The sequence below is a fragment of the Coregonus clupeaformis genome, chromosome 12 (assembly GCF_020615455.1).
Source record: "Coregonus clupeaformis isolate EN_2021a chromosome 12, ASM2061545v1, whole genome shotgun sequence".
Lineage (NCBI taxonomy): Eukaryota > Metazoa > Chordata > Actinopteri > Salmoniformes > Salmonidae > Coregonus > Coregonus clupeaformis.
In genome coordinates this window covers 31584614-31656702 of record NC_059203.1, presented here as the reverse complement: position 1 = coordinate 31656702, position 72089 = coordinate 31584614, and the positions used below count along the sequence as shown (strand labels likewise).

At 46.3% G+C, this 72089-nt stretch overlaps 1 long non-coding RNA gene across 1 annotated transcript; it reads left to right on the top strand.

The window, feature by feature from the left end:
- The first annotated feature begins 17640 nt into the window (after positions 1-17640).
- Positions 17641-37395, top strand: LOC121578658. The gene is made up of 3 exons (XR_006002804.2): positions 17641-17729; positions 35135-35377; positions 35890-37395. It is a non-coding gene; the product is annotated as an uncharacterized LOC121578658 (long non-coding RNA).
- Positions 37396-72089: the final 34694 nt, after the last annotated feature.

Sequence of the window (72089 nt, the reverse complement as noted above, 5' to 3'; positions counted from 1 at the left end):
AGGAATGGAAGACCCAGAGTTACCTCTGCTGCAGAGGATATGTTAATTAGAGTTACCAGCCTCAGAAATTGCAACACAAATAAATGCTTCACAGAATTCAAGTAACAGACACATCTCAACATCAACTGTTCAGAGGAGACTGTGTGAATCAGGCCTTCATGGTCGAATTGCTGCAAAGAAACCACTACTAAAGAACACCCAAAAGAAGAAGAGACTTGCTTGGGCCAAGAAACACGAGCAATGGACATTAGACCGGTGGAAATGTGTCCTTTGGTCTGGAGTCCAAATTTGAGATTTTTGGTTCCAACCGCCGTGGCTTTGTGAGACGCGGTGTGGGTGAACAGATGATCTCCGCATGTGTATTTCCCATTGTAAAGCGTGGAGGAGGAGGTGTTAGGGTGTGGGGATGCTTTGCTGGTGACACTGTCTGTGATTCATTTAGAATTCAAGGCACACTTAACCAGCATGGCTACCACAGCATTCTTCAGTGATATGCCATCCCGTCTGGTTTGGGCTTAGTGGGACTATCATTTGTTTTTCAACAGGACAATGACCCAACAGACCTCCAGGCTGTGTAAGGGCTATTTTACCAAGAAGGAGAGTGATGGAGTGCTGCATCAGATGACCTGGCCTCCACAATCCCCCGACCTTAACCCAATTGCTTAGCATATGTGAGAACTCCTTCAAGACTGTTGGAAAAGTATTCCAGGTGAAGATGGTTGAGAGAATGCCAAGAGTGGGCAATGCTGTCATCAAGGCAAAGGGTGGCTATTTGAAGAATCTAAAATCTAAAATGTATTTTGATTTGTTTAACACTTTTTTTGTTTACTACATGATTCCATATGTGTTATTTCATAGTTTTGATGTCTTCACTATTATTCTACAATGTAAAAATAAAGAAAACCCTTGAATGAGTAGGTGTGTCCAAACTTTTGACTGGTAGTGTATATTTCCACATTATGAGTTTGGAATAATACTGTGAAATTTGGAAGATAATGATACTGTCCATTTAGTGTAAGAGCTTTTTGAAATGACCGCTTGAAATTTCAGGCTGTTTTTGTAGGATGGAGGTTTGGCCTGCCTGGTGAAAATTAGTTAATAGACCAATAAGAAAGTGAGTTCCAAAGCTCTCTGCCAATAACAGCTGGTTTTCAGTTTTCCTCTGCCAATTCAGACCACTCCCAGACAGTCCTAGCAAAATTCTTGCTTGAGAAATTGCTCTTTGCTAAGAAGCTATCTTTGTTTATTTTTGACAATTTTAATTGAAAACAATCACAGTCAGGTACTTAATTCACATTTTACTGCAGTGGGGTAAATCAGGGTCACACAGAGTGTTTCTTCGTAGTGTTGATGCTTCTTCAATATGGGACCTGCAATTTTACCAGTCATGCTATTCGGATACACCCTCCCAGTCTTTTTCCAGTTCGTTGCACCAGTCTAACCTTTCTTCTGAGAAACTCAAAGCAAAGAGAAAGTAGAAGAAAGATAAAAAGATTCAGATGGAGAGAGAATGAAAGAGAAGACGAGATACACCAGATTTTGAAAGCTGGTTAAACTAGAAACAGAAAGCAAGAAGAGTAAGAAAGATTGAAAGAATGTTTCAGAGGTAAAAGAAAGAAAGAAGGAGAGAAAGAGAACGAGAGATAGAGAGAATGCTCCTGAAAGCTCATTGATCACAGTGGATTCCAGCACACGCTCCAGTCACTCGGTGTGGTATTGGCCTAGGCCCATATCACTCAGACAACACCTTTGAAATTCACAATGGCTTCCTTGTGAATCAGCCGTCCCCTTTCATGCCTGTCTGGAGCCGATAACAGGTTATCCCGTGCCCCCGAGTTAACAATCTCTGCTAATAGACTTCTCCCCTGTCAATCAGGCTTCAAAATCCCAATAGAGCAATACGGCTCACATGTGTGGACTCACAGATGCACGCACACGCACGCACGCACGCACACACACACACACACACACACACACACACACACACACACACACACACACACACACACACACACACACACTCATACATAAGACACACAGCGGTGCTTTGGTCAGATGACATGAACATTTGGCCACGCACACCAGTGGTGAGTTTGTGTCCAAATGAGAACGCATTAAAGGGTCTCTTCCTTCAAGATGGCGTAGCAGTACGGTCGCTTTTATTTTTTCGTCCTGTGTAAATATCCCGTTTCTTGTTTTTTGTCTATATTTCTCAATTTTTTACTTTCATTCTTTAACTAAATATACTCTCCTGCAACCCGCCTCACCCAACGTGGAAAGGATTCTATTATTTCTTTATAACTTTCATCAAGAACCGTAAGCTGAAACGTGTGTAGCCGCAATCTGAATTGGCTACCTGCTATTAGTTACCGTTAGCGTCTTCACCACTGTCCGTGGCCTACACTATCCACCAGCCAGCTCTAGCTAGCCTGGACAATTGTCGGCCAGTCTGCACAGCGTGCTATCGACCCAGCGTGCTATCGACCCATAGCTTATTGGACTTTCTGCCGGAATCACTGGACCCTAGCGCCGGATCATCACAACCAGCTAGCTAGCTGCAACTAAATGGCTACCTGTTATTAGTCACCGTTAGCGTCTTCACCATTGTCCGTGGCCTACACTATCCACCAGCCAGCTCTAGCTAGCCTGGACAATTCGTCGGCCAGTCTGCACAGCGTGCTATCGACCCAGCGTGCTATCGACCCATAGCTTATTGGACTTTCTGCCGGAATCACTGGACCCTAGCGCCGGATCATCACAACCAGCTAGCTAGCTGCAACCTGTTGTTGGCTGATTACCATTGCCATATAGCAAGTACCAGTTAGCCTTGAGCTAGCCTGCTAGCTCCCTGCTAGCTGTGCTGAAGCACCAATCTGAACTGCTCTCGGACTCACATATTGCTGTTCACTGGACCTTATGATCACTCAGCTGCACAGCTGATGCCTGCTGGACTGTTCCTTTACACGGTACTCTGTCCTGTTTATTCTGTTTAGTCTTAGGCCAAACGTTATCGCTATTTCCAGTTGTGTCTTAGCCCTCTCTAATAACACGTGACTGCTTTATGCCTCTCTCCCATGTCAATTATGCCTTGCCTATTGCTGTTTGGGTTAGTTCTTATTATACAATTTCAATGTAGAACCCCTAGTCCCTCTCAAACTGTCTCATATAGTTCCTTTGTTCCTCCCCCCATACACGCCGAGACCGGCTCAATCGATGCCTCCAATGACGCTATCTCTTTCATTGTTACCCAACACTTAGGATTACCTGAACTGTACTCATATCCTTCCATATCCTTTTCTGTACATAATGCCCTGAATCTTTTCTACAACGCCCGGAGAACTGTCCCCTTTATTCTATGTACCCAACGCACTAGAAGACCAGTTCTTAAAGCCTTTAGTCGTATCCTTATTCTAGTCCTCCTCTGTTCCTCTGGTGATGTAGAGGCTAACCCAGGCCCTGCAGCCCCCAGTATCACTCCTACTCCCCAGGAGCTATCATTTGTTGACTTCTGTAACCGTAAAAGTCTTGGTTTTCTGCACATAAATATCAGAAGCCTCCTTCCTAAGTTTGAGTTATTCACTGCGTTAGCACACTCCGCCAACCCTGATGTTCTAGCAGTGTCTGAATCCTGGCTTAGGAAGGCCACCAAAAATTCTGAAATTTCCATCCCCAACTATAACATTTTCCATCTAGATAGAACTGCCAAAGGGGGTGGAGTTGCAATCTACTGTAGAGATAGCCTGCAGAGCTCCATCATACTATCCAGGTCTGTGCCCAAACAGTTTGAGCTTTTACTTCTAAAAATCCACCTTTCCAGAAATAAATCTCTCACTGTTGCCGCTTGCTACAGACCCCCCTCAGCCCCCAGCTGTGCCCTGGACACCATATGTGAATTGATTGTCCCCCATCTATCCTCAGAGTTCGTACTGCTTGGTGACCTAAATTGGGATATGCTTAATACCCCAGCCATCCTACAATCCAAGCTAGATGCCCTCAACCTCACGCAAATTATCAACGAACCTACCAGGTACAACCCTAAATCCGTAAACATGGGTACCCTCATAGATATCATCCTGACTAACTTACCCTCTAAATACACCTCCGCTGTCTTCAACCAGGATCTCAGCGATCACTGCCTTATTGCCTGCGTCCGTAACGGGTCCGCGGTCAAACGACCACCCTCATCACTGTCAAACGCTCCCAAAAACACTTCAGCGAGCAGGCCTTCCTAATTGACCTGGCCCAGGTATCCTGGATGGATATAGATCTCATTCCGTCAGTAGAGGATGCCTGGTTGTTCTTTAAAAGTAATTTCCTCTCAATCTCAAATAGACATGCCCCATTCAAAAATACAGAACTAAGAACAGATATAGCCCCTGGTTCTCCTCAGACTTGACTGCCCTTGACCAGCACAAAAACATCCTGTGGCGTACTGCATTAGCATCAAATAGCCCCCGTGATATGCAACTTTTCAGGGAAGTTAGGAACCAATATACACAAGCAGTTAGGAAAGCAAAGGCTAACTTTTTCAAACAGAAATTTGCATCCTGTAGCACTAACTCCAAAACGTTTTGGGACACTGTAAAGTCCATGGAAAATAAGAGCACTTCCTCCCAGCTGCCCACTGCACTGAGGCTAGGAAACACTATCACCACCGATAAATCTACAATAATCGAGAATTTCAACAAGCATTTTGCTACGGCTGGCCATGCTTTCCACCTGGCTACCACTACCCCGGCCACCAGCTCTGCACCCTCCGCTGCAACTTGCCCATGCTCCCCCCGCTTCTCCTTCACACATATCCAGACAGCTGATGTTCTAAAAGAGCTGCATAATCTGGACCCCTACAAATCATCTGGACTAGACAATCTGGACCCTTTCTTTCTAAAACTAGCCGCCGAAATTGTCGCAACCCCTATTACTAGCCTGTTCAACCTCTCTTTCGTAACGTCTGAGATCCCCAGAGATTGGAAAGCTGCCGCGGTCATCCCCCCTCTTCAAAGGGGGTGACACTCTAGATCCAAACTGTTACAGACCCATATCCATCCTGCCCTGCCTTTCAAAAGTTTTTGAAAGCCAAGTCAACAAACAGATCACCAACCATTTCGAATCCCACCGTACCTTCTCCGCTATGCAATCCGGTTTCCGAGCTGGTCATGGGTGCACTTCAGCCACGCTCAAGGTCCTAAATGATATTATAACCGCGATCGATAATAGACAGTACTGTGCAGCCGTTTTCATTGACCTGGCCAAGGCTTTCGACTCTGTCAACCACCGCATTCTTATTGGCAGACTAAATAGCCTTGGTTTCTCAAATGACTGCCTCGCCTGGTTCACCAACTACTTCTCAGATAGAGTTCAATGTGTCAAATCGGAGGGCCTGTTGTCTGGACCTATGGCAGTCTCTATGGGGGTGCCACAGGGTTCAATTCTTGGGCCAACTCTTTTCTCTGTGTATATCAATGACGTCGCTCTTGCTGCTGGTGACTCTCAGATCCACCTCTACGCAGACGACACCATTTTGTATACATCTGGCCCTTCATTGGACACTGTGTTAACAAACCTCAAACGAGCTTCAATTCCATACAACACTCTTTCAGTAGCCTCCAACTGCTCTTAAACACTAGTAAAACAAAATGCATGCTCTTCAACCGAACGCTGCTTGCACCCGCCCACCCGACTAGAATCACTACTCTAGACGGGTCTGACCTAGAGTACGTGGACAACTACAAATATCTAGGTGTCTGGTTAGACTGTAAACTCTCCTTCCAGACTCACATTAAGAATCTCCAATCCAAAGTTAAATCTAGAATCGGTTTCCTATTTCGCAACAAAGCCTCCTTCACTCATGCTGCCAAACATGCCCTCGTAAAACTGACTATCCTACCGATCCTTGACTTCGGCGATGTCATTTACAAAATAGCCTCCAACACTCTACTCAGCAAATTGGATGTTGTCTATCACAGTGCCATCCGTTTTGTCTCCAAAGCCCCATATAATACCCACCACTGTGACCTGTACGCTCTTGTTGGCTGGTCCTCACTACATATTCGTCGCCAAACCCACTGGCTCCAGGCCATCTATAAATCACTGCTAGGCAAATCCCCGCCTTATCTTAGCTCATTGGTCACCATAGCAACACCCACCCGTAGTCTGCGCTCCAGCGGGTATATCTCACTGGTCATCCCCAAAGCCAACACCTCCTTTGGCCGCAATTCCTTCCAGTTCTCTGCTGCCAATGACTGGAACAAATTGCAAAAAGCTCTGAAGCTGGAGACACTTATCTCCCTCACTAACTTTAAGCATCAGTTGTCAGAGCACCTTACCGATCACTGCACCTGTACACAGCCCATCTGAAATTAGCCCGCCCAACTACCTCATCCCTATATTGTTATTTATTTTGCTCATCTGTACCCCAGTATCTCTATTTGCACATCATCTCTTGCACATAATTCCAGTGTTAATACTAAATTGTAATTATTTTGCACTATAGCCTATTTTATTGCCTTACCTCCATAACTTGCTAAATTTGCACACTGTATATTAATTGTATTTCTGTTGTATTTTTTTTGATTTTTGTTTTGTTTTACCCCATATGTAACTCTGTGTTGTTGTTTTTATCGCACTGCTTTGCTTTATCTTGGCCAGGTCGCAGTTGTAAATGAGAACTTGTTCTCAACTGGTTTACCTGGTTAAATAAAGGTGAAATAAATAAAAATAAAATAAAAACAGTCTCAGTGGAACTTTTATGATTTAAATCTTCAAATAATGAGTTTTGGAGGATAGTAAGTGTGAAGTGTATATGGAGGCAAGAGGGGTATAATGTGTATTAATGTGTCTGTGAGTGTGGCGAGAGGGTGTGCGTGTGCTTGTGTGTGTGTGTGTGTGTGTGTGTGTGTGTGTGTGTGTGTGTGTGTGTGTGTGTGTGTGCGCGTGCGCGTGTGTTCGTACTTTCTGTATTCAGGGATTATGTGGACACTTTTGTTCTTAATTCTTCCTGAAGGAATCAGATGTGAGAAAATGTTGAGAGGTGTGAGGAGGCCATTGGGGAGTGGATCACAACACACACTCACCCTAGGCATTTCTTCTGCTAAAAATATGATGTCACTCAGCATTCCCATCAATGGTCTCCAAATAGGGCTGGACGATATGGCCAAAAAATCATATCTAGATTTTTTTTACATTTAAGGGCGATTCACAATATATATATCTAGAGTTTTTGAAAAAGTTTTCTCAGAATAAGCTTTGTTGCACAATTAATCCCCTAAGGTCAACGTCCACGCCCCCGCGGACATCTAAATAGCATAATACAAAAAATCCCCACACAAATCTGTCAGTTTAAACTAGAGATATCTGTTTTTTTGCATTATATTCGTCTCAATCCACTGTATCCGTCTATGTCGCACTTCCGCATCTGCGGTGAAAGGTGACAGAGCTAGAGCGGTGTTTGTCAGACAATGAGACATCCCAAAAATCGGTCTTCTCACAAAATCGTCTGTAGCATCCGAATGGATGCTCTACGATCCCCACAAGCGTCTTCAGACTTGTCTGAAGTCGGTACAGCCGATCTGCCAACTTCTGTCTGTAGCTTTCGAACTCTTTGGGCTACACACTAATATGACCCCTTTGTGGAAAGGCGAGACTCCCATGAACACCCACAGGCCTCACAAGACTCGTCTGAAGGTCCCCCGGGTACCAGGTGAAAAAGTGAATGGAAGTACACTACATTGCCAAAAGTTAGTGGATTCTGCAAAATAATTTTGGGTGAGCCTAGCTATGACCACAGGGCTGGAGCAGGAGAGATATCATGTTTAAACTTAGGCTTATTTATGTGAAACAAGCACGAATGGCCGTCATTTGTTAAGCCAAGCTGACAACACACAGTGGCAGCTAGGTGGAGTTGGTAAGCTAGCTGACGACACAGAGTGGCAGCTACAATATATATACAAAAGTATGTGGACACCCCTTCAAATTAGTGGATTTGGCTATTTCAGCCACACACGTTGCTGAGAGGTGTATAAAATGAAGCACACAGCCATGCAATCTCCATAGACAAACATTGGCAGTAGAATGGCTTTACTGAAGAGCTCAGTGACTTTCAACGTGGCACCGTCATAGGATGCCACCTTTCCAACTAGAGCTCGTCAAATTTCTGCCCTACTAGAGCTGCCCCGGTCAACTGTAAGTGCTGTTAATGTGAAGTGGAAACGTCTAGGAGCAACAACGGCTCAGCCGCGAAGTGGTAGGCCACACAAGCTCACAGAACGGGACTGCCAAGTGCTGAAATAAGTAGCGCGTAAAACTAGTCTGTCCTCGGTTGCAACACTCGCTACCGGGTACCAAACTGCCTCTGGAAGCAACATCAGTACAATAACTGTTTGTCGGGAGCTTCATGAAATGGGTTTCCAGGGCCGCACACAAGCCTAAGATCACCATGCGTAATGCCAAGCGTCGACTGGAGTGGTGTAAAGCTCGCTGCCATTGGACTCTGGAGTAGTGGAAACGTGTTCTCTGGAGTGATGAATCACGCTTCACCATCTGGCAGTCCGACAGACAAATCTGGGTTTGGAGGATGCCAGGAGAACGCTACCTGCTCCTAACCCTAACCCTAATTTTAACCCTAACTAAAGACAAAGGAGATGATTGTGGACTACAGGAAAAGGAGGGCCGAACATGCCCCCATTTACAGTAAGGGAAAAAAGTATTTGATCCCCTGCTGATTTTGTACGTTTGCCCACTGACAAAGACATGATCAGTCTATAATTTTAATGGTAGGTTTATTTGAACAGTGAGAGACAGAATAACAACAAAAAAATCCAGAAAAACGCATGTCAAAAATGTTATTAATTGATTTGCATTTCAATGAGGGAAATAAGTATTTGACCCCTCTGCAAAACATGACTTAGTACTTGGTGGCAAAACCCTTGTTGGCAATCACAGAGGTCAGACGTTTCTTGTAGTTGGCCACCAGGTTTGCACACATCTCAGGAAGGATTTTTTTTCCACTCCTCTTTGAAGATCTTCTCCAAGTCATTAAGGTTTCGAGGCTGACGTTTGGCAACTCGAACCTTCAGCTCCCTCCACAGATGTTCTATGGGATTAAGGTCTGGAGACTGGCTAGGCCACTCCAGGACCTTAATGTGCTTCTTCTTGAGCCACTCCTTTGTTGCCTTGGCCATGTGTTTTGGGTCATTGTCATGCTGGAATACCCATCCACGACCCATTTTCAGTGCCCTGGCTGAGGGAAGGAGGTTCTCACCCAAGATTTGACGGTACATGGACCCGTCCATTATCCCTTTGATGCGGTGAAGTTGTCCTGTCCCCTTAGCAGAAAAACACCTCCAAAGCATAATGTTTCCACCTCCATGTTTGACGGTTGGGATGGTGTTCTTGGGGTCATAGGCAGCATTCCTCCTCCTCCAAACATGGCGAGTTGAGTTGATGCCAAAGAGCTCCATTTTGGTCTCATCTGACCACAACACTTTCACCCAGTTCTCCTCTGAATCATTCAGATGTTGGCAAACTTCAGACGGCCATGTATTTGTGCTTTCTGGAGCAGGGGGACCTTGCGGGCGCTGCAGGTCCTTCATGGCGTAGTGTGTTACCAATTGTTTTCTTAGTGACTATGGTCCCAGCTGCCTTGAGATCATTGACAAGATCCTCCTGTGTAGTTCTGGGCTGATTCCTCACCGTTCTCATGATCATTGCAACTCCACGAGGTGAGATCTTGCATGGAGCCCCAGGCCGAGGGAGATTGACAGTTATTTTGTGTTTCTTCCTTTTGCAAATAATTGCACCAACTGTTGTCACCTTCTAACTAAGCTGTTTGGCGATGGTCTTGTAGCCCATTCCAGCCTTGTGTAGGTCTACAATCTTGTCCCTGACATCCTTGGAGAGCTCTTTGGTCTTGGCCATGGTGGAGAGTTTGGAATCTGATTGATTGATTGCTTCTGTGGACAGGTGTCTTTTATACAGGTAACAAGCTGAGATTTGGGCCACTCCCTTTAAGAGTGTGCTCCTAATCTCAGCTCATTACCTGTATAAAATTATAGACTGATCATTTCTTTGTCAGTAATGTACAAAATCAGCAGGGGATCAAATATTTTTTTTCCCTCACTGTACATCGACGGGGCTGTAGTGGAGCCTTGTTGAGAGTTTCAAGTTCCTTGGTGTCCACATCACCAACAAACTATCATGGTCCAATCACAACAAGAAAGTCGTGAAGAGGGCACGACAACTCCTTTTCCTCCTCAGGAGACTGAAAAGATTTGGCATGGGTCCCCAGATCCTCAAAATGTTATACAGCTGCACCATCGATAACATCCTGACCGGTTTCATCACAACCTGGTATGGCAATTGCTCGGCCTCCGACCGTAAGGTGCTACAGAGGGTAGTGCGTATAGCATAGTACTTCACCAGGGCCAAGCTTCCTGCCATCCAGGACCTATATACTAGGTGGTGTCAGAGGTTGGCCCAAAAAATTGTCAAAGACTCCAGTCACCCAAATCATAGACTGTTCTCTCTGCAACCGATTGGCAAGTGGTACTGGAGCTCCAAGTCTAGGTCCAAAAGGCTCCTTAACAGCTTCTACCCCCAAGCCATAAGACTGCTGAACAATTAATCAAATGGCCACCTGGACTATTTGCATTGACACCCCCCACTCTTCGTTTTGACACTGCTGCTACTCACTGTTTATTATCTATGCATAGTCACTTTACCCCTACCTACATGTGCAAATTACCTCGACTAACCTGTACCCCCGCACATTGACTCGGTACCTGTACCCCCTGTATATAGCCTCATTATAAAAATTGTATTGTGTTACTTTTTTATTTTATTTTTTACATTAGTTTATTTAGTAAATATTTTCTTACAACTGCAATGTTGGTTAAGGGCTTGTAAGTAAGCATTTCACGGTAAGGTCTACACCTGTTGTATTCAGCGCATGTGACGAATACAATTTAATTTCAATTCTAACCCTAAACCTAACCCTTAAGCCTAAAATAGCCTTTTTACAAGTGAGGACATGCAAAATGTCCTCCCTTCTCTGAATTTGAGTTGGTTTACTATTCTTGTGAGGACTTCTGGTACTCACAAGTATAGTAAAACATGTGTGCGCACACACACACACACACACGCACACACACACACAGCCCTTCCTCTTGTCATAGCTCCCTGGCAGTCAGTTTTGCGTCAGTGCTGAAACCACAGGGATGGTTGACATTTCACTTTGGCTCTGTCTCCATTCCTGTGATCAGAGCCCTGCTGCTTCGGTGCACTGAAAGGTCACAGTTGTTGTTTGTCAAAATCGGAACAAAAAATACCCCATACCATGTTGTTTGTTTGTGTTTGTGTGTGTGTGTGTGTGTGTGTGTGTGTGTGTGTGCGTGCGTAAGTGCTGTGTGTGTGCATCACAAAATATCTACCTTTGTGAATGTGTGTGTTTATACAATGTACATGTCTTTTGTGTGTGTTGTATTGCTTTATGTGTGTGTGTGTGTGTGTGTGTGTGTGTGTGTGTGTGTGTGTGTGTGTGTGTGTGTGTGTGTATGTTTATTTCATAGGCAGTGAATGGTGAACATAGTCTCTGTTACATTGAATTGTTGATTCTTTAAACAATCACCCTTTTTTGTTATCTAGGTGTGTGTATGTGTACTTATCAGTATTCGAATGCATGTGTGTGTCCACACATATAGCCTCCTGTTGCTAGAATACTTTTGGAAGTAGGCTGAGCAATCCATTCTGAGTATTTGTATTTGGCGGTGGAACCCAAATGGAGTGTGACAGCCCATTCTTAGCTCCCTGCCTAGTTTAAATCAGCTGGCATACCTTTGAGTCTCTGGCTGTGTCACAATGGTGCCCTATTCCCTACATAGTGCACTATATAGGGTATGGGGTGCGATTTGGGACGCAGCCTCTCTCTCAGCCAAGCCCAGCTTACAGGCAAGATACAGGCAAACAGCTGCACTTCTAATGATGCTTGTACCAACAGACCTTGAATGATAAAAGAAAAGAGAATGAGAATGAGAATGAGAGAGAGAGAGAGAGAGAGAGAGAGAGAGAGAGAGAGAGAGAGAGAGAGAGAGAGAGAGAGACAAACATGGTTAATACATTGGATGAGTCCCATATGGCACCATATTCCCTCTATAGTGCGCTAAGTTTTTTGCAAATGTATTTAAAACAGAAATATCACATTTACATGAAGCTTGGCACACGTGTATTTAGGGAGTTTCTCCCATTCTTCTCTGCAGACTCTGTCAAGCTCTGTCAGGTTGGATGGGGCGTGTCGCTGCACAGCTATTTTCAGGTCTCTCCAGAGGTGTTCGATCGGGTTCAAGTCCGGGCTCTGGTTGGGCCATTCAAGGATATTCAGAGACTTGTCCCGAAGCCATTCCTGCGTTGTCTTGGCTGTGTGCTTAGGGTCGTTGTCCTATTGGAAGATGAACCTTCGCCCCAGTCTGAGGTCCTGAGCGCTCTGGAGCAGATTTTCATCAAGGATCTCTCTGTACTTTGCTCCGTTCATCTTTCCCTCGATGCTGACTAGTCTCCCAGTCCCTGCCTCTGAAAAACATCCCCACAGCATGATCCTGCCACCACCATGCTTCACCGTAGGGATGGTGCCAGGTTTCCTCCAGACATGACACTTGACATTCAGGCCAAAGAGTTCAATATTGGTTTCTCAGACCAGAGAATCTTGATTCTCATGGTCTGAGAGTCCTTTAGGTGACTTTTGGCAAACTCCAAGCGGGCTGTCATGTGCCTTTCACTGAGGAGTGGCTTCCGTCTGGCCACTTTACCATAAAGGCCTGATTGGTAGAGTGCTGCAGAGATGGTTGTCCTTCTGGAAGGTTCTCCCATCTCCACAGAGGAACTCTGGAGCTCTGTCAGAGTGACCATCAGGTTCTTGGTCACCTCCCTGACCAAGGTCCTTCTCCCCCATTGCTCAGTTTGGCCAGGCGGCCAGCTCTAGGAAGAGTCTTGGTGGATCCAAACTCTTCCATTTAAGAATGATGGAGGCCACTGTGTTCTTGGGGACCTTCAATGCTGCAGAATTTTTTTGTTACCCTTCCCCAGATCTCTGCCTCGACACAATCATGTCTCGGAGCTCTATGGACAATTCCTTCGACCTCATGGCTTGGTTTTTGCTCTGACATGTACTGTCAACTGTGGGACCTTATATAGACAGGTGTGTGCCTTTCCAAATCATGTACAATCAATGGAATTTACCACAGGTGGACTCCAATCAAGTTGTAGAAACATCTCAAGGATGATCAGTGGAGACAGGATGCACCTGAGCTCAATTTTGAGTCTCATAGCAAAGGGTCTGAAAACGTATGTAAATGAGGTATTTCAGTTTTTTTTTTGTAAGATATGTGCAAAAATTTCTAAAAACCTGTTTTCGCTTTGTCATTATGGGGTATTGTATGTAGATTGAAGAGGAATTTATTTTATTTAATCTATTTTAGAGTAAGGCTGTAACGTAACAAAATGTGGAAAAAGTGAAGGGGTCTGAATACTTTTCCGAATGCACTACTTTTGACCAGATCCTTATGGGCCATGTTTGTTGCTCTGATCTCTCTCTCTCTCTCTCTCTCTCTCTCTCTCGACATAATGAAATAGTCATTATCCAAGGTGAGTTACGAATTCTAGAGCTAGCGATTGCATCATGTTGCAATTGTTGAACATTGAACAGCATTTTTGCATTGCTCGTTTCTCTACTCTGTTAATCTCCTCATCATCACAGACATTGTAAGTAAAAGTTAAAACATAAAACAAGCTGCAGGGTATTGTGAGCTAAGAAGTATTAACAAAAAACTAAAATATATTAAAATAATATATACATATATTAAAACAATATACACCACCGTTCAAAAGTTTGGGATCGCTTAGAAATGTTTTTTTGGTCCATCAAAATAACATCAAATTGATCAGAAATACAGTGTAGACATTGTTAATGTTGTAAATGGCTATTGTAGCTGGAAACAGCTGATTTTTTATGGAATATCTACATAGGCGTACAGAGGCCCATTATCAGCAACCATCAGTCCTGTGTTCCAATGGCACGTTGTGTAGTACACGCAAAACACCAGTCTCAACGTCAACAGTGAGTGTGTTTGCTAATCCAAGTTTATCATTTTAAAAGGCTAATTGATCATTAGAAAACCATTTTGCAATTATGTTAGCACAACTGAAAACTGTTGTGCTGATTAAAGAAGCAATAAAACATGCCTTCTTGAGACTAGTTGAGTATCTGGAGCATCAGCAATTGTGGGTTTGATTACAGGCTCAAAATGGCCAAAAACAAATAACTTTCTTCTGAAACTCGTCAGTCTATTCTTGTTCTGAGAAATGAACGCTATTCCATGTGAGAAATTGCCAACAAACTGAAGATCTCGTACAATGATGTGTACTACTCCCTTCACCGAACAGCGCAAACTGGCTCTAACCAGAATAGAAAGAGGAGTGGGGGGCCCCGGTGCACAACTGAGCAAGAGGACAAATACATTAGAATGTCTAGTTTGAGAAATAGTACCCACAAAACACCAGTCTCAACGTCAACAGTGAAGAGGCGACTCCGGGATGCTGACCTTCTAGGCAGAGTTGCAAAGAAAAAGCCATATTTCAGAGTGGCCAATAAAAAGAAAATATTAAGATGGGCAAAAGAACACAGACACTGGACAGAGGAAGATTGGAAAAAAGTGTTATGGACAGACGAATCGAAGTTTCAGGTGTTCGGATCACAAAGTAGAACATTTGTGAGACGCAGACCAAATGAAAAGATGCTGGAGGAGTGCTTGATGCCATCTGTCAAGCATGGTGGAGGCAATGTGATGGTCTGGGGGTGCTTTGGTGGTGGTAAAGTGGGAGATTTGTACAGGGTAAAAGGGATCTTGAAGAAGGAAGGCTATCACTCCATTTTGCAGCGCCATGCCATACCCTGTGGACGGCGCTTGATTGGAGCCAATTTCCTCCTGCAACAGGACAATGACCCAAAGCACAGCTCCAAACTATGCAATAACTATTTAGGGAAGAAGCAGTCAGCTGGTATTCGGTCTATAATGGAGTGGCCAGCACATTCACCGGATCTCAACCCTATTGAGATGTTGTGGGAGCAGCTTGACCGTATGGTACATAAGAAGTGCCCATCAAGCCAATCCAACTTGTGGGAGGTACTTCAGGAAGCATGTGTTGAAATCTCTTCAGATTACCTCAACAAATTGACAACTAGAATGCCAAAGGTCTGCAAGGCTGTAATTGCTGCAAATGGAGGATTCTTTGATGAAAGCAAAGTTTGAAGGAGACAATTATTATTTCAATTACAAATCATTATTTCTAACCTTGTCAATGACTACATTTCCTATGCATTTTAGTATATTTCATATTCAAACTCATTTCATGTATGTTTTCATGGAAAACAAGAACATTTCTAAGTGACCCCAAACTTTTGAACGGTAGTATATATATACATTACCAGTCAAAAGTTTGGACACACCTACTCATTCATGGGTTTTTCTTTATTTTTACTATTTTCTACATTGTAGAATAATAGTGAAGACATCAAAACTATGAAATAACACAAATGGAATCATGTAGTAACCAAAAAAGTGTTAAACAAATCAAAATATATTTTATATTTGAGATTCTTCATATATTTACTTTAACATTTTAGTCATTTAGCAGACGCTCTTATCCAGAGCAACTTACAAGTTAGTGAGTGTATACATTATATATAAATTATTATTTTAATTTTTTCATACTGGCCCCCTGTGGGAAACGAACCCAAAACCCTGGCGATGCAAACGCCATGCTCTACCAACTGAGCTACATCCCTGTCGGCCATTCCCTCCCCTACCCTGGACGACGCTGGGCCAATTGTGTGCCGCCCCATGGGTCTCCCGGTCACGGCCGGCTATTCGAACCAGGATCTCTAGTGGCACAGCTAGCACTGCGATGCAGTGCCTTAGACCACTGCGCCACTCGGCAGGTTACAGGCAGTACAGTACAGTACAGTAGACCTACAGGCAGTAGAGTACAGTTGACCTACAGGCAGTACAATACAGTAGACCTACAAGCAGTACAGTACAGTAGACCTACAGGCAGTACAATACAGTAGACCTACAGGCAGTACAGTACAGTAGACCTACAGGCAGTACAATACAGTAGATCTACAGGCAGTACAGTACAGTAGATCTACAGGCAGTACAGTACAGTATATCTACAGGCAGTACAATACAGTAGACCTACAGAAAGTACAATCCAGTAGATCTACAGGCAGTACAGTACAGTACAGTAGACCTACAGGCAGTACAGTGCAGTAGACCTACAGGCAGTACAATACAGTATATCTACAGGCAGTACAATACAGTAGATCTACAGGCAGTACAGTACAGTAGACCTACAGGCAGTACAATACAGTAGACCTACAGGCAGTACAGTACAGTAGACCTACAGGCAGTACAATACAGTAGATCTACAGGCAGTACAGTACAGTAGACCGAAAGGCAGTACAGTATAGTAGACCTACAGGCAGTACAATACAGTAGACCTACTGGCAGTACAGTACAGTAGACCTACAGGCAGTACAGTACAGTAGATCTACAGGCAGTACAGTACAGTAGACCTACAGACAGTACAGTACAGTAGACCTACAGGCAGTACAGTACAGTAGACCGAAAGGCAGTACAGTACAGTAGACCTACAGGCAGTACAGTACAGTAGACCGAAAGGCAGTACAGTACAGTAGACCTACAGGCAGTACAGTAGACCTACAGGCAGTACAGTACAGTAGACCTACAGTCAGTACAGTACAGTAGACCTAAAGGCAGTACAGTAAAGTAGACCTACAGGCAGTACAATACAGTAGATCTACAGGCAGTACAGTACAGTAGACCTACAGGCAGTACAGTACAGTAGACCTACAGAAAGTACAATCCAGTAGATCTACAGGCAGTACAGTAAAGTAGACCTACAGGCAGTACAATACAGTAGACCTACAGGCAGTACAATACAGTAGATCTACAGGCAATATAGTACAGTAGACCTACAGGCAGTACAATACAGTAGATCTACAGGCAGTACAATACAGTAGACCTACAGGCAGTACAGTGCAGTAGACCTACAGGCAGTACAGTGCAGTAGACCTACAGGCAGTACAATACAGTAGACCCGGGTAGTATAATCATATTATGTAGAACAAACATGTCCCCCTGACATGTAAAATAAGTATTAACGTCAGTTCTACTCATTACATTTTTATTTGGCACGCTCCACAGCATTTGCCTATTGACCTTGGCCCCAGTCCACCCCACATTGAGAACAGGAGCCTGTCATCATGGACACAAAATTGCCCTTACTGTGTCAATACATGTTATTACAATGCCTACAGGTGGTTTTGTACATTGTACTTTATTCATCTGTTGAACACAAACATGGTGAAACTTAATAATTAATCTTAGATTCACTTCACGTGTTCCATTTCTTACTCATAACAAAACGTGCATTTCTATAGGCTGCACCTTTACAAGCCCGCCATTCACGCTTGTACTTTCAGTTTTGTTGTGACTCAGCTTGTCTGCTATTGGCTGTGCTTACACAAATGAAGTACGTTTCTCACATTTCTGGCAGTAAGAGCACTTTTGTTTCGGCCACATAGCTTGTCAGTACGGAAAGTTGTAAAGTCTCCACATTCACTTTAACTACCAGATCCTGCTCTGTTAAACATCTTGCTGGTAAGTTTACCTTCCTGTTCTGCAGTATTTAAACAGTATGTTGTGTGAGATATGGCTGCTCCCGCTCTTTTAAAAACCACCAGTTGTTCGTCTAGTTTACGGGACTCTAGACTTCACTCATTTCCCTCACCAAACCGGAACTACTTGTACTTTCTCATACTTCCACAGTTACAGCTTATCAACAAAAGTCTAGATGTTGTACAGGTTGTAATGGCATGAGTTGTTGCTTAAAGGAAAGTTTCACCCCCCCTCCTCCATTTGTTTTTACACTGCTGCTACCCGCTGTCTATTATCTATGCATAGTGACTTTACCCCAACCTACCTGTACAAATTACCTCGACTAACCTGTACATCCGCACATTGACTGCATATATACCCCCTGTATATAGCCTCGTTATTGTTATTTTGTTTGTGTTTGTTCATTCTTTTTTACTTTAGTTTATTTGGTAAATATTTTCTTAACTCTTTCTTGAACTGCATTGTTGGTTAAGGGCTTGTAAGTAAGCATTTCACTGTAAGGTCTACAGCTGTTGTATTCGGCGCATGTGACAAATACAGTTTGATTTGATTTGATTTGATATGATGCAAAACTGCTTGAACGGCAGTAGTTCAGATACACATGAAAACATTAAATGATCCTGGGAATCCATAGAACATCGCTCAGAGATGTACAAAAACAATATAACATTCAACATGGGTGAATCTTTCCTTTAAGTGTATTTTAAACAGTAATTACATCAAATATACATCAAATATACTGTATGTCTTCAATAGTGAAAGTAAAAACAACTTTAGAGCAGACTATATTACAATGAGGCCAATGGTTACAGGTGCAGCTGGTTGAGAGAATGCCAAGAGTATGGAAAGCTGTTTTCAAGGCAAAGGGTAGCTACTTTGAAGGATCTAAAATATATTTTGATTTTTTTTAACACTTTTTTGGTTACTACATAATTCCATATGTGTTATTTCATAGTTTTGATGTCTTCACTATTATTCTACAATGTAGAAAATAGTAAAAATAAAGAAAAACCCTTGAATGAGTAGGTGTGTCCAAACTTTTGACTGGTACTGTAAATTCCAAAACATATATGGGGAATTGGAAGTGATGCAGTCAATTACATTGATATAAGCCACAATCTGCAATATTAAAGCTGATCTACCCCGCCCCCCCCAAAAAAAAAATTTAACGTATTTTTTGCACCGTTCAGTGATGTTTTGCGAGAGGAAAATGTGTTATTAACAGTATGTAATCTAAAAACATATTGCAATGTTTTCAAGTATCGCTCCCGAGTGGCGCAGCGGTCTAAGGCACTGCATCTCAGTGCTTGAGGCGTAACTACAGACCCCCTGGTTTGATTCCAGGCTGTATCACAACCGGCCGTGATTTGGAGTCCCATAGGGCGGCGCACAATTGGCCCAGCATCGTCCGGGTTTGGCCGGTGTAGGCCGTCGTTGTAAACAAGAATTTGTTCTTAACTGACTTGCCTAGTTAAATAAAGAAAAAATAAATAAAATCGCTTTGCTGTGTAATTGTTCAACTTAGCACTTTCACCAGTGAGCCTGCCTTCCCTGCGATGACATGATTTAAAGCTAAGGATGATTGCTCCCCAAGAGGAAAGAAAACGACTCAATCCAAATTGCCTCGAAAAAACTATTCAGATGAGTGATTGACAGGGGGGCCAATTCATCAAAATGAGATAGTCTCAGATATATGACACTGAGAAAATATTGGAAAATAGACACACATTCACACACTCGCACACAGACACAAACAATCACAAAAGCAGCAAAGTGGAAAACAATATATAATTCAATAGCCATTAACGTTACAATGTACCTTTATAGAAATTTGGAGGCAAATGATTTGTTGGCAGAGTGGTTGTGCAGAAGCAAAAGGAGGGAGGGAGTAGCAGGTGTGTGGAGCCCTACTCTCTCTCTCTCCTCTCCTCCTCCCTTGTTCACGTCTGTGGCCATTAGCGAGGTGGCCGTTGAGGCTGGCGTGTTTTGACAGATTCTCGCTCTGTCCAAATGCATCTCAGAGGACATTATGGCGCTTGTCACGCTCCCCCTCCTTCCTGTCTTGTCCCCCTCTTATTTTATTCTCTCTCTCTCTCTCTCTCTCTCTCTCTCTCTCTCTCTCTCTCTCTCTCTCTCTCTCTCTCTCTCTCTCTCTCTCTCTCTCTCTCTCTCTCTCTCTCTCTCTCTCTCTCTCTCTCTCTCTCTCTCTCTCTCTCTCTCGTGCGCGCGCACACTCTCTCTCTGGGCTTGCATGCATTACTCTCAGGTTTTCTCACGCCATGGCACAAACAAACATAATGCCATGGAATGAACACACACACACCAGAAGTTAGGACGATGGGAGACCCACGGTATAGACGTGGACGGCACGGAGACTACAGAGCGTGTTTCAAAAGTCGTCAAGACAAATTATTTTTAACTTAAACATTTATTAAAGACATATATAGTAAAATCTTATTTGAAATGGGAATGAGAGGGCTACTTGCACAGTGTTGGGAAGGGATCACAGCAGTGAATGAATGAGGCTATGAGGCATGAGTTGAGGTGTTCAGAGGATTGAATTCCTTGCAGAACCAGGGTTGAGGTGTTCAGAGGCTTCACTGCAGGAAAGGCTCATCATGGATGTATGGTGTTGGAGAAGAGCTCAACTCTTCTACTGAGGGCAGGACAAGATCTGTCTGGGAAAACAGTAACACAACACAGTTAGACAGAATGAGGTAGTCCAAGCAAGGATTAAAATCACATTGATGTGTAATAATTTGAATAACGTGGTAATGTGATTGTGTTTGTGTATCCTCAAAAAGTTCTACAAATCAAATCAAATGTTATTTGTCACATGCACTGATTACAACAGGTGTAGACCTTACAGTGAAATGCTTACTTACAAGCCTTTAACCAACAATGCAGTTTTAAGAAAAATAAGTGTTAAGAAAGTATTTACTAAAATAAACTGAAGTAAAAAATAGATAAGTAAAAAATTAAACATAAGAAAAAAGCTGCACCATCGAGAGCAGCTTGACTGGCTGCATCACCGCTTGGTATGTCAAATGCACCGCCCTTGACTGCAGAGTGTGGTGCGGACAGCCAGGTACATCACTGGGGCCGAGCTCCCTGCCATCCAGGACCTCTATATTTTATTTCACCTTTATTTAACCAGGTAAGCCAGTTGAGAACAAGTTCTCATTTACAACTGCGACCTGGCCAAGATAAAGCAAAGCAGTAAGATAAAAACAACAACAACACAGGGTTACAGTGAGGGAAAAAAGTATTTTGTACGTTTGCCCACTGACAAAGTGTCACGCTCTGGCTCCGGGACTTGGTATTTTGGGCCAGAGTGTGTTAATTTTTGTTGTGTTTGGGTATTGGTTGGGTGGTTATTGGTTGTTTCTGTGTTTGGTCGAGTGACTCCCAATCAGTGGTAACGAGTGTCAGCTGTCGGCTCGTTATCTCTGATTGGGAGCCATATTTAAACTGTCATTGTTCACTTTGGGGTTGTGGGGTTTTGTTCTATGTGTCAGTCAGTGTAACTGAGGACTTCACGGATCGTGTTTTTGTTTTGTAGTCTCGTGTGTTTCAACATTAAAGTCATCATGTTCACTCCCAACGCTGCGCTTTGGTCCTATTTCATGGGCGATCGTGACAGAAAAACCCACCACAACGAGACCAAGCAGCATTTCCAGGAGTTGGATGACGAGTGGTGGAGACCGAAGAGCGAAGGTTGGGCAAGGACTATAGAGGCCTGGTCCACGGGGAGGAGAGACCCCCAGAAAATTTTTTTAGGGGGGCTCACGGCGTCGGGGCAGCAGGAGTACGGGATTGAGGAGTGCAGAAGGTTGGCAGAGGAGGCCGCCAGGTTAAGGGGGCCACTGGTCACGAAGGGGAAGGAAGGTGTGGAGGCAGGGCGAAAGGTACTGGGGTGTGTTACCAGTCCGGTCCGGCCCGTTCCTGAATCCCCGTGGAGGGCCAGGGGTGTGTGTCCCCAGTGCGGTCCTGTCTGTTCCTGTTCCTCGCATGGAGCCTGTGGTGCGCGTCGCCAGCCCGACTCGGCCTGTTCCTGCTCCCCGCACCAAGTCTGTGGTGCGTTTCGTCAGCTCTGTCCGGCCCGTGCCTGCTCCCCGCACCAAGCCAGCGGTGCGCGTCGCCAGCCCAGCCCGGCCTGTTCCTGCTCCCCGCACCAAGTCTGTGGTGCGTTTCGTCAGCCCTGTCCGGCCCGTGCCTGCTCCCCGCACCAAGCCTACGGGGTGCGTCGCCGGCCCAACCCGGCCTGTTCCTGCTACTCGCACCAGGCTAAGGGTGCGAGTCGTCAACCTGGGTCAGCTCGTTCCGGCTACTCGCACCAAACCAAGGGGGGCGAGTCGTCAACCGGGTTCAGCCTATTCCTGCTACGCGCACCAAGCCAGGGAGGCGAGTCGTCAGCCTGAGGAGGTCCGTTCCGGCTCCCACGCACCAAGCCGAGGAGGCGAGTCGTCAGCCAGGTCCGGTCCGTTCCTGCCTCACGCGCCAAGCTAGGGGTGCGCGTCATCAGTACTGATCCAGCCAGCTGGTATGGATCGGACCGGGGCCATTACGGGGGGATTGATGTAGGGTGGTGGTCAAGCCCGGAGCCAGAGCCGGAGCCGCCTCCGAGGAGCAACACCCACCCAGCCCTCCCCTATTTGGGTTTTTTGAGGCGCGGTCGCAGTCCGCGCCTTTAGGGGGGGGGGGTACTGTCACGCTCTGGCTCCGGGACTTGGTATTTTGGGCCAGAGTGTGTTAATTTTTGTTGTGTTTGGGTATTGGTTGGGTGGTTATTGGTTGTTTCTGTGTTTGGTCGAGTGACTCCCAATCAGTGGTAACGAGTGTCAGCTGTCGGCTCGTTATCTCTGATTGGGAGCCATATTTAAACTGTCATTGTTCACTTTGGGGTTGTGGGGTTTTGTTCTATGTGTCAGTCAGTGTAACTGAGGACTTCACGGATCGTGTTTTTGTTTTGTAGTCTCGTGTGTTTCAACATTAAAGTCATCATGTTCACTCCCAACGCTGCGCTTTGGTCCTATTTCATAGGCGATCGTGACACAAAGACATGATCAGTCTATAATTTTAATGGTAGGTTTATTTGAACAGTGAGAGACAGAATAACAACATCAAAAAAAATCCGGAAAAACGCATGTCAAAAATGTTATGAATTGATTTGCATTTTAATGAGGGAAATAAGTATTTGACCCCTCTGCAAAACATGACTTAGTACTTGGTGGCAAAACCCTTGTTGGCAATCCCAGAGGTCAGACGTTTCTTGTGGTTGGCCACCAGGTTTGCACACATCTCAGGAGGGATTTTGTCCCACTCCTCTTTGCAGATCTTCTCCAAGTCATTAAGGTTTCGAGGCTGACGTTTGGCAACTCGAACCTTCAGCTCCCTCCACAGATTTTCTATGGGATTAAGGTCTGGAGACTGGCTAGGCCACTCCAGGACCTTAATGTGCTTCTTCTTGAGCCACTCCTCTGTTGCCTTGGCCGTGTGTTTTGGGTCATTGTCATGCTGGAATACCCATCCACGACCCATTTTCAATGCCTTGGCTGAGGGAAGGAGGTTCTCACCCAAGATTTGACGGTACATGATCCCGTCCATCGTCCCTTTGATGCGGTGAAGTTGTCCTGTCCCCTTAGCAGAAAAACACCCCCAAAGCATAATGTTTCCACCTCCATGTTTGACGGTGATGATGGTGTTCTTGGGGTCATAGGCAGCATTCCTCCTCCTCCAAACACGGCGAGTTGAAAGAGCTCGATTTTGGTCTCATCTGACCACAACACTTTCACTCAGTTCTCCTCTGAATCATTCAGATGTTCATTGGCAAACTTCAGACAGCCCTGTATATGTGCTTTCTTGAGCAGGGGGACCTTGCGGGCGCTGCAGGATTTCAGTCAATTGTTTTCTTGGTGACTATGGTCCCAGCTGCCTTGAGATCATTGACAAGATCCTCCTGTGTAGTTCTGGGCTGATTCCTCACTGTTCTCATGATCATTGCATCTCCACGAGGTGAGATCTTGAATGGAGCCCCAGGCCGAGGGAGATTTACAGTTATTTTGTGTTTCTTCCATTTGCGAATAATTGCACCAACTGTTGTCACCTTCTAACTAAGCTGTTTGGTGATGGTCTTGTAGCCCATTCCAGCCTTGTGTAGGTCTACAATCTTGTCCCTGACATCCTTGGAGAGCTCTTTGGTCTTGGCCATGGTGGAGAGTTTGGAATGTGATTGATTGATTGCTTCTGTGGACAGGTGTCTTTTATAAAGGTAACAAGCTGAGATTAGGAGCACTCCCTTTAAGAGTGTGCTCCTAATCTCAACCCGTTACCTGTATAAAAGACACCTGGGAGCCAGAAGTCTTTCTGATTGAGGGGGGGTCAAATACTTATTTCCCCCATTAAAATGCAAATCAATTTATAACATTTTTGAAATGCGTTTTTCTGGATTTTGTTGTTGTTATTCTGTCTCTCACTGTTCAAATAAACCTACCATTAAAATTATAGACTGAACATTTCTTTGTCAGTGGGCAAACGTACAAAATCAGCAGGGGATCAAATACTTTTTTCCCTCACTGTACATATGGAATAAACAAAAACATACAGTCAATAACACAATAGAAAATAGAAAATCTATATACAGTGTGTGCAAATGTAGTAAGTTATGGAGGTAAGGCAATAAATAGGCCATAGTGCAAAATAATTACAATTTAGTATTAACACTGGAGTGATAGATGTGCAGAAGATGATGTGCCAATAGAGATACTGGGGTGCAAATGAGCAAAATAAATAACAATGTAAATAACAATATGGGGATGAGGTAGTTGGGTGGGCTAATTACAGATGGGCTGTGTACAGGTACAGTGATCGGTAAGCTGCTCTGACAACTGATGCTTAAAGTTAATGAGGGAGATAAGTGTCTCCAGCTTCAGAGATTTTTGTAGTTCGTTCCAGTCATTTGCAGCAGAGAACTGGAAGGAATGGCGGCCAAAGAAGGTGTTGGCTTTGGGGATGACCAGTGAGATATACCTGCTGGAGCGCATACTACGGGTGGGTGTTGCTATGGTGACCAATGAGCTAAGATAAGGTGGGGATTTGCCTAGAAGTGATTTATAGATGACCTGGAGCCAGTGGGTTTGGCGACTAATATGTAGTGAGGGCCAGCCAACGAGAGCGTACAGGTCACAATGGTGGGTAGTATATGGGGCTTTGGTGACAAAACGGATGGCACTGTGATAGACTACATCCAATTTGCTGAGTTGATTGTTGGAAGCTATTTTGTAAATGACATCGCCAAAGTCGAGGATCGGTAGGATAGTCAGTTTTACGAGGGCATGTTTAGCAGCATGAGTGAAGGAGGCTTTGTTGCGAAACAGGAAGCCGATTCTAGATTTAACTTTGGATTGGAGATGCTTAATGTGAGTCTGGAAGTCTAAGTCAGACCCGCCAAGAGTAGTGATTCTAGTCGGGCGGGCGGGTGCAAGCAGCGTTCGATTGAAGAGCATGCATTTAGTTTTACTAGCGTTTAAGAGCAGTTGGAGGCCACAGAAGGAGTGTTGTATGGCATTGAAGCGCGTTTGGAGGTTTGTTAACACAGTGTCCAATGAAGGGCCAGATGTATATATCAAGCGGTGTCAGAGGAATGCCCCATAAATTGCCAAACACTCCAGCCACCCAAACCATAGACTTCTCACTCTGCTACCATCCAGAAAACGGTACCGGACCATCGGCTCTCGGACCAACAGGTTCCAAGACAGCTTCTACCCCCAAGCCTTTAGACTTCTAAATAGCCAGACAGCTAAATAGTCAATTAATGGTACCCAAACTATCTGCACTGACTCTATCTTTCACTGACCCTACAAAAACTCACTAGACTATTTATACTGTACACACCTTATACACACTCACTCACACACTACATTGACACACCCACACAAAACCCACACACATTCACATAGACTACATACGCACACACACACATAAAACACACACGCATACTGACACAACACAAACACACATAGATACACACACACACACACAAATACACACACACACACAAACACACACACACACAAATACACTTAGCTGCTGCTACTCTGTTCTTTATTTTACTCGTATTATAATCTATGTTGATGCCTAGTCACTTTACCCTGCCTTCATGTACGTACAGTATCTACCCTTAAATACCTCGTACCTCTGCACATTCATCTGGTAATGGTACTCCCTATATATACACTACCAGTCAAAAGTTTGGACACACCTACTCATTCAAGGGTTTTTCTTTATTTTTACTATTTTCTAGATTGTAGAATAATAGTGAAGACATCAAAACTATGAAATAACACATATGGAATCATGTAGTAACCAAAAAAGTGTTTGTCACGATCGTCGTATGAGTGAGTAGACCAAGGCGCAGCGTGTGAACCAAACATGACTTTAATTAGTTAAAGTTTCAAAAATACAAACAAAACACGACTCGTGAAGTCCAGGGTGACACAGACCGAACACGGAACAAAAACCCACAAACACAAAGTGAAACACAGACAGTTAAATATGGCTCCCAATCAGAGACAACCAGCCGACAGCTGACACTCGTTGCCTCTGATTGGGAGTCACACAGGCAAACATAGAAATAACCAACCTAGAACACCCAAACAAAGAAACAGAACACATAGAATGAACACACCCTGGCTCAACATATAGAGTCCCAGAGCCAGGGTGTGACAGTACCCACCCCAAAAGGCGCGGACTGTGACCGCGCCTAAATACGAGCAAAACAGGGGAGGGCTGGGTGGGCATACCTCCTCGGCGGCGGTTCTGGCTCCGGCCTTGCCCACCACCCTCCAACAAACCCCCCATAGCGCCCCTGGTCGGTCTGGCCCGCTGGCTGGAGCTGGACTGGGCGTAGCAGGGCGGTAGGCTTCAGCTCCTTAGTGGAGCAGTTGAGCGGTACCTGAATTGGCACCGATGACTCAGGCACGGGTTGTGCCGGACTGACGACTCGCTCCCCTGGCTTGGTGCGAGTAGCAGGAACGGGCTGGACCAGGCTGACGACTCGCACCCCTGGCTTGGTGCGAGTAGCAGGAACGGGCTGGACCAGGCTGACGACTCGCACCCCTGGCTTGGTGCGAGTAGCAGGAACGTTCTGGACCAGGCTGACGACTCGCACCCCTGGCTTGGTGCGAGTGGCAGGAACAGGCTGGACCAGGCTGGCGACTCACACCCCTGACTTGGTGCGAGTGGCAGGAACAGGCCGGGCCGGGCTGGTGACGCGCACCGTAGGTTTGGTGCGAGTGGCAGGAACAGGCCGAGCCGGGCTGGCGACTCGCACCCCTGGCTTGGTGCGAGTAGCAGGAACGGGCTGGACCAGGCTGACGATGCGCACCGTAGGTTTGGTGCGAGTGGCAGGAACAGGCCGGGCCGGGCTGGCGACGCGCACCGTAGGTTTGGTGCGAGTGGCAGGAACAGGCCGGGCCGGGCTGGCGACGCGCACCGTAGGTTTGGTGCGAGTGGCAGGAACAGGCCGGGCCGGGCTGGCGACGCGCACCGTAGGTTTGGTGCGAGTGGCAGGAACAGGCCGGGCCGGGCTGGCGACGCGCACCGTAGGTTTGGTGCGAGTGGCAGGAACAGGCCGGGCCGGGCTGGCGACGCACACCGTGGGTTTGGTGCGTGGAGCAGGAACAGGCCGGGCTGGGCTGGCGACGCACCCCGTAGGCTTGGTGCGTGGAGCAGGAACAGGCCGGGCTGGGCTGGCGACGCACACCGTAGGCTTTGTGCGTGGAGCAGGGACAGGCCGGGCTGGGCTGGCGACGCACCCGTAGGCTTGGTGCGTGGAGCAGGGACAGGCCGGGCTGGGCTGGCGACGCACACCGTAGGCTTTGTGCGTGGAGCAGGAACAGGCCGGGCTGGGCTGGCGACGCACCCCGTAGGCTTGGTGCGTGGAGCAGGGACAGGCCGGGCTGGGCTGGCGACGCACACCGTAGGCTTTGTGCGTGGAGCAGGGACAGGCCGGGCTGGGCTGGCGACGCACCCCGTAGGCTTGGTGCGTGGAGCAGGGACAGGCCGGGCTGGGCTGGCGACGCACACCGTAGGCTTTGTGCGTGGAGCAGGAACAGGCCGGGCTGGGCTGGCGACGCACCCCGTAGGCTTGGTGCGTGGAGCAGGGACAGGCCGAACCGGGCTGTGGAGACGGATAGGAGTCCTGGAGTGAAGAGCGGCCACAACCCGTCCTGGCTGAATGCCTACCCTCACACACTCTGTGTGAGGCATCCGCACAGGACGTACAGGGCGGTGTATCCGTAACCTGGTGGCTTCCAGAATCCGCCCCTCTTTTGCCTCCGTCAGCCCCGTCGTCCATGCCGTGTGCCCCCCCCTAAAATGTTTTTGGGGTTGCCTCTCGTCAGTCTCACTCCATGGCCGGCGATCCTCCCATGTCCAGTCTGCCTGCTCCTGGACACGCTGCTTGGTCCTTGTATGGGGGGTTTGTTGGAGGGTGGTGGGCAAGGCCGGAGCCAGAACCGCCGCCGAGGAGGTATGCCCACCCAGCCCTCCCCTGTTTTGCTCGTATTTAGGCGCGGTCGCAGTCCGCGCCTTTAGGGGGGGGTACTGTCACACCCTGGCTCTGGGACTCTATATGTTGAGCCAGGGTGTGTTCATTCTATGTGTTCTGTTTCTTTGTTTGGGTGTTCTAGGTTGGTTATTTCTATGTTTGCCTGTGTGACTCCCAATCAGAGGCAACGAGTGTCAGCTGTCGGCTGGTTGTCTCTGATTGGGAGCCATATTTAACTGTCTGTGTTTCACTTTGTGTTTGTGGGTTTTTGTTCCGTGTTCGGTCTGTGTCACCGTGGACTTCACGAGTCGTGTTTTGTTTGTATTTTTGAAACTTTAACTAATTAAAGTCATGTTTGGTTCACACGCTGCGCCTTGGTCTACTCACTCATACGACGATCGTGACAGTGTTAAACAAATCAAAATATATTTTATATTTGAGATTCTTCAAATAGCCACCCTTTGCCTTGATGACACCTTTGCACACTCTTGGCATTCTCTCAACCAGCTTCATGAGGTAGTCAAATGGAATGCATTTCAATTAACAAGTGTGCCTTCTTAAAAATTAATTTGTGGAATTCCTTTCCTTCTTAATGCGTTTGAGCCAATCAGTTGTGTTGTGACAAGGTAGGGGGGGTATACAGAAGATAGCCCTATTTGGTAAAAGACCAAGTCAATATTATGGCAAGAACAGCTCAAATAAGCAAAGAGAAACGACAGTCCATCATTACTTTAAGACATGAAGGTCAGTCAATCTGGAAAATGTCAAAAACTTTGAGGAGTATGCAATTGAGATTCTCCCACTGTTGAGACTACTGTAGACCATTGCAAAACAGTGTGTTTTAATCAGATATTTGGTGATATGTGAATATATTTAATATAGTTTTATCTAAAAGGGATAACTTTTTTAATGTTTCATCATTTTTTATTTTTCTGAAATTCACTGAGTAGGATGGTCCTCCCCTTCCCCCTCTGAGGAGCCTTCACTGACACACACACACACACACACACACACACACACACACACACACACACGCATGCACGCACACACAGTCAAAGTTTAGAGCAGTTGACCTATTTGCATGTGTACAGTGAGAGCCCTCTCCCTTAGGCCCAGGCTTCTGTCCTCACACGCCACTGAGGAGCAAATAATAATAATAATAATACGCCATTTAGTTGACGCTTTTATCCAAAGTGACTTACAGTCATGCATGCATACATTTTTTTTTTGTGTATGGGTGGTCCCGGGGATCGAACCCACTACCTTGGCGTTACAAGCGCCGTGCTCTACCAGCTGAGCTACAAATGACAGGTCTGGTTTCACATGGTCTCACATACCATGATGTCATGCCTTGAGGACATACGAGGGATATGACCTACTGACAGATCTTTATAAATTGAGATGATGGAATTGTTGGCCCAGTAGATCCTCTTAAGGTTTTACTTTTCAACGGTGTTTGTGTTCCAGATGATATCATGCTACAATGCCCGTTATTATATCAAGCATAACAGGCATTATCTAATTATCAACATCATGTTGTCAAAGTAGCTAATGCTTGTAGTACTTCATCAAAGTATTGTTAAATTATGTTTCCTGTTGCAAGATTTAGGCCGGGATTCAATCTGATCGTGGGTTGTCAACAATGCGGCTTTTAAAGGCAATGTTACCGTGTTCGCAGAGAATGCATTCACAGTAAAATGCTGCAGATGAAATTGAATCCCGGCCGTAGAAGGTTACACATTTATTATTGATGTTATGCCACAGACAGCAATAACATTGGTATGTAATCACACTGTAATTGTAGTCTTGGGACACATTTTTACATTGGAATTACGACTAATACCTATTTGCTGCATTACTGCATTACACAGATTTCCTAATAGGCCTCCATCACATAATAATAATAATAATATGCCATTTAGCAGACGCTTTTATCCAAAGCGACTTACAGTCATGCGTGCATACATTTTTGTGTATGGGTGGTCCCGGGGATCGAACCCACTACCTTGGTGTTAAAAGCGCCATGCTCTACCAACTGAGCTACAGAGGACCAAAGGTTAAAATTCTGTACTTTTACATGCCCACGACTCTTGCATAGATCAGGCATCCATATGTTTAAAAAGGTTGGAGTTACGTACACGTATCTCAATATAGAACTTGACCCCGAAGGAACAAACCCTTTTCCTGTGAAGTTTGACAGGAGTACGAATAACCCTTAATTGCCGCCCCTCGCACCTCCCCGCTCACCACCCCTTCCCCCTCACCACCCCTTCCCATGGCCCTCCTGGATGGTATATGCCAGGATAAGGTCACCTTGCCCTGGGTTTGAGCACCAGAGAGCCCCTGCACACACACAAGACCTCCACCACTACAGACCTCCCTGCCCTCCTCCTGTGTGGTCTCACTGGGGTGACGAGAGAGAGGGAGAGAAGAGCAGATTGAGTGAGTTAGTGAGTGATAGGGGAAAGAGATATAGAGAAAAAGGGATAGTGTGTGTGTGTGTGTGTGTGTGTGTGTCTGTGTGTGTGTGTTTGTGTGTGTGCGAGGGGCAGAGAGAGTGAGCAAGAGTTGGCTGGGCTTCAGAAGAGCTGAATCACACCGTCTGGGCTACCGTTGGACGGACCGGGCCTGTCCAGGGGCGCAGTGTCCTTTACGCCTCAACACACACTCCTCTATATCTCCAATCCACACACTCCTCTATATCTCCAGTCCACACACTCCTCTATATCTCCAGTCCACACACTCCTCTGTATCTCCTCTAAATCTCAGGAGAGACAGAATAAGGCCTGCCAAGACATCAGAGAATTGGACATTGAGAGTGAGAGTGAGAGAGTGAGAGAGTGAGAGAGTGAGAGAGTGAGAGAGAGAGAGAGAGAGAGAGAGAGAGAGAGAGAGAGAGAGAGAGAGAGAGAGAGAGAGAGAGAGAGATGAGTGGGTGTGAATAAAAAGAGAGATGGGAGGAAAAGTTTTCTACAGTTAAAAATACATTTTCTTCTCTGCCTTGGAAGTAGCTGTTAGATTGGGGGGTGGTGGGGAGGGGGAGGGGGTGGGGGTGGGTGTGGTGGGGAGGGTGTGGGGGTGGTGGGCAGGGGCAAAAAAGAAAAGGTTGAGGTCAACTTCATCTCTCTGTTCATATTCCAACTGCATCTCGGTTCAATCTGCTTCCAATTCCGACTCGGTCCGCCGAGAAAGATCCATTCAAATTCCAAAAACCAATTGTGAACTCCATTTCCGTTTGCAACAGCTGACCACCAATAGCCCTCTAGGTCAGACTAGATCAAACGTGTAGCCACCACATCAATGCATTGTTTGTGAAAGCCTTAGCACTGTGAAAATCAACAAGACCTTTTCAAAGATTTCTTACATGAACTCCATCCTGTCAGTAACAATATAGTTATGCTGTCCATCGCTGTGTTCAGAAGCATTTTATATCAAACCCACCTCCAAGAAGATGATTATTGTGAACGGGTCTCAGATTGGGTACTATGACACGTATATGACTTTCTTCTTTTTTCTTCCCTTCTTTTTACCTCAGGGCCTTTTTACCCAGCATGCTCTGCTCCGCTGGGTTACTTAAGCCCTGCTCAAATCCCTGCACTTCCCCCCTCAGTGGAGAATATGGGAAAAAATACATATTTGAAATGGGAGTGAGAAAAGAGGGAAGGAGCCAGAGGATGAGGTGGAGATAAGGGATAAGGGCAGGCAGAGATAAGGGCAGGCAGAGTGGTGGAATGATATTTGAATTATGTAACTCAGCTTGGGAATGATTTAGACAATTCTGTCGCTGACATGAACATCATTTCTCATTACCTGAGCTCAGCGTGTGCCCAGTGCCTGCTCATCCCACGAGTCATCTCACACTCGTCTCTCCGAGAGGAGGGGAGAAAAAAAAGGTGATGAACAGCCAAATGCACATTATCACACGCACGCACACACACACAGATGCATGCACACACACACACACACACACAGATCGTTCACACATACAAATCACATACGAGGGTGTACTCACGTATACATACATGTTGCACACATACTGTATGTTGACAAACACGTAAATAAACATCATGGTTCCACTGTGTGTAAAACGTCAATATTTGGATTGTGTTTTTCAAAGACGACTTGAATTCATGTGAAATCCATGCTGAATCAATAACTTTACTTTACACAGCACACACTGTGCAATTTTGCAAGGCTTCAGACTGAGCTCAGGTTCACAATACATATTCTAGAATCAATTCTACCAGCAAGATAGAATTAGCTTTTCCACAAGCACTGTAGCCTATCGTATCACATTTCAGGCCTATAGGTATTCACCCTTTGATAATAGTCGAGAAGACAGACTAAGAAATAGTTTGGTTATGCAGAATCAGAGTTGCTTAATTTCTTCCTCAATGTCTCTGTGCTCGATGGCATTTCAAGGAGACACCGCCAGACCCCAATCTCACAACGTTGCAGACTCCAGCAGTGAGAATTCTGCTTTCAGATACAGTGCGTTCGATAACTTTTGCAGCCACTGCACATTTTAGTCATTTAGCAGACACTCTTATCTAGAGTGACTTACAGGAGCAATTAGGGTTAAGTGCCTTGTCAAGGGCACATCAACAGATTTTTCACCTAGTCTGCTAAGGGATTCCAACCAGCGACCTTTTGGTTACTGGCCCAACCGCGAGGCTACCTGCACCTTTGCTTTTGATGGACTGTGCTATTGAAGGTTGTAGTAAGGACCCTCCCCTTGAACTGCATGAGTTGTATCAATTTCTCCCCTGCACTGTGTGGGTGTTTGGTGCATGGCACAGAATTGCTTATTAAAATATACATTTTTTCTCTCTAGGAAAACATTGACAACGGTGAGAAAAGAGAGAGAGGGAAGGAAGTAAAAGGGGGATAAACATCTCACACTGAACTGGGTTCAAAGGAAACAAACAACAAGAGAGATTTGAAAATGAGATGTGGATGGGAGTAAATATTTTAAGGCCTGGGAATGAGGCAGTGTAGAGGAAATGAACAGGGACAAGGAGCCGACAGAAAGCCTGGAATATGGAATCCATAGGACGTCCCTTAGTTGTCAGACGGAAGTTGTCAACTGACAACTGAGGGAGTTTAGTCTGACAACTGAGAGACTTCCTAATATGGATGCCGTACTAGAACTCAGCATGAATGACAATGGTACAAGACTGCTGGGATGTTGGAGTGAAGCAATGTTTTGGTTGTGGAACAGAGATTTTGAAATAGTATCCGAGGCAAACTGTTCCATTATCAAGTGTGTCTTAGAACCAGCTTTGTATACTAAGATATTTTAAAGGATGCAGACAGTCACTAAAATAAGATTAGGACTAATCACCTAAACACTCTGGGGTTATAAGGGCACGTTTATTCGTTTTTGAGATACTCCTTAACTTTAGATGATTATAAATATACTCATAATGTGGTGAAAATGATTCATTCATCACATGGAATTGACGTTAGCATTGTTAATCTACCCTTGCCTAAAGTTGAGCAGTCAGCAAAATTGAGTTTGGTTGTGTGTCATCCAGCCCCCTCCTCCCCGCCTTTTCCCCTCATCCTCCTCCCTCCATCCCCCAGCACACATCCTTCCAGTGCTTAAGATAAGTGACAAGACATCAGAGCCAAAGAAGTGCTTTAATGCCAGATGAGAACTCTGAGCGTGAGCGTAGGTGGATGGCTGTGTGTGTGTGTGTCTGTGTTCTTGCGGCTCGTGTGTGTGTGTGTGCCCGTCTCTGCGTGTAAGGTTATACATCACTCTAAGCAGCATATGACATCACCATGTCAGGCTCCCCTCTCCACTGCCCCCTCCCTCCTCCACCCCTCTCTCTCTCACACACACAACCTCTCTTGTTGGTGGGCTGGGTACCAGCTCAAGTCCTAAATACTGTAGATATCCTCTGTTCCTCCACGGCCTTATTCCTAAGGCCCGCTACAGCATATCTGCTGAGTCATCAGGAGGCCGCAGCACACAGGCTTGACAGAGACCATGCAGGGCTGTGGGTGGGGTGGGGTGGAGTGACCCAGGGAGTGTGGATGGAGCGGGGTGGAACAGAGCGAGGTGGGGTGGAGCGAGGTAGGGTAAGGTGGGGTGGTCAGTTGAATGGTGGTGGTGGGGGAGGGTAGGTTGGGGTGGGGTGGTCAGGGGAATGGTGGTGGTGGGGGAGGGTGGAGCGGGGTGGTGGAGGTGGTGGGGTGGGGGCCTGAGCAACTCCCAATTAATAACATGCCTTCCCCCCAAACCCCCACCCCAGGCTTCTAGGGCCACGCTGGATGCTAATGAACTGTGATCCGCCAGGCTAAATTATGACAGGTGCTAACTTTCTTATGAAGCCCCGTGGCCTTGCAGGACTGTGGCTTAAAGTGTTCCTTAATGGATCTGTATTTTTTACTCCTTGTAATAGGGATTTATGGGGACGTATGGCCCGGGCGGCTCGGCTTTAATTACCAGTCAATTCCATGGGAAGCGTGATCAGGGATAGATGCATGGAGGATTTCTCTGGGACTGGACTTGTGGTGGCTGGCCATGGCTTTGTGTGGAGATGTATTGCGGGAATGCCTTCATAGCGCAATAATGTGTCATAAAGAATAACATATCTGAAAAGGAGCGCCACCAACTAGTTGGCCAGAAGTGTGCTCTATACACAAAATTGAGTCTATGAAGGCATTACAACTCTGCTTGAACACTCTACAAAAGAAAATATACATTTTGGCGTGTCTACCTACAGGCTATGATAAAAGTTTAGTGTGGCTGACAGTGCGATTTATTGAAATTGAAAGTGGAGAAAAATTGATGGTAATAGTAGTTTATCCTCTTATTTCAATAATCTAGGATCAGGATCGTGTTCTGAATGCTCAAGGATTCGCCGCCACAAACGTGGGTCAAAGTGAGATGGAGGCCAAGAAAATTGCCAAGGGTGAATACACGATCTTGCCAAGGGTGAATACACGATGTCTTCGGGACTCCTGAAACTTGTGTTGGTTCAGAGAAATGGCGATGTCTACTTCAAACATCATTGTTCCGCGAGCGTCTCATTGGAATGGTTGTCGATGAGGTCCACACCGTGGTTCAATGGTGAGATATTTGTGTGTAACTAAAATGTGTTTTGATAATCTTTTTTGGCTAAGTTGACTAAAACTGTCTGAGAGATATCGGGAGAAAGAGGAGGGGGAGAGGGGGGAAGGAGGTATAGCTATGTGGGAAGAGAGGGAGAAGGGGGGTTGGATGTGGTTGCAGCTATGTGGGGTAGGGGTCATGCCATGTGTTTTTATTGCCAGGTGTGTATGTTGATTGCCCTTATATGATTTGATATGCCCTGGTATTATTTTACTTCAAAATGAAAGTGTCTGATGCGTGAAACCTGCTAATTATTTAATCAGTTGTGTTTCTGTGTGTTTTAGTATAGACTGTATCACTTTTTTAAAATCATGTTGGAACTTCTCTTAAAATTACACCTCTTTTAAATTAACACAAAGGCCACGCTCTACCTTCAACATGACAATGTTGTCATTGAAACAGTATTATTAAGTCCTTTATTATGACAACTAATGCATATTTTATTGTTTTTTATCCCATTTCCTATAAAGGGAAAAGGCACAGGGGAAGGAGGCTGCTTTTCTGAAGTGGTGTGAAATGGTTGGCGAGCTGGGGGTCACTCCTTCCAGTTCCAGTTCCTGAATTGGCCGTCACAGCTACAGCTTCCAAGGCTACAAGGAAGAGCATAATGAAGCACCTGGGCATGCAGTAATGTGTTGAGGTGGTGAACAGTCCTGACAGGGACAACATCAGACTGGCCGTGAAGAAGGTGTCGTTTGACCCTGTAGAGACGTTTTCATGGTTGGAGTCAAAGGGGCCTGATATCCCAAGGACTGTCATATACTGTAAGAGAATTGAAGACTGTTCTTTGCTGTACAACAAGGTTTTTCAGCATTTCTCTGCATCCAGCAGGAGCAAAGGACACACTGGAAAACAGACTTTTCGACAGAGAAACCCAAGCACATAAAACTGCACATTATCGAAGCCTTGAAAGATGAGTCATCTAATCTCAGAGTTGTGATGGCTACTTCAGCACTGGGAATGGGGGTAAACTTTAAGGGTGTCCATCATGTAGTCAACTATGGACCACCTCTAGACCTTGAGTCTTACATGAAGGCACATGAAACAGCGGGGAGGGACGGCACAAGCTCACATTCACTTAACCTGTAACATGGAAGACAGCATGTTGGAGTTTCAGATAAGATGAGACTGTATGTGTCAAACAGTACCAGCTGCAGCCGGGTGAAACTGTTACAGCTCTTTGATGATGAGGTCACGCAATCAATATCACCCAAACATGACTGCTGTGACAATTGTGCTACCTCATTAACTATTTCACGCTGGGAAATTTTTTACATGACACAGGGCAACAATTACAACCAAGACATACACTGGTCAGTGAAGGGCATAGGCAATACCTGAGAGAGGAATTACATGACCTTGCACTTGAGATGGTGCACACAGGTGTTCATGGTAGTGTCTCTGTTTATTGCACATCAGCCAAGTAGGGTAACCCTGACAAAATCATTGACAACATTCTGAGTGCAATTCCCTTATCTCAATTGAGGATTCCCGTTACTGACATGAGACATACAATAGCCCTACTGTCTATCATCACTGAGGTTTTGGGGGATGATGAACACTTGAGTGATGATGATTATGATGATGATTCAGAGTTGGGACAACTTGGGGCTTTTGTAAACATGACTGTGTAGTGTGTATGAGGACTTTTACATGCTGTGTTGATTAATACTGTAGGTATTGTCTCATCTGCCTAACACGTAAAAGGGTATGTAGTCTAGGATATTATTGTAGTGCAAACAGGCCCTTTTACCATTTGAGCTGTATGGAATAGTAAAATCTATGCCATACACACACTGTAAATAATTTAGCTTAAAGATTTGTTCAAATACTCATTTTCAGTTATCTAAAGTATAGAGTGGGCCAAGATGTGACCTGTCACCCATAGTTACTTGTTCATAAAGTGCATTTTTGAATCTATCACTTTTCTCCTTCACTTGACTTCAATAAATAATCCAGATTTGGAAACAACAATGCTCAGTAGATGATATGACTTTATTGTAAATTAACTTGTAGTTGCCTTTTCGGATGAAATAAGTAACAAAGTGTACTACTATAAACTTTCAAAGTAGAAAACGTGTGGGCTTTCCCCTCAGTGTTGGGCCAGAGAATTGGGAAAAGGCTAGGCTATAGCAGTTGTGTTACTGCTCTTGCACAGCCTATAAAACATATTCATATAAAAAAATTAAAAGCAACAACAGGAAGAATGTTAACAGTACTTAACATTGTAATTAAAAGTAATTACACAAATAAATGGTACAAAAAAGGTACATCGAATATTTTCAGTTAAAATAATTACACAAATAAATGTAACAAAGAATTTAATGGTATAAAAGTAAATACACATGTTTTGTGAGTCTACATTGTGTCATTTAATATAACAATTTCCATTCTAGGGTCTCAGCACAATTGAGATTAACTGTCAACGTTTGCGCCACTGTCTGAACACCAAACGAGCAGACAGTTTGTTCTTCTCACGGTGTAATTTCAGTTTGTGGTTGTTGATCCACAACACTAGTTCCTCATAGTCCAAGTTGTGCAACAGGTTTACAGTATTTGGAAGTTCTGGAAGCTTGGGTAGAACCTGCCAGTTGTCAAAGAAAAAAATCCTGATCAAGAAGCACACTTTATGGTTGATGTCCTCAGCTGTACTTGAGATTGAGTGCTTTCCAGACTCTGGCTTCAACAACTGTCTTTATCAAATCGCTGAATGAGATTGGTCTGCTCTCCAATGGTCCTGCTGACTTTCTATGCAATTTCAAACTGGACATGGGCCCTTTGATGTTGGATGAGGTCTTTTGTGAGGCACACATGGTGTTCGCAATGCTATGTTGTTTCCTGATCCACCACCTGTATTCACTGTGCGGTTCCACAGAGTCTTTGAGACACAATGGGGTTTTGTAGGGCTAGATCAAAATGCAGTTTCTGTGATGCGTGATTTGAAGGAGTCAGGCGCAGGAGGGTAAATCACAGTATACAGAGTTTATTCTGTAATCCAGCGTAACCAGTCCAGTGCGCAAAACAGGTGCACTGGAACAAACATGCACAAAATACTGAGCTCCACCGAGCTACTAATCCTCACAATGAACAATCACCCACAAGGACAAGGGGGCAGAGGGAACACTTAAACATGTACTAATGAGGGGAATATGAACCAGGTGTGTGTAATTGACAAGACAAGACAAATGGAATGATGAGATATGGCGCGTCAGTGGCTAGAAGGCCGGTGACGACGAACGCCGAAGCATGCCCGAACAAGGAAGGGAGGCAGCTTCGGAGGAAGTCGTGACAGTTTCAGACCCTTTTGGCTGTATTTTGTTCTCCCGGTTTGTATAAAATGCAGTAATTTGAATTTCCACAGCCTGCAGGTTCTCTCTCCATCACCCTCATGTATATAATCTAGAAAGTTCCTTTCTAGGAGTGACACTTTCAGCAGGCCACATTGATAATTGAAAAGTGCATCAACTACGTTTCTTTTAGATCTGGCTTCAATTATAGCTTGATTATCGACAACAGGTATCTTGTGTTCTTTTTGCTAATGGTGACTCAGTTGTTTCTGACTTCAGAAGGTCGGATGGCTACAGCCAGTAAGCCATGCCAAAGTAATGCATCGTAATGCAAGTTACATCTTAAAACATTTCAGAAAAAGGCCTTTAATTGTCTCCAACTGCACTTTGAGTCTCATTTGTTCTGTTCACCATGTTCCTTAATTGGTAGTTAGTTCACATTTCTCCATTTTTTTGTTGTTCTTTTTACCCCTTTCTTCTCCCCAATTGGTAGTAACAGTCTTGTCCCATCACTGCAACTCCCGTACGGACTCGGGAGAGACGAAGGTCGAGAGCCACGCGTCCTCCGAAACACGACCCGCCAAGCTTCTAGACACACCGCTCGCTTAACCCGGTCACACCAATGTGTCAGAGGAAACACCATACAGCTGGCGACCGAAGTCAGCGTGCATGCGCCCGGCCGCCACAAGGAGTCGCTAGAGCGCGATGGGACAGGGACATCCCAGCTGGCCAAACCCTCCCCTAACCCGGACGACGCTGGGCCAATTGTGCGCCGCCACATGGGTCTACAAATCGAACCCGGATCTGTAGTGACGCCTCTAGCACTGCGATGCAGTGCCTTAGACTGCTTCGCCACTCTGGAGGCCCCACATTTCTCCATTGGACGTTGTCTTGTAGAACTGGTAAGGTAAGTAAAGTTCATTGCACAGTGAAGGTTTGCAAAAGCAAGCAGTAAGCCTTCCACATTGTCCATGGATTTAAGGGCATTTTTCAAACGTCCTATTGCTGCATCTGCATTTTGTTATGTCAACTGATCACCTGTTAATGTTAACTTCACAAGCGGGGTCTGTATGTATCTATACATATACACATACAGTGGGGGAAAAAAGTATTTAGTCAGCCACCAATTGTGCAAGTTCTCCCACTTAAAAAGATGAGAGAGGCCTGTAATTTTCATCATAGGTACACGTCAACTATGACAGACAAATTGAGAATTTTTTTCTCCAGAAAATCACATTGTAGGATTTTTTATAAATTTCTTTGCAAATTATGGTGGAAAATAAGTATTTGGTCACCTACAAACAAGCAAGATTTCTGGCTCTCACAGACCTGTAACTTCTTCTTTAAGAGGCTCCTCTGTCCTCCACTCGTTACCTGTATTAATGGCACCTGTTTGAACTTGTTATGAGTATAAAAGACACCTGTCCACAACCTCAAACAGTCACACTCCAAACTCCACTATGGCCAAGACCAAAGAGCTGTCAAAGGACACCAGAAACAAAATTGTAGATCTGCACCATGCTGGGAAGACTGAATCTGCAATAGGTAAGCAGCTTGGTTTGAAGAAATCAACTGTGGGAGCAATTATTAGGAAATGGAAGACATACAAGACCACTGATAATCTCCCTCGATTTATGGGCTCCACGCAAGATCTCACCCCGTGGGGTCAAAATGATCACAAGAACGGTGAGCAAAAATCCCAGAACCACACGGGGGGACCTAGTGAATGACCTGCAGAGAGCTGGGACCAAAGTAACAAAGCCTACCATCAGTAACACACTACGTCGCCAGGGACTCAAATCCTGCAGTGCCAGACGTGTCCCCCTGCTTAAGCCAGTACATGTCCAGGCCCGTCTGAAGTTTGCTAGAGTGCATTTGGATGATCCAGAAGAGGATTGGGAGAATGTCATATGGTCAGATGAAACCAAAATAGAACTTTTTGTTAAAAACTAAACTCGTCATGTTTGGAGGACAAAGAATGCTGAGTTGCATCCAAAGAACACCATACCTACTGTGAAGCATGGGGGTGGAAACATCATGCTTTGGGGCTGTTTTTCTGCAAAGGGACCAGGACGACTGATCCATGTAAAGGAAAGAATGAATGGGGCCATGTATCGTGAGATTTTAAGTGAAAACCTCCTTCCATCAATAAGGGCATTGAAGATGAAATGTGGCTGGGTCTTTCAGCATGACAATGATCCCAAACACACCGCCCGGGCAACGAAGGAGTGGCTTCGTAAGAAGCATTTCAAGGTCCTGGAGTGGCCTAGTGTCACGGTTTCGGCCGAGGCTGCTCCTCTTCCTTGTTCGGGCGGACTTCGGCGGTCGTCGTCTCCGGAGTACTAGCTGCCACCGTTCTATGTTTTCTTGTTTCGTTTGGTTTTGTCTGTGCATAACACCTGTCCCTTGTTTGTGTCTTGATTGTTCTCCTATTTAGTTTCTTGGTTTGGGGCAGGTGTTATGCGTGATTGTTTATGTCAGACTGCCTCTGTATCGTGTCTAGTTTCTCTCGTTGTTGGCTTGTGCCCGAGAGTTCGCAGACTGCGTGCGCTTTTCGTTGTTATTTGCGCACTGTGTTTGGTGCGTAATTGTTTTGCGCCACCCGGTTGGGTTGGTTATTATATTGTGTACGTGCTTGGTTACGTTACTAAAGACGGTTGAAGTCATCCTGGTGCCTCCGCGCTTGATTCCGACACTCATCCACACACACACCTGTCTGACAGAATCACGCATCAAGATGGAATCAGCAGGAGCGACCGCGCCACCAGCTGATTTGGCGGAACGTCTTCCGAGGTCAGGAGGACCGGATGAACCAGGTCTGCCACGCTCTGGATAGGGTGATGACCACGCTGCACCGTTGGGAGACCAGCGGGGTTCCCACACCTCCACACACCGACCCAGATCCAGCGGTCAGCCCTCCAGTGTCCTCTTCGGAACCCAGTGAATTCGGCTCTCGCTCCCGAGGGCGTGCGACGGCTCCACCGCCGGGTGTCAAGGGTTCCTGCTGCAGGTGGAGCTCTACCTCGCCACCGTCCACCCGGCGCCCTCGGGACACGAGCGCGTCTCAGCCCTCATCTCCTGTCTCACCGGCAAGGCGTTGGAGTGGGCCAACGCCGAGTGGAGGAGAATGGACGCGCAACGACGAACTACGCGAGTTCTCCCGCCGCTTCCGTGCGGTATTCGACCATCCACCAGAAGGGGAAGGCGGCGGGGAACGTCTGTTCTACCTCCGACAGGGGATGAGGAGCGCCCAGGACTTTGCATTAGAGTTCCGGACCCTAGCGGCTGATGCAGGGTGGAATGAGCGGCCCCCTGACTGACCATTTCCGCTGCAGCCTCCGAGAGGAACGACTCCAGCGAGAGTTGGCGTGCAGGGACATCGCGTCGTTGACTTTCGACCAACTGGTCGACATGGCCATCCGGCTGGATACCCTGCTCGCCACCCGTGGGCGTCCCGGAGGAGGGGTTCGCCCATTCCACTCTCCAGCGCCTCCCGAGCCGAGTCCTATGGAGCTCGGGGTGCTGGCGCTAAGGAACGGAGGAGGAGGAGCCCACGGGGACCCGGCCCTTGCACCAACTGTGGTCGTGGAGGGCACACTGCGGCTAGGTGCTGGGGCGGGTCCTCCAGAGGAGGAGATGGCAGGACAGGCATTGGGGGTCACCCCAGGTGAGTAGGCGCCCTGCTTACCCAGAGCTTTCTGTCGTGCACCTAACCTTGCCTGTTTGTTTCCCACAGGTTGCACCTCGTTCCCAGCATAAGGCGCTGGTAGATTCAGGCGCAGCTGGGAATTTTATAGATCGCCAGTTCTGTTTAGAGTTAGGATTCCCCTCCTCCCAGTGGATAAGCCTTTCCCGTCCATGCCCTAGATAGCCGTCCGTTAGGGTCTGGTTTGGTTTAGGGAAGTCACAGCACCACTTCAGATGATGGCGCAGGAGGGTCATGAGGAGAGAATTCAGCTTTATTTGATTGACTCTCCTGCGTATCCGGTGGTGTTGGGTCTTCCCTGGTTGATAACTCATGACCCTATTATTGGGCGAGAGAAAGCTCTTAAAGGGTGGTCTGCTCAATGTGAGGGGGTGTCTGGGTGTTTCCATAGGGCGCCCTCGGTGGAGAGTCCGAATCTAATGCCAGCATTGCAGATTCCCCGAGTATGAGGATTTGGCACTGGCGTTCAGTAAGACTAGGGCTGCTCAGCTGCCGCCTCATAGACGGGGATTGTGCGATAGATCTCCAGTCAGGCGCAGCTCTCCCGCGGAGCCATGTGTATCCCTTGTCTCAAGAGGAGAAAAGATCTATGGAGACTTACATCTCTGAGTCTCTTAGACAGGGATACATACGGTCCTCCGTTTCACCCGTTTCCTCAAGTTTCTTTTTTGTGAAGAAGAAGGATGGAGGTCTGCGGCCGTGTATTGATTACCGCGGTCTCAATCAGATCACAGTGAAGTACAGCTATCCACTTCCTCTGATTGCGACTATGTGCGGAGTCACTGCACGGTGCGCAGTTCTTTACAAAATTGGATCTTAGGGCGCGCATTACAATCTTGGTGCGCATTCGTAAGGGCGATGAATGGAAGACAGCGTTTAGCACGACTTCTGGGCACTACGAGTATCTAGTCATGCCATATGGGTTGATGAATGCTCCCTCAGTCTTCCAATCCCTTCGTTGATGAGATTTTCCGGGACATGCAGGGACAGGGAGTGGTTGTGTACATCGACGACATTCTGGTGTATAGCCCTACCCGTGCTGAGCATGTAGCCCTGGTGCGCCGAGTATTGAGGAGGCTGTTGGAGCATGACCTATATCTCAAAGGCAGAGAAATGTCTGTTTTTTCAGAAGTCGGTCTCCTTTCTGGGTTACCAGTTGTCTGCGTCAGGGGTGAAGATGGAGGTAGACCGGTCTCGGCTGTGCGTAATTGGCAGACCCCAACCACTGTGAAGGAGGTGCAACGGTTCTTGGGTTTCTGCGAATTACTACCGGAGGTTTATCCGGGGTTTTGGACAGGTGGCAGCTCCCATCACGTCTCTGTTAAAGGGGGTCCGGTGGCGCTTCGCGTGGTCAGCTGAGGCGGACAGGGCATTTGGGAGACTGAAGGACCTGTTTACCTCGGCGCCGGTGTTGGCGCATCCGGATCCTCCCCGTTCCAAGTAGAGGTGGACGCGTCAGGAGGCCGGATAGGGCCCGTTCTTTCCCAGCGTTCTGGCACTCCACTCAAACTCCGCCCCTGTGCGTTCTCACAAGAAAGCTCAGTCCGGCGGAGCGGAATTATGACGTAGGAGACAGGGAGCTGTTAGCCGTAGTACAGGCCCTAAAGGTGTGGCGGCATTGGCTCGGGGGCTCAACACCCTTTCCTCATTCAAACTGACCATCGTAACCTGGAGTACATCCGGGCAGCTAGGGAGACTGAATCCTCGCCAGGCTCGTTGGACTATGTTCCTGGCCCGGTTTGTGTTCAAGATCACATACATCCCTGGGTCCCAGAACGGGAAGGCAGATGCTCTGTCCCGGTATGGCGCAGAGGAGAGGTCAGTTGAGTCCACGCCCATACTACCGGAGTCTTGTCTGGTTGCTCCGGTGGTGTGGGAGGTTGATGGTGAGATCGAGCGGGCGTTACGCACCGACCGGAGTCCTCCTCAGTGTCCTGTGGGTCGGACGTCGTTCCGCTCGAGATCTGCATCGCCTCATTTGTTGGGCTCATACGTCCCCCTCCTCTGGCCATCCGGGTATCGGCCGGACAGTGCACTGCCTTAGCACGAAGTACTGGTGGCCAACGTTAGCTAGGGATGTGAGGATTTATGTCTCCTCCTGTTCGGTGTGTGCCCAGTGTAAGGCACCCAGACATTTGCCCAGGGGTAGTTACAACCCCTGCCTATTCCACAGCGACCCTGGTCCCACCTCTCGGTGGATTTTGTTACCGACCTTCCACCCTCACAGGGGAATACGGCCATCCTGGTCGTTGTGGATAGGTTCTCGAAGGCCTGTCGTCTCCTTCCCATGCCGGGTCTACCCACTGCCCTACAGACCGCTGAGGCTCTGTTCACCCATGTCTTCCGGCATTACGGGTACCCGAGGATATAGTGTCTGACCGAGGCCCCCAGTTCACGTCCAGAGTGTGGAGAGCTTTTTATGGAACGGTTTGGGGTTTCGGTAAGCCTTACCTCGGGTTACCACCCGGAGAGTAATGGGCAGGTTGAACGTGTCCACCAGGATGTGGGTAGGTTTCTGAGGTCATACTGTCAGGACCGGCCGGAGGAGTGGGCGAGATATGTGCCCTGGGCCGAGATGGCACAGAACTCTCTTCGCCACTCCTCCCACCCAACTAACCCCTTTTCAGTGTGTGTTAGGGTACCAGCCGGTTCTGGCACCATGGCACGAGAGCCAGATCGAGGCCCCCGCTGTGGATGAGTGGGTGCGGCGCTCGGAGGAGACGTGGGACGCCGCACACGTCCATCTGCAGCGTGCCATCCGTCGACAGAAGACAGCGCCGACCTACACCGCAGTGAGGGGCCAGTGTACGCACCGGGAGATCGAGTCTGGCTCTCAACCAGAAACCTGCCCCTCCGCCTGCCCTGCCGGAAGCTGGGTCGGCGGTTTGTAGGGCCCTTTAAAGTCCTGAGGAGATTGAACGAGGTGAGTTATAGGTTAGAATTACCAATTGACTACAAGAATATTAACCCCTCGTTCCATGTGTCTCTCCTCAGGCCGGTGGTAGCTGGTCCACTCCAGGACTTTGAGATGAGGAGACTCCTCCGCCCCCGTTGGACATCGAGGGGGCTCCGGCGTACACCGTGAGGTCCATCCTGGATTCTAGACGCCGGATGGGGGTCTTCAATATCTCGTGGAGTGGGAGGCGGTCCGGAGGAGCGGTGCTGGGTGCCCAGGAGGGACATATTGGACCAGTCCCTACTGACCGAGTTCCATCGGGGTCATCCTGCGCGCCCTGCTCCGGCGTCGTCGGGTCGTCCCGGCTCCGAAGTCGGCGCCACGGCTGGAGCGCCGCGCGTCAAGGGGGTACTGTCACGGTTTCGGCCGAGAGGCTGCTCCTCTTCCTTGTTCGGGCGGACTCGGCGTCGTCTCCGGAGTACTAGCTGCCACCGTTCTATGTTTCTTGTTTCGTTTGGTTTTGTCTGTGCATAACACCTGTCCCTTGTTTGTGTCTTGATTGTTCTCCTATTTAGTTTCTTGGTTTGGGGCAGGTGTTATGCGTGATTGTTTATGTCAGACTGCCTCTGTATCGTGTCTAGTTTCTCTCGTTGTTGGCTTGTGCCCGAGAGAGTTCGACTGCGTGCGCTTTTCGTTGTTATTTGCGCACTGTGTTTGGTGCGTAATTGTTTTGCGCCACCCGGTTGGGTTGGTTATTATATTGTGTACGTGCTTGGTTACGTTACTAAAGGCAGTTGAAGTCATCCTGGTGCCTGCGCTCTTCCCGACACTCATCCACACACACACCTGTCTGACACCTAGCCAGTCTCCAGATCTAAACCCCATAGAAAATCTTTGGAGGGAGTTGAAAGTCTGTGTTGCCCAGCGACAGCCCCAAAACATCACTGCTCTAGAGGAGATCTGCATGGAGGAATGGGCCAAAATACCAGCAACAGTGTGTGAAAACCTTGTGAAGACTTACAGAAAACGTTTGACCCGTGTCATTGCCAACAAAGGGTATATAACAAAGTATTGAGAAACTTTTGTTATTGACCAAATACTTGTTTTCCACCATAATTTGCAAATAAATTCATAAAAAATCCTACAATGTGATTTTCTGGAAAAAAAATTCTAATTTTGTCAGTCATAGTTGACCTGTACCTATGATGAAAATTACAGGCCTCTCTCATCTTTTTAAGTGGGAGAACTTGCACAATTGGTGGCTGACTAAATACTTTTTTCCCCCACTGTACATACACATACACACACACATATATACATACATCCATACACACACACATATCCTTTTTAAAATTATATTTCCCTTCATTACTTTCCAACCCCACCACCACTTCCGCAATTGGAGTAAACTAGTGAACAACAACGCTTAGGCCTCTACTTCCAGCCCATACATACTATATACATTTTATGGAAACAGTCAAATTCTACAATAATTATATTTTGTTTGTTTTTACTCCTGAACTTCCTCCGATCATTTTCATGATGTCCATCTGGTTTGCTTCTATATGCCATATTTTTCTAACTGTGCTCTTTTACAAAAGCTCTCAACCTATAACCTATATGGTTATTATGGACACAGTATGCTTTACATTAGTTATCTTGTTGTTATTAGTTGTTGTTATTAGTCCCATCCTTCAGCTCCATTCAACACCTCCCATCTATCTCTTAACATCATCCATATTGGATTTCTATTTGCCATATATTTTTCAACTGTACTGTGATGTTTTACAAAAGTTCTGAACCTTTCTATTCTCATTGTTTCTACAGATCGTAAATTGAAAATAAACATTTTTGCTAAAAGTATTATTATATTATTGAACGATTGACTATGACATTTCAGATCACCCAGTAGTGCTATCTGCAGGGTTAGCTCCAGGTAAATATTGCAATCCTTTAGCCATTCCTGGACCTGTTTCCAAAAACAAGCTACAAATGGACAGTACCAAAACAAATGATCTAATGATTCTGTCTCTTCGCAGCAAAATCTGCAGAGCTGGGAAGATTGTATCCCCCATATAAATAACATTCTATTGGTAGCAAGAATTTTATATAATAATTTTAATTGAAAAATTCAACATTTTAAATCCGGCATCGTTTTGCTTATCAATTCATAAACACTATGCCATGGAATCGGTACGTCAAAAATCTCTTCCCAACTATTTTGCAATCTATATGGGACGGCTGTCAATCCTTTGGTCCTTGAATGAAAGTGGTATACTTTTTTATATATCACAATTTTCTTTAACCAATTATATTCTTAACTGCAAGGCCAACAGACAAGTTCCTTACTTTCCCCCCCTTCCACTTTCCTTTTCCATTTTTGCGGTAATGCCGCAATTATTTGGTTGTAATTTTGGGTAGAGCAGACATTTCCATATGTTTTTGTTAGCTGCATGTGCGACATAACTCCACCAGTCCCACCGATAATATCATTTACGAAGATTACACCTTTTTTAAAACATTTTGTCAAAAAATAATGTTTTTTTTATTAATTAGTATATTTGAGTATAACCACAATATTTGTTGCATTATTTGTTCTGTCGTTTCTGGAGGATTAAATTGAAATTGCAACCAACTTTCTATGGCTTGTTTTAGAATTAGTGATATTTGGGAGATTATTTCCTTTTCAAATAACTTAAAGTGAGAGGTTGTAATCTGAATAAAGGGAAAAAGGCCATTCTTGAACATTGGGTGAGACAATCTTACTAATTTGCTAGAGAACCAGTTCGGATTTAAGTATAGCTTTTGTATGACTGAAGCTTTTAGTGATAGGTCTAATGCTTTAATATTTAATAATTTCTGTCCTCCAAATTCATATTCATTATAGAAATAGGCCCGTTTAATTTTGTCTGGGTTGCCGTTCCAAATAAAATGGAATACTTTTTTCTCATATAATTTAAAAAACTGGTCGCTAGGCGTAGGCAAGACCATAAGCAAATAGGTAAACTGGGATAATAATAAAGAGTTAATCAGGGTGATATTTCCACAAATTGACAGGTATTTACCTTTCCATGGTAGCAGGATCTTATCTAATTTGCTAACTTTCTATAAACATTTATTGGAGTGAGATCATTTATTTCATTTGGGATACGTAGTCCGAGTATATACACATCACCATCAGACCATTTTATTGGTAAACTACATGGTAATGTAAAAATTATATTTTTTTGTGATCCAATACGTAATATAGTACATTTATCATAATTTGGTTGAAATCCAGAGAGGTTATAAAATGTATCTAGATCCTCTATGAGGCTGTGGAGGGATTCAAGTTGTGAATTTAAAAGACAACATGAATCATCAGCGTACAATGACACCTTTTTTTTAAGCCCTGGATTTCTAATCCCTTGATATTATTGTTGGATCTGATTTTAATAGCTAACATCTCGATGGCAATAATAAATAGATATGCCGATAGTGGACAACCTTGTTTCACTCCTCTTGACAGTTTAAAACTTTCTGAGAAATAGCCATTATTTACTATTTTACACCTAGGGTTACTATACATGATTTTAACCCAATTTATAAGAGATTGTCCAAAATTGAAATACTCCAGGCATTAATATATAAACCCCAGTCGTACTTTATGAAATGCCTTTTCAAAGTCTGCTATGAATAGTAGGCCTGGTTTCCCAGATTTTTCATAGTGTTCTATTGTTTCCAGTACTTGCCTTATATTATCTCCAATGTATCGCCCATGTAAAAAACCTGTCTAATTACAATTAATAACTTGTATCCTGTTTCAGTAATAATGAAATCAGACCTTCTTCTTGAGCGTCTGATAATCTACCATTTACAGTAGGGGAAAAAAGTATTTAGTCAGCCACCAATTGTGCAAGTTCTCCCACTTAAAAAGATGAGAGAGGCCTGTAATTTTCATCATAGGTACACGTCAACTATGACAGACAAAATGAGAAAAAAAATCCAGAAAATCACATTGTAGGATTTTTTTATGAATTTATTTGCAAATTATGGTGGAAAATAAGTATTTGGTCAATAACAAAAGTTTCTCAATACTTTGTTATATACCCTTTGTTGGCAATGACACAGGTAAAATGTTTTCTGTAAATCTTCACAAGGTTTTCACACACTGTTGCTGGTATTTTGGCCCATTCCTCCATGCAGATCTCCTCTAGAGCAGTGATGTTTTGGGGCTGTTACTGGGCAACACAGACTTTCAACTCCCTCCAAAGATTTTCTATGGGGTTGAGATCTGGAGACTGGCTAGGCCACTCCAGGACCTTGAAATGCTTCTTACGAAGCCACTCCTTCGTTGCCCGGGCGGTGTGTTTGGGATCATTGTCATGCTGAAAGACCCAGCCACATTTCATCTTCAATGCCCTTGCTGATGGAAGGAGGTTTTCACTCAAAATCTCACGATACATGGCCCCATTCATTCTTTCCTTTACACGGATCAGTTGTCCTGGTCCCTTTGCAGAAAAACAGCCCCAAAGCATGATGTTTCCACCCCCATGCTTCACAGTAGGTATGGTGTTCTTTGGATGCAACTCAGCATTCTTTGTCCTCCAAACACGACGAGTTGAGTTTTTACCATTTATATTTTGGTTTCATCTGACCATATGACATTCTCCCAATCCTCTTCTGGATCATCCAAATGCACCCTAGCAAACTTCAGACAGGCCTGGACATGTACTAGCTTAAGCAGGGGGACACGTCTGGCACTGCAGGATTTGAGTCCCTGGCGGCGTAGTGTGTTACTGATGGTAGGCTTTGTTACTTTGGTCCCAGCTCTCTGCAGGTCATTCACTAGGTCCCCCCGTGTGGTTCTGGGATTTTTGCTCACCGTTCTTGTGATCATTTTGACCCCACGGGGTGAGATCTTGCGTGGAGCCCCAGATCAAGGGAGATTATCAGTGGTCTTGTATGTCTTCCATTTCCTAATAATTGCTCCCACAGTTGATTTCTTCAAACCAAGCTGCTTACCTATTGCAGATTCAGTCTTCCCAGCCTGGTGCAGGTCTACAATTTTGTTTCTGGTGTCCTTTGACAGCTCTTTGGTCTTGGCCATAATGGAGTTTGGAGTGTGACTGTTTGAGGTTGTGGAAAGGTGTCTTTTATACTGATAACAAGTTCAAACAGGTGCCATTAATACAGGTAACGAGTGGAGGACAGAGGAGCCTCTTAAAGAAGAAGTTACAGGTCTGTGAGAGCCAGAAATCTTGCTTGTCTGTAGGTGACCAAATACTTATTTTCCACCATAATTAGCAAATAAATTCATAAAAAATCCTACAATGTGATTTTCTGGAAATGTTTTTCTCAATTTGTCTGTCATAGTTGATGTGTACCTATGATGAAAATTACAGGCCTCTCTCATCTTTTTAAGTGGGAGAACTTGCACAATTGGTGGCTGACTAAATACTTTTTTTCCCCACTGTACATAGGAGTGGTTAAAACATGCTAATAATGTTCCTCTGAGTATATCAAAAAAGGTTTGGTATACCTCGACTGGTATCCCATCCAACCCTGGAGTTTTCCCGGACTTAAAGTCTTTAATTGCATCCACAAGTTCCTCCTCTGTAATTTCACCTTCACATGAGTCTGTCTGCATGGCTGTTAATTTTATGTTATCAATAGAGAAAAACATCTCTACAATTTGCTTCAGTTAGAGGAGATTGAGGCGACTGAAACGAAAACATATGCTTAAAGTACTTTGTTTCCTCCTTCAAAATATCATTTGGTGAATCATGGGTGATTCCATCATTTGTAACCAGTTTCAATAAATTATTTATGGTAGCATTCCTATGTTGAAGATAAAAAAAATATTTGGTGCATTTTTCCCCATATTCCATCCAGTTTGCTTTTATTTTTATAATATATTACACTTGATCTTTCTTGAATAAGTTTCTCCATTTATTTTTGTTTTTCCTCTAATTTATTCTGAGCCTCTATGTTACAGTTTTTATTGCTATCTATCTGTTCTGTTAGACCTTCTATTTCCTTTGTTAGTGTGGACTCTTTGACCTAAATTGCTTTTGTTTTCGAGATGAGTACTGAATTGTATGGCCTCTAAAGCCACATTTAAAGGTATCCCATACAATAAGGGGATTTGCTGTACCTACAGTGAGGGAAAAAAGTATTTGATCCCTGTCACGCCCTGGCTCTGGGGACTCTCGTATGTTGAGCCAGGGTGTTAGGTTCTAGTTTTGTGTTTCTATGTTGGCCAGGGTGGCTCCCAATCAGAGACGGCTGTTGCTCGTTGTCTCTGATTGGGAGCCATACTTAGGTAGCTGTAAGGCATTCGTTTGGTGTGGTTTCTTGTTCCTTTTGATTTGTGTTTGTTTCGAAGGACTTCACGTTTCGTTTGTTGTTTTGTTCACTGTGGTGTACAATAAAATAAATATGTACGCATTTCACGCTGCGCCTTGGCCCGCTCCTTTTCTAGACGATCGTGACAATCCCCTGCTGATACAGAAGAAACCACCACGACTGGGTCAAGCAGCGTGATGAGGAGAAAGGTTGGAATTACGAGAAGTGGAGAGAGAATTGGACGAGAACCATGGAGGCCTGGTCCACGGGGGAGAGACAAGCCCAGAACATTTTTAGGGGGGGGCTCACGCCGTGGACGACGGGGCAGCAGGAGTACGGGATAGAGTGGTTCAGAGGGTTGGCAGAGGAGGCCGCCAGGTTACGGGAGTTACTGGACACCAGGGGGAAGGAGTATGTAGAGGCACGGCGAGAGGTACTGGGGTGTGTTGCCAGTCCGGTCCGGCCCGTTCCTGATCCCCGCTTAGGGCCAGTGACGTGTGTTCCCAGTACGGTTCGGCCTGTTCCTGCCTCTCGCACCGAGCCTGTGGTGCGCGTCGCCAGCCCGGTCCGGCCTGTTCCTGTCCCTCGCGCCAAGCCTGTGGTGCGCGTCGCCAGCCCGGTTCGGCCTGTTCCTACTCCCCGCACCAAGCCTATGGTGCGCTTCGTCAGCCCGGTCCGGCCGGTTCCTGCTCCCCGCACCAAGCAAGTGGTGCGCTTCATCGGCCCGGTTCGGCCCGTCCCTGCTCCCCGCACCAAGCCAATGGTGTGCGTCGTCAGCCCGGTCCGGCCTGTTCCTGCACCCCGCACCAAGCAGTGGTGCGCTTCATCAGCCCGGTTCGGCCCGTCCCTGCTCCCCGCACCAAGCCAATGGTGCGCTTCGTCAACCCGGTTCGGCCCGTCCCTGCTCCCCGCACCAAGTCAATGGTGTGCGTCGTCAGCCCGGTCCGGCCTGTTCCTGCTCCCCGCACCAAGCAGGTGGTGCGCTTCATCGGCCCGGTTCGGCCCGTCCCTGCTCCCCGCACCAAGCCAATGGTGCGCGCGTCGTCAACCGGTCCGGCCCGTCCCTGCTCCCCGCACCAAGCCTGTGGTGCGCGTCGTCAGTCCGGCACAGCCCGTGCCTGTTCCACTGGTGCCTGGTCCGGCACCGGTCAGCTGCTCCACTCCGGAGCTAGAGCATTCCGCTCCACCAGTGTTCAGTCCAGCTCCGGCCAGCAGGGCCAGACCGGATCAGGGGCGCTTTGGGGGGTTAGAGAGGGAGTGGGAGTCATGCCCGGAGCCGGATCCACCGCCGAGGCGGAGTGCCCACCCGGTCCCTCCCCTGTTGTGTTTGGTTGGCGCGGCCGAGTCCGCGCCTTTGGGGGGTACTGTCACGCCCTGGCTCTGGGGACTCTCGTATGTTGAGCCAGGGTGTTAGGTTCTAGTTTTGTGTTTCTATGTTGGCCAGGGTGGCTCCCAATCAGAGACGGCTGTTGCTCGTTGTCTCTGATTGGGAGCCATACTTAGGTAGCTGTAAGGCATTCGTTTGGTGTGGTTTCTTGTTCCTTTTGATTTGTGTTTGTTTCGAAGGACTTCACGTTTCGTTTGTTGTTTTGTTCGCTGTGGTGTACAATAAAATAAATATGTACGCATCTCACGCTGCGCCTTGGCCCGCTCCTTTTCTAGACGATCGTGACAATCCCCTGCTGATATTGTATGTTTGCCCACTGACAAAGACATGATCAGTCTATAATTTTTATGGTAGGTTTATTTGAACAGTGAGAGACAAAATAACAACAAAAAAATCCAGAAAAACGCATGTCAATAATGTTATAAATTGATTTGCATTTTAATGAGGGAAATAAGTATTTGACCCCTCTGCAAAACATGACTTATAAGCATCCAGATTAGTGTCCCACTCCTTGAAAGCGGCAGCTCTAGCCTTTAGCTCGATTTAAGTAATTAATTTGCTTTTTATTGCATGATATAAGTATTTGATACATCAGAAAAGCAGAACTTAATATTTGGTACAGAAACCTTTGTTTGCAATTACAGAGATCATACGTTTCCTGTAGGTCTTAACCAGGTTTGCACACACTGCAGCAGGGATTTTGGCCCACTCCTCCAAACAGACCTTCTCCAGATCCTTCAGGTTTCGGGGCTGTCGCTGGGCAATACGGACTTTCAGCTCCCTCCAAAGATTTTCTATTGGGTTCAGGTCTGGAGACTGCTAGGCCACTCCAGGACCTTGAGATGCTTCTTACGGAGCCACTCCTTAGTTGCCCTGGCTGTGTGTTTCGGGTCTGTTACGGATACAGGTATCCTGTGTCCTGTGTTTTCCTCTCCTTCTGCCCTAATCACAGGTGTCCTGTATGTTCCTGATTGGTGGTCGTTGAGATGTCTGCTGATTGCAAGGTGGACCAATCAGTGAACATTCCTCTGCATGGCACCACCTGTTGCTGGTTTTTCAATCACACATCCCATTGTTTAAAAACCAGTCAGTTATGTTTGTTGTTAGAGAGAGACTATTTCCGTATGTGAGTATGGATACTGTGTTGTCCTGTGTATTGTTTACTCACTAGGTTGCTGGTTCCGCTGTTTAGTAACTTTGTTAGACTACTTTTTGTATGTGAGTATGGATACGGTGGTGTCCTGTGTATTGTGTACTCACTAATTTGCTGATTACTTTGTTTGGTAACTTTGTGTGTTTCTGGGAAAAGGGGAGGTTAAGCAAGCTGCCCTTGGGCGTACATTACCCGTAGAAAGAAAACTGTCTATAAACACTAGTTAGACCTGAGCGGACCACCCCCTGTACTTTTGTATGATTAGCAGTAGCTTAGCGGTTCTTGAGGCAGGCAAGATCAGTTTAGGTTTTTTTTACACTATTGTTTCATTTCTTGGGTCCTGCTCAGCCCTTTTCCCCAAACCTTTACCGTGTGTTCAGCAATAAACCATTTATGTTTGACGGTAGTTTATGGTTGTCGTGTAGTTTTTGTTCTCACTGTTCCATGTCACACTCCTAATTTGCATGAATTATGTTACGGGTCTCATGTCCATCCACCCTAGACGTTTAGAGCCACGGGGTTCGTAACATAATGTGGGGGCTCGTCCGGGATCTATCTCATTGATACTCATGCAAATTAGTTAGTGTCTGGTTCAGTGTTGAGCTTGGCAGCTGTAACTACCAGTTTTTTTTGTGTGTGTTCAGTATTCGACGGCTCGTGTTGCTAGTTTAGGATGGCTACTTTTGAGTTGGATGCATTTTTGGAAAACCCTACGTGGGAGGTTTTTGAGAATTGCCGTAGAGTGGATCTACAGGCTTTGGCTGACCACTTTTCTGTACCGATATCAAAGGTTTTAGTGAAAGCCGAAGTGAGGAAAGCAGTGTTAGAAATATTGTTGAGCGAGCGAGTGCTTGAGGTACCGCCGCCTGAGTCTGCTGCTCCTGTAGGGGATGTGGTTGCTGTTCCTGTAAGCCCATCAGTGTCTGAGGACGAGGCTAAGGCTCCAGCCACATTGCCCCGTTATGACCCACTCTCCCCACTGACTGACAGTGATGCCAGGATGGATGTCCGCTCAACACGGCTCCAAATGGAAGCGGAAGAGCGGGCACAAATCAGGCTAGACAAGCTGGAAACGCGTAGGCTTGATCAGGAACTGGGGACGCGTAAGATGGAACTGGAGACGCGTAAGATGGAACTGGAGACGCGTAGGCTTGATCAAGAACTGGAGATGCGTAAAATGGAACTAGAGGCAGAAACAGCGAGGTTAGTCTCTGCTCATACTATGCCTGCTAGTGAGCCATCCTCACCAGCTGTGTCGTCTACTACTTTTGATATTAGTAGACAGATCACCTTGGTACCTGTGTTTAGGGAGTCAGAGGTTGATTCCTATTTCAGTGTGTTTGAACGTATAGCAGTAGCATTGAAATGGCCCGAAGAGGTATGGTGCCTATTACTTCAGTGTAAATTAACAGGTAAAGCCCAAGAGGTTCTGTCAGCGCTACCTCTTGAAGACAGCTTGAATTATGACGTGGTCAAAGCTACTGTTCTTCGTGCCTATGAGCTTGTTCCTGAGGCATATCGACAGAGATTTAGGTCTCATAAAAAGGCTTCTACTCAGACTTATGTGGAGTTTGCTAGAGACAAAGGAAATCTGTTTGACAAATGGCACAGTGCTAGTAAGGTAACTGATTTTAACTCTCTACGGGAGTTAATCTTGTTAGAAGAGTTTAAAAATTGCTTACCCGAACGCATTGTAGTTTATCTGAACGAACAGAAAGTATCCTCACTGTCGGAAGCGTCTGTATTGGCAGACGAGTTTGTGTTGACGCATAAGAGCGTGTTTTCAGCTCGTACGGAGAGCAGGGCTGCAGAGTTGCTAACTTTTAGTCCTAGTCGACCAGCAGTACATCCAGCACGCCCAAAAGATGTGCGTCACTGTTTCTATTGTCATAAGGTGGGACATTTGGTTAATGATTGCTTTCTGCTTAAACGCAAACAGGGGATGCCTCAGCACGCCAGGCCGCCAACGGGTGTTGGGCTGATTCGTACGGTTGTAAGGCCAGAATCAAGACAGAGGCCTCATAGTGAATGTGGTTTGAAAGTCCCTGTCCCAGATCACAGTTATGAACCGTTCATTTTTGAGGGGTTTGTTTCTATATCAGATGACGAAGCGTCTCAGCGTCCAGTTAGAATCCTCAGAGATACTGGTGCGGCGCAGTCGTTCATACTATCTGATGTGTTGCCCTTGTCCAATAATACATATTGTGGTTCCAATGTGTTAGTACAAGGAATTGAAATGGGATTCGTCCCCGTGCCATTGCACTTTGTGAACGTATACTCTGAGTTAGTCAGTGGAGTGTTCAGAGTTGGCGTACGTCCTATGTTGCCAGTAAAAGGTGTGACATTTATAATGGGCAACGATATTGCCGGAGGAAAGGTGATACCCGTATTGGAGGTATTGGATAAAAGTGACCAGTCTCTCTCCGAGGAGCTGGCACAGGGTTATCCAGATGTGTTCCCCGCTTGTGCTGTCACACGTGCTCAAGCACGACAAGTGGGTGAAGTGATAAATTTGTCGAACACGATTCTATTCAGAGAGTGTGACCCAGAGGATAGTTTGGGTGCTACCTCTGGTAAGCTGGTGCAGTCTGACCAACAGTCCAGAGAAAGGAAGAAGGATGTGGAACTTGTTGCTGAGGCAATACAGTTACCAGTTACTCGTGAGCAGCTGATCGCTAACCAAAAGGTTGACATTAGCCTGGCTAAATGTTTTTCTAGTGTTGTCTCAGAGGAGGAGCTAAAGAAGAAAAACATGGCATACTTTATTGATGGTAATCTCCTCATGCGTAAATGGACATCCCATGTTGACGCTGGCGGAGATTGGAATGCTGTTTACCAAATAGTGATTCCTACAGCCTTTCGACAAAATGTTTTATCCCTCGCTCATGATCACCAGTGGTCCGGACATCTGGGAGTCACCAAGACTTATGATCGAGTTTTGCGACATTTCTTTTGGCATGGTTTAAAACAAGATGTGGCTCAGTTCTGTCGGACTTGCCACACCTGTCAAGTAACTGGGAAACCGAACCAGGTTATTTCCCCCGCGCCTCTTTGTCCCATACCGGCCATAGGTGAACCATTCGAACATGTGATGGTTGATTGTGTTGGACCGTTACCAAAGACAAAATCTGGTAACCAGTTTATGTTGACGATTATGTGTGTGGCCACCAGGTACCCAGAGGCCATTCCTCTGCGAAGGATTACTGCTCCGGTGGTGAGTAAAGCGTTGATCAAATTCTTCTCAACTTTTGGGTTACCTAAGGTGATACAAACTGATCAGGGTACGAATTTCCTTTCTACACTTTTCAAACAAGTGTTAAAATCCTTGTCAGTTACACACCGTGTGTCAAGCGCATATCACCCAGAGTCTCAGGGTGCGCTTGAACATTGGCATCAGACACTGAAGTCTATGCTCTGTAAATATTGCTTGGAATCTGAGAAAGATTGGGATGAGGGAGTTCCTCTAGTTTTGTTTACTGTCCGTGAGACAGTACAGGAATCCCTAGGGTTCAGCCCAGCTGAACTGGTGTTTGGACACACCATGAGAGGACCTATGAAAGTCCTTAAGGATCAGTTTTTGTCACAAGAGTTGTGTGTGAAAGAAAATGTGTTGGACTACGTTAGTCGCTTTCGTGAGCGCCTACATGGTGCCTGTGCTCTAGCAAAGGAAGCGCTGTCTTCCTCACAGAAACGGATGAAACGACACTATGACACACAGGCTGTTTCTCGTTCACTGCAGCCAGGTGACCAAGTTCTTGTATTGTTGCCTGTGCCAGGAGCGTCATTGTCAGCACGTTTCTCTGGTCCTTATGTCATTGAAAAGAAACTAAGTGAAACTGACTACGTGATACAGACTCCTGATAGAAAACGCCAATCTCGTGTGTGCCACGTTAACATGTTGAAGACATACCACACCAGACCCGTCACTCAGATAGACAGTCCAGAGAATTGGCCGAGTCGGCTGTCTCTATTGCTGCTACGGCTGTAGTGGGAGGTCATGTTAATGATGTGGACGGAGATGGTTTGGAGTTGCGCAATACTCAGCAGCAGTGTGCTAGATTGCCCAATTCAGATATGCTGCTGTCTCTCCCGTCAAGCATGATTCATTTAACGGACAGACAGTCAGATGATATTGTGAGACTATTACACAGCTTTTCATGTCTTTTTAATGATGTTCCTACATGCACAAATGTGTTAGAACATGACATTAACGTTGGAAACGCTGCACCTATCAAGCAACATGCTTATCGTGTCAACGTCTCTAAAAGAAAGATAATGAGGGATGAGGTCGGTTATTTGCTGGAGAATAACCTGGCTATGCCAAGTTCAAGTCCTTGGAGTTCTCCGTGCATTCTGGTTCCTAAACCTGATGGGACGTCCAGATTATGTACGGACTATCGGAAGGTCAATGCTGTTACAGTGCCCGACTCGTTCCCGTTACCCAGACTGGATGACTGTATTGATACTGTTGGTGCTGCTACTTATGTAACCAAACTAGATCTTCTAAAAGGTTACTGGCAGGTGCCGTTAACCTCACGTGCCTCTGACATCTCTGCCTTTGTGACCCCAGATCACTTCCTACAATATGCTGTCATGGCATTTGGGATGCGGAACGCACCAGCCACTTTCCAACGCCTGGTTAACACAGTATTGGCTGGAGTTCCTAATTGTAGTGCTTACCTTGATGATCTGGTAATTTATTCAACTGAGTGGTCTGATCATGTTAACACTCTAAGGGTAATGTGTGAACGTCTAGCAACCGCTTCTCTAACCCTGAACTTAGCAAAGTGCGAGTTTGGGAAGGCCACTGTTACTTATCTCGGTAAACAGGTCGGCCATGGTCAGGTGCGCCCTGTAGATGCCAAGGTCTCAGCTATAAATGCATTTCCCGCACCTACCACCAGAAGAGAGCTACGCCGCTTTTTAGGGATGGTTGGCTACTACCGTAGTTTCTGTAAAAATTTCTCTGCGGTAGTTGCTCCATTAACGGATTTGCTCAGTCCGGCGAGAAAATTTGTATGGTCTGAAGATTGTCGAACTGCTTTCAACACTGCTAAAGCACTATTATGTAGTACTCCTGTTCTTGCTGCGCCAGATTTTGAACGAGCGTTTAAACTGGAGGTAGATGCAAGTGCCAGAGGTGCTGGTGCTGTTCTACTGCAGCAGGACCAGAGTGGATTGGACCATCCTGTCTGTTATTTTTCACGGAAATTTAACAAATGTCAGACAAACTATTCCACCATTGAACAAGAAGCTCTAGCTTTGTTGTTAGCTCTGCAGTACTTTGAAGTTTATGTTGGTTCCAGTGCATTACCAGTGATAGTGTATACTGACCATAACCCCTTAGTTTTTCTCCACCGGATGTACAACCAGAACCAATGCCTTATGCGTTGGGCCCTTGTCGTGCAAAATTATAATTTGGAGATCCGCCACAAAAAGGGGTCGGATAATGTGTTGGCAGATGCTTTGTCTCGTGTTTAATGATCTAGGTTTTTTTTGTTATCCCGGCAGGATGATTTTTGAATTTTGGGTGTTGTGATGGTACGTGTGTCGCAAACCATTGTGGTTTGCTCTTTTAAGGGTGGGAGTGTTACGGATACAGGTATCCTGTGTCCTGTGTTTTCCTCTCCTTCTGCCCTAATCACAGGTGTCCTGTATGTTCCTGATTGGTGGTCGTTGAGATGTCTGCTGATTGCAAGGTGGACCAATCAGTGAACATTCCTCTGCATGGCACCACCTGTTGCTGGTTTTTCAATCACACATCCCATTGTTTAAAAACCAGTCAGTTATGTTTGTTGTTAGAGAGAGACTATTTCCGTATGTGAGTATGGATACTGTGTTGTCCTGTGTATTGTTTACTCACTAAGTTGCTGGTTCCGCTGTTTAGTAACTTTGTTAGACTACTTTTTGTATGTGAGTATGGATACGGTGGTGTCCTGTGTATTGTGTACTCACTAATTTGCTGATTACTTTGTTTGGTAACTTTGTGTGTTTCTGGGAAAAGGGGAGGTTAAGCAAGCTGCCCTTGGGCGTACATTACCCGTAGAAAGAAAACTGTCTATAAACACTAGTTAGACCTGAGCGGACCACCCCCTGTACTTTTGTATGATTAGCAGTAGCTTAGCGGTTCTTGAGGCAGGCAAGATCAGTTTAGGGTTTTTTTACACTATTGTTTCATTTCTTGGGTCCTGCTCAGCCCTTTTTCCCAAACCTTTACCGTGTGTTCAGCAATAAACCATTTACAGTGGGGAAAACAAGTATTTAGTCAGCCACCAATTGTGCAAATTCTCCCACTTAAAAAGATGAGAGAGGCCTGTAATTTTCATCATAGGTACACGTCAACTATGACAGACAAATTTAGAAGAAAAAAAATCCAGAAAATCACATTGTAGGATTTTTGATGAATTTATTTGCAAATTATGGTGGAAAATAAGTATTTGGTCACCTACAAACAAGCAAGATTTCTGGCTCTCACAGACCTGTAACTTCTTCTTTAAGAGGCTCCTCTGTCCTCCACTCGTTACCTGTATTAATGGCAACTGTTTGAACTTGTTATCAGTATAAAAGACACCTGTACACAACCTCAAACAGTCACACTCCAAACTCCACTATGGCCAAGACCAAAGAGCTGTCAAAGGACACCAGAAACAAAATTGTAGACCTGCACCAGGCTGGGAAGACTGAATCTGCAATAGGTAAGCAGCTTGGTTTGAAGAAATCAACTGTGGGAGCAATTATTAGGAAATGGAAGACATACAAGACCACTGATAATCTCCCTCGATCTGGGGCTCCACGCAAGATCTCACCCCGTGGGGTCAAAATGATCACAAGAACGGTGAGCAAAAATCCCAGAACCACACGGGGGGACCTAGTGAATGACCTGCAGAGAGCTGGGACCAAAATAACAAAGCCTACCATCAGTAACACACTACGCCGCCAGGGACTCAAATCCTGCAGTACCAGACGTGTCCCCCTGCTTAAGCCAGTACATGTCCAGGCCCGTCTGAAGTTTGCTAGAGTGCATTTGGATGATCCAGAAGAGGATTGGGAGAATGTCATATGGTCAGATGAAAACCAAAATATATAAAAAACTCAACTCGTCGTGTTTGGAGGACAAAGAATGCTGAGTTGCATCCAAAGAACACCATACCTACTGTGAAGCATGGGGGTGGAAACATCATGCTTTAGGGCTGTTTTTCTACAAAGGGACCAGGATGACTGATCCGTGTAAAGGAAAAAATTAATGGGGCCATGTATCGTGAGATTTTGAGTGAAAACCTCCTTCCATCAGCAAGGGCATTGAAGATGAAACGTGGCTGGGTCTTTCAGCATGACAATGATCCCAAACACACCGCCCGGGCAATGAAGTAGTGGCTTCGTAAGAAGCATTTCAAGGTCCTGGAGTGGCCTAGCCAGTCTCCAGATCTCAACCCCATAGAAAAACTTTGGAGGGAGTTGAAAGTCCGTGTTGCCCAGCGACAGCCCCAAAACATCACTGCTCTAGAGGAGATCTGCATGGAGGAATGGGCCAAAATACCAGCAACAGTGTGTGAAAACCTTGTGAAGACTTACAGAAAACTTTTGTCCTGTGTCATTGCCAACAAAGGGTATATAACAAAGTATTGAGAAACTTTTGTGATTGACCAAATACTTATTTTCCACCATAATTTGCAAATAAATTCATTAAAAATCCTACAATGTGATTTTCTGGAAAAAAAATTCTCATTTTGTCTGTCATAGTTGACGTGTACCTATGATGAAAATTACAGGCCTCTCTCATCTTTTTAAGTGGGAGAACTTGCACAATTGGTGGCTGACTAAATAAATTTTTTCCCCACTGTATGTTTGACGGTAGTTTATGGTTGTCGTGTAGTTTTTGTTCTCACTGTTCCATGTCACACTCCTAATTTGCATGAATTATGTTACGGGTCTCATGTCCATCCACCCTAGACGTTTAGAGCCACGGGGTTCGTAACAGGGTCGTTGTCATGCTGGAAGACCCAGCCATGACCCATCTTCAATGCTCTTACTGAGGGAAGGAGGTTGTTGGCCAAGATCTCGCGATACATGGCCCCATCCATCCTCCCCTCAATACGGTGCAGTCATCCTGTCCCCTTTGCAGAAAAGCATCCCCAAAGAATGATGTTTCCACCTCCATGCTTCACGGTTGGGATGGTGTTCTTGGGGTTGTACTCATCCTTCTTCTTCCTCCAAACATGGCGAGTGGAGTTTAGACCAAAAAGCTCTATTTTTGTCTCATCAGACCACATGACCTTCTCCCATTCCTCCTCTGGATCATCCAGATGGTCATTGGCAAACTTCAGACGGGCCTGGACATGTGCTGGCTTGAGCAGGGGGACCTTGCGTGCGCTGCAGGATTTTAAACAATGACGGCGTAGAATGTTACTAATGGTTTTCTTTGAGACTGTGGTTCCAGCTCTCTTCAGGTCATTGACCAGGTCCTGCCGTGTAGTTCTGGGCTGATCCCTCATCTTCCTCATGATCATTGATGCCCCACGAGGTGAGAACTTGCATGGAGCCCCAGACCGAGGGTGATTGACCGTCATCTTGAACTTCTTCCATTTTCTAATAATTGCGCCAACAGTTGTTTCCTTCTCACCAAGCTGCTTGCCTATTGTCCTGTAGCCCATCCCAGCCTTGTGCAGGTTTACAATTTTATCCCTGATGTCCTTACACAGCTCTCTGGTCTTGGCCATTGTGGAGAGGTTGGAGTCTGTTTGATTGAGTGTGTGGACAGGTGTCTTTTATACAGGTAACGAGTTCAAACAGGTGCAGTTAATACAGGTAATGAGTGGAGAACAGGAGGGCTTCTTAAAGAAAAACTAACAGGTCTGTGAGAGCCGGAATTCTTACTGGTTGGTAGGTGATCAAATACTTCTGTCATGCAATAAAATGTAAATTAATTACTTAAAAATCATACAATGTGATTTTCTGGATTTTTGTTTTAGATTCCGTCTCTTACAGGTAAAGTGTACCTATGATAAAAATTACAGACCTCTACATGCTTTGTAAGAAGGAAAACCTGCAAAATCGGCAGTGTATCAAATACTTGTTCTCCCCACTGTAGATTGCAAAATACAGTGAGGGAAAAAAGTATTTGATCCCCTGCTGATTTTGTACGTTTGCCCACTGACAAAGAAATGATCAGTCTATAATTTTTATGGTAGGTTTATTTGAACAGTGAGAGACAGAATAACAACAAAAATATCCAGAAAAACGCATGTCAAAAATGTTGTAGACAAGATTGTAGACCTACACAAGGCTGGAATGGTCTACAAGACTATCGCCAAGCAGCTTGGTGAGAAGGTGACAACAGTTGGTGCGATTATTCGCAAATGGAAGAAACACAAAATAACTGTCAATCTCCCTCGGCCTGGGGCTCCATGCAAGATCTCACCTCGTGGAGTTGCAATGATCATGAGAACGGTGAGGAATCAGCCCAGAACTACATGGGAGGATCTTGTCAATGATCTCAAGGCAGCTGGGACCATAGTCACCAAGAAAACAATTGGTAACACACAGCGCCGTGAAGCGCCCGCAAGGTCCCCCTGCTCAAGAAAGCACATATAAAGGGCTGTCTGAAGTTTGCCAATGAACATCTGAATGATTCAGAGAACTGGGTGAAAGTGTTGTGGTCAGATGAGACCAAAACTTAGCTCTTTGGCATCAAGTCATCTCACCATGTTTGGAGGAGGAGGAATGCACCTATGACCCCAAGAACACCATCCCCACCGTCAAACATGGAGGTGGAAACATTATGCTTTGGGGGTGTTTTTCTGCTAAGGGGACAGGACAACTTCACCGCATCCAAGGGACGATGGACGGGACCATGTACCGTCAAATCTTGTGTGAGAACCTCCTTCCCTCAGCCAGGGCATTGAAAATGGGTCGTGGATGGGTATTCCAGCATGACAATGACCCAAAACACACGGCCAAGGCAACAAAGGAGTGGCTCAAGAAGAAGCACATTAAGGTCCTGGAGTGGCCTAGCCAGTCTCCAGACCTTAATCCCATAGAAAATCTGTGGAGGGAGCTGAAGGTTTGAGTTGCCAAACCTCAGCCTTGAAACCTAAATGACTTGGAGAAGAGCTGCAAAAAGGAATGGAACAAAATTCCTCCTGAGATGTGTGCAAACCTGGTGGCCAACTACAAGAAACGTCTGACCTCTGTGATTGCCAACAAGGGTTTTGCCACCAAGTACTAAGTCATGTTTTGCAGAGGGGTCAAATACTCATTTCCCCCATTAAAATACAAATCAATTTATAACATTTTTGACATGCGTTTTTCTGGATTTTTTTGTTGTTATTCTGTCTCTAACTGTTCAAATAAACCTACCATTAAAATTACAGACTGGTCATTTCTTTGTCAGCGGACAAACGTACAAAATCAGCAGGGGATCAAATACTTTTTTCCCTCACTGTAGTTGGCAAGAGATTTTCTTGGCACATGGTTTATGAACTGATACGCAAAATGAAGCCGTATTCAAAACTTACATTTTGTTATTGCAACCAATAGAATGTTATTTATATATATATGTGTATATATATACACAGTTGAAGTCGGAAGTTTACATACCCCTTAGCCAAATACATTTAAATTCAGTTTTTCACAATTCCTGACATTTAATCGTAGTAAAAATTCCCTGTTTTAAGTCAGTTAGGATCACCACTTTATTTTAAGAATTTGAAATGTCAGAATAGTAGTAGAGAGAATGATTTATTTCAGCTTTTATTTCTTTCATCACATTCCCAGTTGGTCAGAAGTTTACACACACTCAATTAGTATTTGGTAGCATTGCCTTTAAATTGTTTAACTTGGGTCAAACATTTCGGGTAGCCTTCCACAAGCTTCCCACAATAAGTTGGGTGAATTTTGGCCCATTCCTCCTGACAGAGCTGGTGTAACTGAGTCAGGTTTGTAGGCCTCCTTGCTCGCACACGCTTTTTCAGTTCTGCCCACACATTTTCTATAGGATTGAGGTAAGGGCTTTGTGATGGCCACTCCAATACCTTGACTTCGTTTTCCTTAAGCCATTTTGCAACAACTTTGGAAGCATGCTTGGGGTCATTGTCCATTTGGAAGACCCATTTGCGACCAAGCTTTAACTTCCTGACTGATGTCTTGAGATGTTACTTCAATATATCCACATAATTTTCCTTCCTCATGATGCCATCTATTTTGTGAACTGCACCAGTCCCTCCTGCAGCAAAGAACCCCCACAGCATGATGCTGCCACCCCCGTGCTTCACGGTTATGATGGTGTTCTTCGGCTTGCAAGCTTGCCTTTTTCCTCCAAACATAATGATGGTCATTATGGCCAAACAATTCTATTTTTGTTTCATCAGACCAGAGGATATTTCTCCAAAAAGTATGATCTTTGCAGTTGCAAACCGTAGTCTGGCTTTTTTTATGGCGGTTTTGGAGCAGTGGCTTCTTCCTTGCTGAGTGGCCTTTCAGGTTATGTTGATATAGGACTTGTTTTGCTGTGGATATAGATACTTTTGTGCCTGTTTCCTCCAGCATCTTCACAGGATCCTTTCCTGTTGTTCTGGGATTGATTTGCACTTTTCGCACCAAAGTACATTAATCTCTAAGAGACAGAACGCGTCTCCTTCCTGAGCGGTATGACGGCTGTGTGGTCCCATGGTGTTTATACTTGCGTACTATTGTTTGTACAGATGAACATGGTACCTTCAGGCATTTGGAAATTTCTCCCAAGGATGAACCAGACCCATGATGTCAAGCAAAGAGGCACTGAGTGTCACGGTTTACTAAGCCAGAACCCAGAAGCAGACCAGGACAAGGTAAGTGGTGTCAAAGGTGAGTGTTTATTTAACTGATCCACGAGTGCAGCTGAATAATCCAGGGAACAGAGCGGGCGGCGTGGATGAGTTGTTGAGGGTGCAGTAGTTGGTCCAATGATGGCTCGGCAGCCGCCGACCATCAGGCAGAGGTGGGGTGAAGGTTCCGGACGAGTGACTGCAGGGAGAACAAAACGGAGGTAAGCATACAACAAGCAAACAAGGTGCAAAACAACAAAAACTAATGCTCTAAGCTCTAAGACTAGATCCGCTGATAAACATACTGTTCATGGCTAACGATCCGGCAGGGAATGGATGTTAGGCCAGAGCCTAAGAAGGGTGATGATCAGGACCAGGTGTGCAGATTGCTGATGGGATGCAGGTGCGGAAATCAAGAGAGCTCCCGCCAAGCAACGCGTTGCCCGGCAACCAGGCAGGGAGCGTTCCAGAACCCTCGGGAAACTGGAGATCACGAGCAGAAAAACTAGTACACAGACCGGACCCGACTCAGACTGCCGGGATCGTTACAGTACCCCCCTCCGACGAACGCCACCGGGCGGACTCCCCGGAGCGCCAGGATGGAGGCGGTAGAAGTCACGAATGAGGTCAGCATCTAGGATCTGTCGCCGCGGAATCCAACTCCTCTCTTCAGGACCATACCCCTCCCAGTCCACGAGATACTGGAAACCCCGGCCCCGCCGTCTGGAATCCATGATGCGTCGCACCGTGTAGGCAGGACCACCTCCGATCATCCGAGGAGGAGGAGGAGGAGGCGGAGGAGGCAACAGAGGACTGAGGAAAACAGGCTTGAGGCAGGAGACATGAAAGGTGGGATGGACTCTGAGCGTCCTCGGGAGTTTGAGTCGAACTGCCACCGGATTGATCACCTTCTCCACCACAAACGGACCAATGAACTTCGGTAACAACTTCCTAGACTCAGTCCGTAAAGGAAGATCCCGTGTGGCCAACCAGACCCTATCTCCGATGGTATAGGTGGGAGCGGGGATCCGGCGACGATTCGCCTGGAGCTGATACCGGTCCGAAACTCTAAGGAGTGCCTTTCTGGCCCGATGCCAGGTCCGGTGGCAACGACGAATATGGGCCTGAACAGAAGGCACTGAGAGCTCCTTCTCCTGAGAAGGGAACAAGGGAGGTTGGTAGCCATACAGGCACTGGAAGGGAGACATCCCAGTGGCAGATGTAGGGAGAGTATTGTGGGCATACTCAACCCAAGGCAACTGAGAGACCCAGGAGGTGGGGTTGGAAGAGGCCAGGCAGCGTAGCGTGGATTCCATCTTCTGGTTGGCTCTCTCCGCCTGACCATTAGATTGGGGGTGAAAACCAGATGTGAGACTGACTGTAGCTCCAATGGCCAAACAGAAGGACTTCCAGACAGCAGAGGTAAACTGAGGGCCACGGTCGGAAACGATATCACTGGGCAAACCGTGGACCCTGAAAACCTCCCTAACCAGGATCTCGGACGTCTCCGAGGCAGAGGGAAGCTTGGCAATTGGCACAAAGTGGGCGAACTTGCTGAATCTGTCCACGATAGTCAGAACGACCGTGTTCCCCTCAGAAGCGGGCAACCCAGTGACAAAGTCCAGGGCCAGATGCGACCATGGTCGCCGGGGAATAGGAAGGGGGTGAAGTAGTCCAGAGCTGGGCCGATTGGTACTCTTATTCTGCGCACACACTGGACAGGCAGCAACATAACCCCGAGTATCCTCGGCCATGGCAGGCCACCAAAAACGTCTGCGAAGAAACGCCATCGTCCGAGCCACGCCAGGGTGACAAGCCATCTTGCTGGCGTGGGACCATTTGAGGACCGCAGGGACGAACCGACTCAGGCACAAACAACCGACCGGGTGGACCGTTACCGGGACCGGGCTGCGTCCGAAGGGCCGCCATCACCTCCTCCTCAATCTTCCACCTAACAGCTCCCACGACGCAGTTCCGGGGGAGAATTGTCTCGGTCTTGGACCCACTCTCCTCCGTCTTGGAGAACATCCGAGACAAGGCGTCCGCCTTGCCGTTCTTAGATCCAGGTCGGAACGTCAGGGAAAAATTGAATCGTCCGAAAAACAACGACCACCTGGCCTGACGGGAGTTGAGCCGTCTAGCCGATTGCACGTAAGCAAGATTCTTGTGGTCAGTCCAGACCATAAACGGTTGCTCCGCCCCCTCCAACCAGTGGCGCCACTCCTCCAAGGCAAGTTTCACCGCGAGAAGCTCCCGGTTACCCACATCGTAATTCCTCTCCGCAGGCGAAAGGCGACGAGAGTAGTAGGCGCAGGGATGGAGTTTACTGTCCGTGGAGCATCGCTGCGACAGGATGGCGCCAACTCCCACATCAGACGCGGCCCACTTCAACGACGAACTGACGGGCCGTGTCCGGTTGAGAGAGAATCGGTGCGTTGGTGAATCGCCTCTTCAAATCCAGAAACGCTCGATCCGCCTCCGGATTCCACTTGAAGCTCCTGATACTGGAAGTCAAGGCAGTTAACGGAGCGGCCACACGGCTGTAATCCCGGATGAATCTGCGGTAGAAATTCGCAAACCCCAAAAATCTCTGGAGCTGCAATCTCGTACCGGGCTGGGCCCATTCCAGAACCGCTCTAACCTTCTCCTGGTCCATCCTAATCTCTCCCCTGGAGATGATGTACCCGAGAAAGGATGTCGTGTGGGCGTGAAACTCGCACTTCTCGGCCTTCACGAACAGGCGATTCTCCAACAATCGCTGCAGAACCTGCCGGACATGCTGGACGTGGTCGGAAGGTTCCTTCGAGAAGATCAGAATGTCATCCAGGTAAACAAACACAAAGAGACCGATCATATCTCTCAGGACGTCGTTCACCATACTCTGGAATACCGCTGGAGCATTGGTCAGTCCAAACGGCATCACCTGATACTCGAAGTGACCCATCGGTGTATTGAAACCCGTCAACCACTCGTCTCCCTCTCTGATCCGGACCATGTGATACGCATTGCGTAGGTCTAGCTTGGTGAACACCGTAGCACCCTGTAAGGAGTCGAAGGCAGAACTCATCAAGGGCAGGGGATACTTGTTCTTGACCGTGATGTCATTCAACCCCCGATAATCAATACACGGTCGAAGAGAGCCATCCTTCTTACCCACAAAGAAGAATCCTGCCCCCCAGGGGTGATGACGAGGGACGAACGAGACCAGCAGCTAGGGACTCCTTGATGTAGGTCTCCAAAGCCTCACGTTCAGGGCGGGAGATACTGTATAACCTTCCCTTGGGGTAGACAGCTCCAGGGAACAGGTTGATGGCACAATCATATGGTCGGTGGGGAGGGAGTGACAGAGCCTTCTGCTTACTGAACACTTCCCCCAAATCGTGATATGTCTCGGGAACCAGGGACAAATCTGGGGGTTTAGCCTCAATCACCTGACTGGGAACCGAATGGGGACAGGCAGTCTTGAGACAGTTAGCATGACAATCAAGGCTCCAACTCGTTACCTTGCCCGTCACCCAATCGAACGTGGGATTGTGTTCCTTCAGCCAGGGGTATCCAAGGACCAGAGGAACATGGGAAGACGGCAGAATGAAGAATGAAATCATCTCCGAATGATTCCCCGACAACAGCATCTTAACCGGTTCAGTCCTCATCGTGATACGTGCCAGACTACTGCCGTTCAGAGTGGTCGCTTCAATGGCTTCCGGCAATTGCTCCTTGGAAAGCCCCAGCTGTTCCACCAACTCGGCATCAAGAAAGCTTCCATCGGCACCTGAATCGATAAAAGCGTTAATCGCTAAGCTCTGATTCCTGTTCACAAGGGTAGCCGGGAAACGGGGTCTGACAGAGGTATTGAGAGGTCGAAACTGGCTCGCTAAAAGTCCTCCCAACTTTAGCGAGCCGCGCAGTTTGACGACCGCCGGGAACAGGTGGCGAGGTAATGTCCCGAACCACCACAGTAGAGGCAACAGTTAGTCCTACGTCTGAGTTGGCGTTCCTCCTTGGTTAACCCGTGCCGCCCTACTTGCATTGGTTCAGAATCGGGAGACAGGACCTCTCCACTAATCCTGTGTGGTGGACGATGATCGACGTATTCTGGTCCAATCCCCGACCCGACTGGAACCTGAGAAGCTGATCGATTGGACGAACCCCATTGCTTCTCCCTCCTTCGCTCTCGGACTCGATTATCCACCCGAATAGACAAGGCTACCAAGCTGTCCAGGTCACTAGGCTCCGGATAGGAGATCAACTCATCCTTGAGCTGCTCCGACAGACCCTGGTAAAAGGCCGCTTGCAGAGACTCCTCATTCCACCCACTCTCCACAGCCAACGTCTTGAACTCGATCACGAAGTCGGCCACGCTGCGAGTTCCTTGGTGAAGCGAAAACAGGCGCCTAGCTGCGTCCCTCCCTCGGACGGAATGGTCGAAGAGCTTCCTCATCTCGGCCGTGAACCCCTGGTATGAAGCCATGCAGGGGTCTTGTCGTTCCCAAACGGCTGAAGCCCACTCCAGCGCTCGACCACGCAGCAACTCAATCACAAAGGCTATCCTAGCCTTGTCTGTGGCATAAGAGTAGGGCTGTAGATCGAACACTAACCCACACTGCATAAGGAAAGAACGGCATCTTCCCAGCTCCCCCTCATATTTATCCGGCGTCGGAACCTTGGGCTCACGGAAGGACACAGCTCCAGACGCGGCAGGCGAGATGGGTGAAACCGGTAGTGGATCCTCCACCGGAAACTTGCGCTGGTTCTGGACCTCCGTCAGACCGGTAGAAAGGTTCCGAACTGCCAACGCGATCTCCTGTAGCTCCGTGCTATGATGGCCCAACATCTTCTCCTGATGGGTAATGGCATGGCGAACAGAGTCCAGGTCCGCTGGGTTCATACTGGCCGGATCGTTCTGTCACGGTTTACTAAGCCAGAACCCAGAAGCAGACCAGGACAAGGTAAGTGGTGTCAAAGGTGAGTGTTTATTTAACTGATCCACGAGTGCAGCTGAATAATCCAGGGAACAGAGCGGGCGGCGTGGATGAGTTGTTGAGGGTGCAGTAGTTGGTCCAATGATGGCTCGGCAGCCGCCGACCATCAGGCAGAGGTGGGGTGAAGGTTCCGGACGAGTGACTGCAGGGAGAACAAAACGGAGGTAAGCATACAACAAGCAAACAAGGTGCAAAACAACAAAAACTAATGCTCTAAGCTCTAAGACTAGATCCGCTGATAAACATACTGTTCATGGCTAACGATCCGGCAGGGAATGGATGTTAGGCCAGAGCCTAAGAAGGGTGATGATCAGGACCAGGTGTGCAGATTGCTGATGGGATGCAGGTGCGGAAATCAAGAGAGCTCCCGCCAAGCAACGTTGCCCGGCAACCAGGCAGGGAGCGTTCCAGAACCCTCGGGAAACTGGAGATCACGAGCAGAAAAACTAGTACACAGACCGGACCCGACTCAGACTGCCGGGATCGTTACACTGAGTTTGAAGGTAGGCCTTGAAATACATCCACAGGTACACCTCCAATTGACTCAAATTATGTCAATTAGCCTATCAGAAGCTTCAAAAGCCATGACATCATTTTCCAAGCTGTTTAAAGGCACAGTCAACTTAGTGTATGTAAACTTCTGACCCACTGGAATTTTGATACAGTGAATTATAAGTGAATTAATCTGTCTGTAAACAATTGTTGGAAAAATTACTTGTGTCATGCACAAAGTAGATGTCCTAACCAACTTGCCAAAACTATAGTTTGTTTTGCTGCATATAGACAGAATCCTTAGATCATTTGTTTTGGTACTGTTCATATGTAGCTTTTCTTTGGTCGCAGGTTCAGGAATGTCTGAAGAATTTCAACATTTACCTGGAGCTAACTCTGCAAATATCACTGCTGGGTGATTTGAAAAGTCATAGTCAATAGATCAATAATATAATAATAGCAAAAATGTATTTCTTTAATTTACAATCTGTAGAAGCTATGCGAATAGAATGGTTCAGAACTTTTGTGAAACATTACATTTACATTTATGTCATTTAGCAGACGCTCTTATCCAGAGCGACTTACAAGTTGGTGCATTCACCCTATAACTAGTGGGATAGCCACTTTACAAATTTATTT